We start from the raw sequence: 60948 nt of genomic DNA on the forward strand, positions 1-60948 counted from the left end.
GTTGGGAATGATCTCTGGCGATCATCCAGTGCAATTCCCCAAGGCAGGGTCACCTGTAGCAGGTGATGCAGGAACACCTCCAGGTGCGCTTCGAACGAATCCAGAGAAGGAAACTCCACACCCTCCGTGGGCACTGTCCCAGTGCTCCGTCACCCTCAATGTAAAGAAGTTCTTCCGCATGCTGAAGTGAAACTTGCGGTTTAGTATATACCCATTGCTCCTCGTCCTAAGGAAATCCTCAGGAAAAAAAAGGAAAAAATCCTACAGTGCTGAGAAAAACAGAACTATTTACAAAAACAAATGCTGACTTTTCTTAGGTTTCCCTGCGCAAGGGCAGCCCTTACTGAGCCAGCCCGTGCTCTCACCTCCCGCCGGCAGAGCACCGCGGAGCTGCGGCCGGGGCCGCGGGGGCCGTGCCAGCCCGGGGCGGCGGGAGGCGGCGCCGGGCGCGTCCGTTCCCCGGTACCGCGCACAGGTCACGCCGGGCCTCCTTGAACCGAGATTACCCGGCCGGCGCCTCCGGCCGCTCCGCGCGGCTCCCCCCGGCCGCCCGCACCATGACCCCTGCGCCGGCTTTGCGGAGCGGCCGCACTCGGCCCGTGACGGGGCCGCGGCTCTGCCGAGCGCTGCCGGGGGAGCCCCGCAGGGCCGCGGCCGGGCCATGGCGCTGCTGCCCGCGCTGCTGCTGCTGCTCCTGCCCCTGGCGGCGCTGGCGGCGGCCGCGGTGCTGCTCGGCCTGCCCAGCTACGACATCCCGCCCGGGGTGAACCAGCCGGCCAAGCTGCGCCTGGTGCTCACCCTGCTGCTCGGCACCGCCGCGCTGGTGAGTGGCGGTGCGGGGGGCGAGGGGGCGTCGGGGCGACCCGCGGGCTGGGGGCGGCAGTGGTTGCACAAACACGGGGAACCGGGGCAGGATCCGCGTGTCCCCGCTGTCCCCGTGGGATGCTGGCGGTGCCGCATCATAAGGAGGGAATACGGGGAGCCCACCTATTCTGCCCCGGGGTATTCCCCGATCCGGACGCTGCAAGGACACCCGCGATCCGGGCGCTGCCCTCGATCCCCGCGGTCGAGGATGCTGCCCCGGGCGCCGCCGGCCCAAACACCGCCCCGAGCATCCCCCGGTCGAAAATGCTGTCCCGAGCACCCCTGATCGAGGATGCTGTCCCGAGCACCCCCCGGTCGAGGCTGCTGTCCCGGGCCCCCCCGGTCCGGCTGCCGCGGGGAGCACTGCCCATGTCGCGGGCAAACCGCGTTCCCGGTTCAGAGCCGCGCCTGGGGCGGGTTAGCGGAGACTGCGAGCGGATGATGGCAGCCTCGAATTCGGGGCTGGGCTGGTGTTTTGCGTGATAACTGCCCTCACCTTGCACAAAACGAGCTGCAGCCTTCAGCTGCTCCTGCCGCTTCTGACATTTATGGCACACAATCCGGTTAGGGCTGCTTTACTTAATCCCTGGACTCTCTTTGGCAGCGTTGCATAAACGGCATTAGAGCCCTCCTCGGCTCTGCATCTCTTACTTGCTGTCTTTGATTTTCTTAAAATCTTTCGTTTAGTCATTTCTTTAGCCACAAACATCATCCCTGCTATCACACAGACTTTGTTTTCCTCCACGCAGATTCTTAAACCATTTACATCCTCTTTAAATTAAATTTACTGACAAAGCTGCCCAGCAATCCTGAACCCCACTAGCGGGTGACAAGACAGCCTCACTGGGCATTAAAAACAGGGATCTTGTTCAGCCAGTCACTGGTAACTGTTTGGTTCCCAGCTTCTTTTTTCACTTATTATTTCACTTATATTCTAGCTTGCAAGAGCATTGGGAAAGGAAGGAACTTCATTTTGCTCAGTAGCTCTGTTGTGTGAATAAAAAGCAGTAACTAACTTGCACAATACAGCTCGGCAAATTCACTGAGTTTTATGGTCTAATTCATGAATATTAGTTTCAGCAATGAAGAACTGTTTCTAAATAAGGCATTTCGTTGTTGTTATCAAGTATAAATGAAACAAGAATGACCACAAATATGTGCAGGACAATGCTGATGATTAAAATATGTACTCCAAGACAGCCACTTTGGCTGATCTTTATAAAATTTCTGTTGTGACATTACAAGGACATTGGATTGGAGTAGTGCAAGTAAATTTTTCTACAGACTGCAGGATGTGAGAACTTGGGAAAATGGTTTCATTTCCAAATCAGAGTTCTGTATTTCTTTAAAATTTCCTTCACGTCAGTTTGATGTAAGTACAATGCAGAATTTTTATACCCTGGCTAACTCCAGACTTTTAAAGATGCCTTAATGTCTTTTACCTTTAACAGGGAAGGATTTTGGAGAAGACTGGGCTTTGCAGCCAAATCACTTTTGGCCGATACGTGCGACAGGGGCGGAAACTGGGGTTGGATCCAAAGCTCTTTATCCAGGATCTGCAGTTTAATGAAGTACCTGTGAGGGTTTATCAGCCTAAAGCTACCTCGGATGGGCCAAGGAGAGGCATCCTCTTCTTCCATGGAGGAGGCTGGGTATTTGGAAGCCTTGGTAAGATACTTCCTGGAGGAACTGTGTGGTGTAGAAAGAATATTCTCATCTTTTTAGAAGGTGGAAATAAGATGTGGTTTCAGCGTGTGATTTGAGATCAAGTCTGAAACCTGTTTGGAACAGACATTTCTTAGGCTGTCTCAAAGCTGAGGGCAGTAGTGAAGCACTGACAACAATATTTCTTTTGCAGATACCTATGAAAAGGTGTGTCGCTACCTCTCCAGGGAGAGTGACTCAGTAGTTGTGTCTGTGCAGTAAGTGAACACTACCCACTTCTGTAGTTGGGAGATTATTGTTGCTGTGGGACCACAGCAGAGCTGTGCTGGTGTTGGAGATGTTCTTTTTTGGCACAGGAATTTCTATGGGATTCAGTCAAGTTCATAAAGAGAAAAATAGTGATAAAGAAGATTTCGCAGCCCTTAACTATTCATGCCCAGAGATACTCCGAAAAGATACAAATGGAAATATTTGGCACACTAAGTAAGTCTATAAAAGCCAATTAAAAACTTAGGTGAAAAAAGTCTTCCTTGTGCTGAACATATGGACATGTAATAAGATGCTCCAAGCAATTGGGGACTATGGGAAAAGAGAAAATCACTCTGAAATCCTTCTATTTTACACATAGGAAGCAGAGGCACAAAATTATTAAATCTTGTCAGAAGTGCAGAGGGAGTTTTCACCATCACTAAGAACTGTTCAATTCCTTGTTCAAATCATTAATCAGAGACAATCCTACTTCAGTGAGCCCTTGTGACTGAACTCACCATTTACAGTTGATCTGCAGTCCCAAATGGAGGAGCAGCTGTTTGGAGGCACTGAAGATCCTAACCTAGAGCCAGGCCACCCCAAAATGATAGAGCTGAAGAACAGCATATGAGACCATTTCCTGGTTATTGCTACTGACATTTCCTTCTTCTTGTCTCTGTGTCGCAGGTACCGTCTGGCCCCTGAGCACAAGTACCCCGCTGCCTACGAAGACTGTCTGAGCGCCAGCCAGCACTTCCTGCAGCACCTGCAGCACTACGGCGTGGATCCTGCCCGGGTCACTGTCTGTGGGGACAGTGCTGGGGGCAACCTGGCAGCTGCTGTGAGCCAGACCCTGGCAGGCAGGTCAGACCTCCCCAGGCTCCGTGCTCAGATCCTCATCTACCCAGGCCTTCAGGCCCTGGACTTCAATTTACCATCCTACCAACAGAATCGGGGAGTCCCTCTGCTCTTCCGGGAACGAGCTGCTTTCTTTGCTTTGCTGTACCTCAATGGGGATGCACTGCACATGCAAGAGGTCTTGGAGGGCTCTCACATCCCTCCAGACATGAGGCTGAAGTATAGGAAGTGGGTGAGTCCAGACAACATCCCTGAGGAATTTAAGGTCAGAGGTGTGAAGCCGCTTAGGCCCACTGATTTTATAGCTGAAGTTTATGAGACAGTGAAGAGATTCTGTGAACCCAACCTGTGCCCACTGCTGGCTGAAGACTCTGTTGTTCACCAGCTGCCAGAATCTTTCATCCTGACCTGCGAGTACGACGTGCTGCGGGACGATGGCTTGTTGTACAAGAAGAGGCTGGAGGACAACGGGGTTCGAGTGACCTGGTACCACCTTGAGGATGGATTCCATGGGATCATCAGCCTGTATGATTATTGTGGCTTCTCATTTCCGTCTGGGAAAAGGGGATTGGACAGGGTTGTTAACTTCTTAAAAAGCTTATAGTAAACACCTTAGATTCCATGAGTCTATTCATGCCTCAACCTAGGAAAATATCTTTTTAGGATATTTAATATCAGGTTATGGGTAGTGAATCAGGAGCAGCCATTAACAATGATAAACAAGGCTCATCAGAACCTCATTCCAGCTGTTAGTTGGAACATGGAATATGCAAACCTCATACAAGCTTGTACCATGCTGCAAGCCCTTATCTTTAGCTCTGCTAGTAAAGCACAGTTCTTTGAATGGGCATCCTGGTTTGCTCCAGTTGTTTAAAAATAAAAAACATCTGTGTGAAGAGAAGCTGTGTGTTAGGAGGTGTGTGTGGTGTGAGAATAAAACCCAGCTGACGTTAGTGGGTTATGAGCCACTGACAATAAAATAATAAACATGATGATAATTAGGAAATATGATGCTGTCTCAAGCGTGGTCTCTGTCACCGTGGGCACAACAAACAAATGGTTCCATGGCCAGCATCACCATGTTTCCCAGCACACAGGCAGGACTGGAGCCCCTTTCTGCCCCAGTTTTAGCACTACTGGGTAATGTTTCACCCACATAACTTGAAGGACAGTTCCATCAAGCAGGGACACAAACAAATATGATTGCATCACAAAAAGATGGGCAGGATTGGTGGAAAATCGGGCCCAAATACTCTACTGTAGCTCTCGTTGGAAACTGACTGGAGAAGAGGACAGAGGAAAGATCAGGAGAGAAAGAAGAGGAAGGTCAGGAAGGTGAGGGCAGGAACAGAGCAGGTCAGAACCTGTACAGGGCTGTAGCTGTCAGCTGGAGTCCAGCCTCAGCTCACAAGAGTGATAAGAGGGAGAAGGATAAGCATCTTTTTTGGCCTGTATTAGTTTATTCTGTTTATGGTCTGCCTTTCCTCTCCTTAAGCCAGGGCAGAAGCAATGCCAAGCACAGGATGCATAGAGAGGTTCACACTGGATATGATATTGGCCAATTAAAAATGGCACTTAGGGCAGTCACCTGAGGATGCTGTACCACTTAAACACAACTATACATCAATATAGACAATAATATTTTTCAACATCATGCAAGAGAGACTTCACTAATCTTTCCAGAATTTAATACTTATTAATACTTGGAGGATCTTTAATAATCTGGATATTGGTCTCATTTGCTTGTAGAAATATGAGCATCTTCTCTAGCAGAGCTGCTCAATAGATTTCATGCCTCGCTTAAGGGGCTCAGCAAAATTTTGTCATTAGACTTTTAACTTTGTCAAAACATGCCAGTTAGGTTCAATATTAGAGGTGTTCAAGCAGATCCTCCTGACTCTGCTAAAATTGCTTCCTTTAGATTTTTTTTTCCTGGAACCAAATGCCAGACTGTGTTGCAATCTGCAGCAGCAGAAATAGAACAAAGAGAGAGGGGTAAATGGCTCATTCATCCTTTTCAGATGCTAGTTCCCATGGCAGGTGAAGATATCTAACCAAATTAACCAAGCACAGATAATTTTCAAGTGCAATAGAGTATCTTTTATTTGCACTACAGAACCAATCCAAAATTTTGGCTGATTCTACCAGTTGACTTTTATCAGCAAAGAACACAGACTTTCCAAAAAAGCGCTTGTGTAGATGAAGAAAGGAGCACTGGGACAGAGCTGCTGTGATTGCTGGGCTGCCTCAGCAATTCTGAGTGTTATCTCTCACATACATAAACTCAGCAGCATCTCATACAGAACAGCCTCACCTGCTTGCCAGCTCACAGACCAAACACTAAGGAGAACCATGATGGGGAAATTTGGGGTAAGGAACAGAAAATTCCAGTGTGGGGCTGTGGTGCCTGTACATTTCAGGCAGCGATGATCTGTCACTAATACTTAAATCCTATTTTATATATCCTTAAACAACTGTATGTGTAAAGGAAGGCACTGCAGCTCTGTGGCCATTCAAGGGTTGGATTCCAGTGGGAATCCTTCCCCAGGCAGGCACCCAGCACGTGCTGCCTGGGACTCCCTGGATGTTTCCCAGTCTGTGCCTTGGGGGTGACCAGGGCACATGAAAAAAATCAGTGTGTTACTCCCACCTGGGACTGGGTATTGAGGCTTCAGGGCATTCCCTGGGTTCTAATAGCAGCTTGCTGGTAAAATAGGATTAATTTAATCAGCACACCTCCAATTCATATAAACAAACTGCACTTGAATAAGGCCCAGATCTTTTACAATACTTTCCCCACAAGTATCATCTGCTAGAATGTCCCTTCCAACAAGGTCCTCTCCACCCCCAAGTATTGTTATCATTCTCTTTAGACAGGCAGCTGGAAGGTTGGATATGCAATGCAGCTGCACAAAACCCTTAAGCAGCACAAAGCAATCAGCTTTTCATTTTCAGCCTTCTTAAATGTGTCTGCAAATCCATGATGCAAGTGTTGAAATCAGATTGATCAGATCTCATGACATACAGATGCAGTTGCTTAAGTGGGAATTCACTTGAAATGCAAATGACTTTATTTTCAGGGATTAAATGATAAGTAACACAATGACTGACAAAGGTTTGTGATATCAGTGGCAAAAATGCAGACTCAAACCACACTGAGCCATCTGAATGCTGTGCACAGCAGCATCATGTGCCTCTCATCTCAGGGCCTGCCACTGCAGCACTTTTCATCCATCACCAGGAAGCAAGAAGCCAAAATTTAGTGGCAGAGTGTGCTGAGAACTGCAATGGGCACAGCTACAACCTGTGCTGCCTCCCCTCTGCAGCTGGAGTGCAAGCTGGCCTGGATTCCTCGGAAATCAGATTTCCCCATTCTTGGTAGTTCTTGGCATTGTTAATTCAATGGAATGGAACATGGTGCACTGGTCAATATATAGATTTAGAGATAGGAACCTCCTTCTGTTTAAATTCTGGAAATGGATCTTGTGGTGACTTTTGGCTACTTTCTTACCCTGTCAGTACCTTATTTTTTGGATTAATAAAGTGCAAGTGTTATTCATACACCACAATCCTTATTCACCACAGGAAGCAGTGAAGGAGAGTGTCAATGAACAGATTTCTGTCCCCTATCCAGTATCAGCTGAAAACAAGGAGAACTGTGGGATACAACTAGCAGGAGAATTCATGGAGTATTATTATCTTTCTGAATTTTTAAGTAAAAGGTTACCTGTGGTAACTTTTCAAATATCTACCAGAGAGGCTCTGAAGAATCAGGACTCCTGACTGATAACATGACTCATCTGTCAGTGTCTAACAGTGATTTCCTCTTCCAGCCAGAGGGTGGACACATATGTCCTGAGAACAAAAAGATCCATTTTGTCCTTAATCTGCTGTCAAAACAGTACAAACATTCCCTGTGACAACTGTAGAGTAAAAACACCCAGACCAAACATTTAATTATATCATTTCTAACATTTAATCTTGTCTCAGAAAAACCCACTCTCCATGGCCATCTTGAAGACCTGATGAAAAACTGCACTAGAAGGAAGCTGAGTGATGTCCAGTGTCTGCCCCATTTCCTGTGAAATCCCAACAATTTCTGCTTTTGCCACTTGTCAGCTGACACAACCAACCAAAACTCATGACCTCCCAACCAGGGATTTCTTCCCCAAGATGTTGTAGAATCCTGGACTTTGAAGAGGGGCAGAATGTCTGCAAACTGTTGGGCAGCTGGTGAGAGCCAGAGAAGCTGGGGATGCCCCTGTGTAAACTGCTTAGGGTGATCTTAAGCACTGCTTAATAAAGCTTGTTGCTTGTGGGAGCTGCTCCATGCAGGAGTGAGAATTAGGTTAGACAGGCACACAGCTTTAGACCAGTTAGAACAAGTTGCTGGGTTACATCCTGACCTGCAGGTGGCTATTTCAGGAGATATTAAATCACTGAAAACAAATTTTTCATCTCTTGGTTTTTAGTCAATAAATAGTTGCAGTATAAAAAACAACCAAGCCAAAACACAAAACAAGTGGGATGGAACTTGAAAGGACATAAAACTCTTAATTGTTTTGCCCTCTTGTTTTATTTTTTTAATTATTATTTTTACACAGCTTGCTATGTGTTTCTTTGAAGAAAGAGGAGAAAAGAGCCTTGTGTTATTCCACAGTATGTCTGAAACATCTAAGAATAAAGCAAACGTAGGAAACAGCTGCATGTCCAAGGACAAGGTGAAGCAAGGTTCCTCCCCATGCAGGAGGCAGGCAGACCTTGATTACCCTTGGCTTTACACAGGGAAAGCACTTAATGGCAGATAAGCTGCAAAGCAAACTGCATTAGCTGACCTTGCATTACCAGATTGCAAACCTGGAGGAAACAGCCCTGGGAGCCCTTTCCACTGCTGGATAGGCCACCCTGAGACTTTGCCCCCATGCAGGAAGTGCTGGTAACAAGTCCAAATTCTTATTGCTCCAAGATGCAACTTCTGCATTTAAATCCCATTTGGCCCAGAGCAGAGATCTGCAAAGTTCAGCTGCTCCTGGTCGGAGGCTCAGCAATAAACCTGCAGCAAGTTAAAGGCTTACATTCAATATTTCTGGCATTAATTCAATGCAATTCATCTTTGCTCAAGATTAGCAATATTATAATTATTTTTAGGAACAGAAAAAGCATACAGCACAGTCTTGGCAAGGACAAGCCCCTGGCCATGGTCTGGATTGAGTTTTACCTCTGAAACATTTGAGTCGCTGTGATTTAGATTTGTGCTTTCAAGGTTGAGTTTTCAAGTGAAGGACACTGACGACTCAGACCTGCAGAGCAACAGTGGCACCTATTGGCAAAGGGGCTGTGGCTCTGTGAGACACCCAAAATCAGCTGGGGACAGCCCCTGAGCTGAATGCAGGAGCCAGAAAGCAGCGTCCTTGATGAAATCTTTCAGAGATGCAAGAACCCTGGTAATTGGATAAGCATTATATGGGGTTTTTTTAGGCTTCAAAGCCCCAGGGACATCAAAGGCAATTAGAAAAAAATCGAAAGCAAAATAGGTGAAAGTCACTGAATCACAGTTAGCTATTAGTGCTGTGCTATTAAACACATTCTCTTGAAAAAACATCTCTAAGATAATCCATAAAGAATGAATTACAATGGAATGAAAGTTGGTATCCACAATGAAGTCCTCCATATTTTTTTTATCGCCAATACAGCTATTAAAAGTGTATTTTTCTGTTTGTTCCCATCTGCTGATACTTTTTGTGACAGTACCAATCAGGCCTGCATCTCTATAGCCCAGCCGAGCCCAGACAATATCTGGAATACAGCTTAGAAAATTATACAAAGGTAGCCTTAATTCCACACAACTCTAATCAGTTTGCTTTAAAATCTGCTCATCAATTATTCATAATTATTAAATATTTATAACAAATGAAACATTTATGTTTATCATCTACTGTGCTTTTAAAAGCAAAGCTCATATATGGAAAAAATTACTGGCTTGATGTACAGGGAATTACTGAGAAGCACAAGAACCACCTGTGAAATTTGTATGAAAACATTAATTCCAAAATCTGAGAGCTCCCCAGCCACAAGTCTAATCTGTTTTTATTGAGCCATTTAGAATTAAATGTACAACCAGAACACCTTAGGGGAGCCCAAGGTAACCTGGTGAAATGTGTTGTGGTGCAGAGCTTCTTAAACAGGAGCATGCCCTGCTCCACCAGACAGGTCAGATGGGATTAGGGATACCCAGCACCAAAATATCCCCTTTGATCTGTTTAACTGATCAGCTGTTTCCACCTGCAAATTTAGACCTTCCTCACAGGTGCCCAGCCAGCTTTGTGGTGAGCCCAGCTCCAGCTGAACTCCTGGCAGAATGAGTCCAGGCCTGAGCTCAGTGATGGTGGAACCAAACACCACCCAGCCCAAAACAACAAAACCTGAATGTATCTTTATCTCAAATACTCCACACAACAAAATTTCAGACAGAATATCTTTGATAATTAAGGTTTTCCCCTTTTTTATTTTCTCTACAAAATATAGCTGACCTAAATTATTCCAGACAAATCCCCCCAAACCCCCTGAGCCATAGCTGAAAGCAATGCTGCAAACACATGGCTGCAGCAAGAATATCTCCTTTCTATTTCCTTTCTGACCATTGTGAATGGGTCACAATCCCAGGTTCTGGGCCTGCATGTCTGGTTTGTGCCCATTGGCAGAGGTAAGCATGAAATAATTGCTTAGGGACACTCATTCTTGCTGAGGGAAAGAGTGGTCTTTGATCAGGGACAAGAATGCTGTCCTAGAGGTTCCCTAAATAATAAATACCCTTGTTGTGTCTAACACAACATGTCCCAACTCACTTTAATCTTCAGAAATTACAAGGACTTTTATTCACAATAAACCCACTGAAACAGAGGTTATTTTGCCTCTGCTTCAAGAACACAGAAATCTGAAAGAATTAAGATGTTCACGGCCGCCACAGAAAAGAGGTGAGAAAATGTGAAATTTCATCATTGCAAGTCTGCAATAACTCAGAAATCCATTTATTGGTAAATAAAAAATTCAGCCAAGTCATGAAAATGTACAGCAGAACTTCTGGGCTCTGCTGTAATATGTTCATTTTTCAGGAAGAGAAGTTATTAATGAAGAAAGTAGCATGACCTTATAAAGAAAAGAGACAATTTGACACATAGACCTGGGGATAAAACCTCTTGGACTTGGAGACCTCTGAAATATGGATCAAGTTTGGAACTTGAATATGTTTCTCTAAGACAAGTAAATGATCAAGTTTATCCTGGCCCATTCTGATGTTGTAATTAATTTGTTAACATACAAAAAACACTGCTCCTGAGAATAATTATAATATGCAAAGGGTGATGTTTTGAGAATGTGTCAGATTTATCCAAGCTTGTTTTGAGAAATTTTTTTTAGTCTCAGGGTCTTGTGGTCACTCATGTCTCGAAAGCAAGGGAGCACCAGGCTCTGTCACTGACGTGTTCTATGAAAAATCCTTTCCTTAGCATTTTTCCTCCTGAGTTGCTGAGAGGCCTCAGGAACAAAATGTAAACAATTTTTATCTGCTGCTGTGGGATGCAGCAGGTGGATCTGGGATTGGTCTCATCTGGTTGTTTCTAATTAATGGCCAATCCCAGCCCAGCTGTCCAGACTGTCTCGGTCAGAGACAAACCTTTGTTATTCATTCCTTTTCTATTCTTAGCCAGCCTTCTGCTGAAATCCTTTCTTCTGTTCTTTTAGTATAGTTTTTAATATATTATATATCATAAAATAATAAATCAGCCTTCTGAACACGGAGTCAACTTTCTTGTGTCTTCCCTCATCCTGGGACCCCAGGGATCACTGCCACAAGGCTCTTCAATTTTTGTGGAGCAAATAGATGTTTGGATACAGCTCTGTTATGAAAATGTTCCAGACAATCTTGGTTGCAGGAGATCAGCCTCGTGTTTGAATGTCTGTGACATTAAAGAGGGAGCATGGTGGCAGGAATTGATGCACATCTCTCAAAGGCAGCAAATTTCTTGCCTCGAAGGAGACGAGTGTCAACCTGCATGAGCTGTGTAAACAAGTGTTTTGGTTTGGAAAGACAGGTGTCTGCTAAGGAGGGCAGTAGCCTCTCTTGAAATGGAAAATGTAAACCCCCTCCCTCCCAATTATTATAATTTTGAAATTATCTCAGGCAAAGATATGGGAATAGGAATAACAGTTGTTTACTAGGAAAATTAAAAATACAAATGCAATAGAACAAACAAAAAACCACCCAAACCCTCTGGCAGAGTCAGAATAGGACCTGACCCTGGCAGCAGTCACATTCCATGGTGGCTGCAGCCCTCCTGAGCAGGGATCCTGCACAAGGGGGGAGTTTTCCTCTGGAGCTCCAGGGCTGCTGGAGATGGGCCTGCTCTCCCTCTGGGAATGCAGGGCAGAAGAAAGCTGCTCCTCTGGGAATGCAGTGGGCAAGGCTGCTGTGGCACTCCAAACCTCAGCTTGTATCCAGGTAGGAATGCTTGGCTCCTCCCCCTGGGCACAGCCATTTTGGAGGGAGTTGCTTTTTTTTGTCACTTACTCTTATTCTTTCTATTGCAAGAACCCCTGAGGACTGAATCCAAGAACTAGATCCCCGAAATGCTGCTCCCAGTTTTCAGGGGGAAGCTGGGCTCATTGAGCAGAACTTGCTGTAAACACACAGAGAGCCCCTGGCCAGAGAGCTCCCAAACCTCCCAGCTCTTCAATATTCCATCAGCACTTAAAAACCACCCTGAACAGGCCAGGTGACTTTAAAGCAAGAACCCAGGACTGGCTGTGTAAATATGTACTTACCTGCTCCAGTGCTGTAAATATGTAATTTAGGCTGCTGTCTCATGACACATTTTGTGTCTAATTTAAGGAACTGTGTATTTGGACAGGAGGGGCTGGATGCCTGTCAGGTAAATATTGCAAGCTGTAAATTTTCACAGCAGATTTGACACTAAATTTGGTTAGCACTAAATATAAAGTGATCATTGACCTGATGGGAATCCTTGTCCTTGACAGTGGTTGGCCTGAGAGGAGGTTCAGGGTCCATGAAAGAAGGAGCCTCAGTCTCCTTTAAGTCCCAAACAACTTCAATCTCTTGTGGCAACCTGAACATCCTTGATGTCAGCACTTGGAGGTTCTGCTGCCAAGGAAGGTGAAAGCCTTGTCCTCACAGCTCACCTCAAGGTGGGGAGCACTCACAACCAACAGGGAAGTGCTCATGGAGAAGCATTTTAAGGGCCAGACACTGTCTTAGCTGCTTGAGTGCCTCAGCCTGGCGCACATAAGGAGAAAATCTTGGATTTTCAAAGCTAAAAGTAAAGCAGTTCTGAGTGCCTACAGTGATAAAGAAGCCACGGCTTTGCACATACTGGTGTCTGATAACTGCCCCAGAGTCAGCTTTCTGATTTACCCTTCTCACTTGGGGATGTCCAGAGGGAGGCTGGGAGCCCCCACTGGTTTGTACAGACAAACCTCCTGCATTTTTCCTCTGTCCCCTCAAATGCTTGAGCTTTGAAAGCACCTTTGGTTACGTCAGTGCTCTCCCTGCACAGCCCAGTCTCCATCCTTTGTATTATTAGTAATTTTCCTTTAAAGTGTGCACTTAGCACAATCCCAGGGTTTGTTGTTGTGAGGCAGGTGTGGACGTTCTTCATCACCTTTACCACTCCGTGCTGCAGGGACTGTTTGCATTCCTGCTGTTAACATAAACACTGAAAGCAAAGCACTTAACTGAGCCCCCCAGGTGTTTTTTCAGGCTTAGATACAACAACCCCTCTGGTAAACCTCAGTAAAACCCCAGCCAGGTTAGAGCAGAGCAGGGCTGGGTCCATCTCAGGTTTCTATGGTTGAAATGGCTCCCGAGGTGTTAAAGTCTCTTTTTTCCCAGCCCCGCGACTGAAGAAGAAGTCGAGATTTGTCAGTTCTGCTTTTCAAGGTTGTTTATTTTCTCTTATCTATTCCATTCTTTCTCCAACCTGCTGAGATCTGTCCAGCAGGTCGGGTTGTGGCACAGTCCCTGCCCTTGGGCTGGTGTTGGCTTTTTATACTAAGAACTACCTGTGCTTTATTTACAATGATTTCCCAATCCCTATCACCTGTGTTAGACAGTCTGTCTCTGCTCTAAACCAATCCAGAAGTGCCACCATCACAGCAGAAGATGGAGGACAAGAAGAAGAAGAAGAAGAAGAAGAAGAAGAAGGAGGACAGGACATGCCCAGATTCCTCCATCTTGCCTCTTGAACCCCCATTCTAAATCCCCAAAATTCTACTTTTCCACCCTGTGACAAATTCCCTGTCATTCTACTCAAACCCTTGTGGCTTGTAAATCCTCACACAAAAGTTGGTAATTTTTTCCAAGGGCTAAAATCAAAGGCACAGGGGTCTTGGGCTCTGTGCCAAGGTCTCTGAGACCCCTGCCAGGGTTTTAAGTCCTCCAGGGCAGCCAGAGGGATTCCAGCTTCTCCAGAGGAATGTCCTGGGTTCCAACAGGTCCAGAGTGACCCCAGGGGTGCTGTAGGGGTGGAGAGGAGCAGCAGGTGGCAGAATTGGATCTGCTTTAGTGCTCCTGATCCTGGGCTCTGACAGTGCCCATGCCCCTGGCCCTGCCCAGTGCCCCCCTGGCTCAGCTCAGGCTCTGCAGAGGCCCCAGTGGGCCAGAGCCCCCTCTGATGTCAGGGAAAGGAGTCCCCCTCCTAAGGAGAAGGAATTTCTACATATTCCTTCAAACATATACCTACATATTCCTTCTACATATTCCTTCAAACATATTCCTACATATTCCTTCCTGCCACATCTCTGCTCAGAGGATGCAGCTTCCCAATGTTTTGAAATCCCTGGGGGTGAAGGGTGCCATTGTTACTATTTTTATTAAGAGTAGAAATGAGGTCAAAGCAGGTTCAGGAGTAAACTGGGCTTGATTTTATGCAACCAGCACAAAAGCAGCCCATTTCTTCACAGATTAAATCACACAATTAGCCAGTCTCCACCTGGAAACCAAGAGCTGTCTTGATTAGACTTTGGTGGCAGATCCCTGTGTGGCACCCCCCAATGTTCCCTGGTCCATGGCTGACAGACAAGGGAACAGGAGGACTCACTGCCCTCCATTAATCAATTTTTTCTGGCCATACTCAATGCCCTCACTGCAGGATACATGGAAACCAACCCAAGGATGCAGCCAGCCCAAAATGACCTGCTGTATTTTAACATCAGCTGTTAAATTGTCACACAAATCCCTGTGATTCACACACTGGCCACTTCCACCTTCCACACTCCATGGTGAGATTTTTTTACTGTTTTTGCTCAATCCAAGCAGTGTTGCCCTCAGTCCTCATGTGGGGGGTGGTCCTTTGCCAGTGATTAAATCCCAGGGAGGGGATGTGCCTGCAGCCAGTCAGCAGCAGAAACAGCACAGGCATTTTCACTCTTATTTCCATATTTTAAACACTTGACTAAACTTTCTCCCTGTGCACAGAGCAAAGTGCTGTGGTTGATCATTCAGACAGCTCTGTCAGCCTGTGTTTCCATGAGGAGAGTCAGGCTGGGCTCTGGAGCTCTACCTGTTCCCTGATTAATGAGCCTTTGCTCTGGCTGGGCATCTCACAGAAAAGGCTTATTTTCTATTTATAGGCACTATTTGCAGTGCCACCTCTGTGGCATTGGTGGCATTGAAATTCATAATCACCAAACTGCTACAGGGAAAAATATGTTCCAGTTAATATTAAATGAGCAATGTGGGGTTTGGGGTTAGGTTTTTTTGGTTTTTTTTTTTTTTTTTTTCCTGGGGTGGGGGGAGGTTTTTTTTTTTTTTTTTTTAAGAATTGTTTGATCATGAAGAAAATAAAAATAGCATCTCCCAGTGAACCAGTGACAGATCCAAGGTATTAAAAGTTTAAATCTGAACACAAAGCGGTCTCAATTCCCCAAATATCAACCCTGTTAATGGGAAAATGTCAAAAATGCCTGTGAGGTTTCAGATGGCCTTTTAAAAGCAGAACACTGGCACCAAAAAGCTGAAATAATGGAGCAGCTTATTACCAGGCTGGAATAAATTTTTGTGGTTTCTTAAGGTGACTGTAACTTTGGCTTATGGTGCTGGTTTGACAGTCTTGGAAATCACAGGCATCTGCTTCTGCCTCGAGCTAAGACAGCAGGCGCAGAGGCAGGGAGAATTTATGCAGAGTGCTCTAATTTTATTCAGATTTGTTAGAATAAAAAAGTGTACTTAGCTTCAGATGGTGAGAAATAGCAGCTTTTAAATCATGGGTTTTACAGAGATTACTGCTGTGGAATCTAGAGGGTAGAATTTGCTGGCTTCATCGTTAAAATAACATTTTTCTTTCCTTAAAACACATTGAGTCATAGCAAACTTCCAGGCTTATTTTAAGGAGACCCACTGTTGATAATTACTGTCTTCTTTTAGAATTCTGCAGAAATTATGTCTTTATTTTTCCCATATCCTTTGGAATTCCTGTGTCAGGAGTACAGCAGATGGCCTATATAAGATAAATATTGACATGCAGATTTACTGGAGGATCAGCCAGGGTATGACTAAGCTGAAATACCTGAGCAAAGATTTCCTCTGCAACCAGCATTTGTCATTTTCTTTATACTCTGCTGGAAATGGCATCATAAAATACATAACACAGCAGGGTTATTTCCAGGGGAAAATCAGGAATTCTAAATCATGAGATGAATTGCATACATTATGGTTCAAAGTAAATGGAAAACAGTGGAAATCTTTCAACTGGCTGTAAAACTTATGGTCAGGCTGTTACCACTCTGGAGCTCCTGCAGATAAAGAAAATTCTATTTTTAGACCATGATGATACCCAAGAAGTCTTTTCTTCTATTCACTTCTCCACTTGTACTTCAAAATTTTGAATTTTGGGGAGCAGACTCCCCTGTCACCCCACTTTTCCTTTGTAGATTAAATCCCCCTCTGCCCAATTCTGCCATCCCCACCTCAAACCAAGACCTGCCATCAGCAGATCTTGGTGCAGATCTCTGTGTAGCACCACCCAGAGTTTCTCCTTTGGTTTCAGAGGGAGAGGCCCTTGGTTGAGGGCTGGATGCTCCCTGTGCCCTCCTCTCCTCCTTCCTGTGAATCACCACAAGAAGTTTTACCCAAAGTTACCAGCTGTGTTTAAGGATCCCCAAAAGGGGTGGCTGTCCAGAGAGTCACTGACACGAGCTCAGCATCAGGAACACAGTGACTTTTAAGGAGTTTTCTACAAAAAAACCCTTTCAAGTCTCCATTTCTAAACAACCCTGCTGCAGAGCACAGTGCTCAGCCCTTTTGGGGGGTGTTGCAGCAGGAGCCACAGACCCAGCAGCTGCAATTAGAGGGTTTCTGTGCCTCCAGGCTGGCTCTCAGCTCCCCCAGCCTCATGCCTGGGCTCTGGAAGCAGGAGCAGTGCCCTCCTTGCCAGCTCCCACCCAGCAGAGCAGCATTTCCCACTTGAGCATCAGCACCTCGCCCTCCAAAGCTCACAGGTGACACCCTCACCCCAGGGGAGTAAAAGTCACATTTATCCAAATCTGCTAGAGATGCAAAAAGATCCCCAGCTTGTCATTTCTTCCCCTTTCACAGACAGGGAGAGGCAGTCACTATCCATTCAGGGTGCACACCTATCTGTCCATTTAGGGCAACAAGAAAGCTTTTGCCACCAGGAGCTGGATTATAGAGACAATTGCCTCTGGGCCTTACAGCAAAGTGCAAAATCCATGTTTGCAGAGGTTATTTGGACACTTGTGCCACCTGGGAAACCAGTTCCAGAAACACATGCCTTGGAAAAATAGCCTTTATAGAAAGACTATAAAGGCTATTTTTCCATCCTTCTATAAAGGATGCTCCACATCCACCCCCAGACATTTGGTCAGGCAGCTTAAACTGTGACAGGCTCCAGGCACCTGCTTGTGGCAGCTGTTTGCATCATCACCCAAATATATTCACACCACAGGGGAGGCAGAATACAGAGAAACCTGCAGGTCTGCCCTTAATAACCAAAGGGATCAGCTCCCAAACTCATCTGGGAGGAGTGCCCAAAGGATTCTGGAACTGTATTGTGTGTGGATCCCAAAATAAAATCATGTGGATGCTCTACCTGGCCAAGAAAATGGAGATAATTAGGAAAGGGAATTTTTAAAATATTGATCTATTGATTAACATGTTCTGCTCTAGCTTAAAAATGTGCTGAGGAAATTGCAGCTGTTTGGGGGCTTTTTTACTTTTGCTGTTCAGAAACCTCACACAAACCAAAGGGCTTCTGCCTGAACTTGAGGGGCTTTTGGATTTTGTACCCACCTACAGCAAGCAGATGTTTTTCAACCAATGTTGAAGTTGTTCCTCAGTTAGGCAGGAAGAAGGGAGGAGGAGAAAGAGGAAAATCTGAATTTGCCACACACCTAATTTTACCTGCCAGGGCAACAGTGTTGGCTTTAACAGAGGCAGCTGCTGGTATTATAATTAATAAAACCAAGAAAACCAATTAGAGCTTTACCTGTGTTACCATAACCAATAATTTTATTATCAAAGTCTAGAAAAACAAAGTAATAATCATATTTATTTAGTAGATAATGGAATAAGACGTATTTCACTGTGAAAACACCTTGCTGTCCACAGGTGTGATAAAATTGCTGCTGTAAATGGGGCCCTTTATGCCTGCTCTTTTTGACTTCCTTGCTTGAGTCCCCCCACAAGGAAGTTTTAGAGGAAGGTGTTTGGGGCAGGGTTTATCTCCACGTTGGAACACCCCTTGGGGGCTGATGATCACTCAGCAGGTGGGTCAGTGGTGTTTTGTGTTTTGCAGATGTTCTTTTCTTGGCAAATTCCACTCTTTCTGAGCCCAGAGACTGCCTGTTTCTCCTCCCACTTCTGCTTCTGTCTTGGCTTTTTTTGTTTGAATCTTGTGGTCCTTTTAATCTGGGCAGTGTAGAGAGATCCTGCCCTTTGGCTGGAATGGGGAGCCAGAGCACCTGGGACCTGCTGGAGGGGAAGGACAAGCTCAAGTTCATGATCCCCTTTGAGTGAACCTCTAGCAAACACATTTCACTGAGTCATCCATCAACGAGGGAAAAACCAACCTAAGAATTCCTGCTGACCGTTTTTTCCCTTTCATTTTAGAGAGACATAATGCCTGGCTGGATACACTCAGCCAAATGTTTTCTGAATTGGGAATCTCCCAACTTTTTTTTCATTTATTTAAAGAGCTCTTGGTATTGTTTTCCAGTAAGTCAGCATTACTGCAGTAAACACTGAGCCCTTCTCAACCTTGCTGAGTGTGATCCCCTCTGAAAGTCACTCTGCAATCAAAGGGCTGGGATTTCATAATAGCAATTTGCCACACTGTCAGAAATAGGTTTCTCATGCTGCTGGCAGTGGTGTCATGTGAACCTCCCCGAGTGTCTGTGCCCTTCAGATGGGAGCCAGTGCTGAGCCAGCCCGGAGCCACTCAGGACACAGGGAGAGGGGAGAAAGGGAAGAGGAGGAGAAAATTAACTCCTTAAAGTCCACAGCATTAACTCCTGGCTGAAGAGGGGAGCAGAGAGCTCCTGTCTGTGGTCTGGGTACCTCCTTGAAAATCAGTAATGTTGGCTGGGTACAGTAGTTGGGTTTTTTCAGATTGCCTGAGATCTCTGAATTTTTTTTTTCTAGTTTGCCTGAAAATCTGTGAAAAATTTTTTTCCAGTTTGCCTGAAATCTCTGCTCCTGTTTTCTCTCATTCTGCAGAATGTGGCAAGTACTGATTGCAACACCACAAGACAGACATTGTTCCCAGTGCCCACAGGCTCTCAGCAGAGCTTGGCTGATTATTCAGATTTTAAAAGTATATTTCCATTGGTTTTTTGCCATTTCACTGATGTTTTTGTAAGTAGTTTCTTAAGCTTTTCCTCTTAAACCTCATTAGAGGTTTGGAATTCCCAAGCAGATCTTTATTTAATGAAACAACAGGTAACATTCTTTGAAAGGGATTCTCACCTGTACTCACACAGCTCAAACTGCTCTTCTGAAAACTTTCTCCTGTGAAGTCACACACTCAGCAAACCTTTCAGTCATTTCCATGGTTGTGCCAGTGAATCAGTGAAAAAAAATATTATTGCAGCTTAGATTGACCAAAGCAACTTGTGTGATAGAAACATGAGTGAATTTTTACAGTGACATGTGTTCCTTATTCATGTGATGGAGCTTCAAGATTGTCCAGAAGCCAATTTTTATTGATTAAAGAGAGAAAAAATATTAGTCTGGTCATTCCATAAATTCTAGCAATAAGCATAAACAACCAGTTTAAAACTGCAGGATTGCTCAGACTCTGGATGAGATGGATGGGCCTGAGGAGGATCTGCCTTGGTGGATAAAGCTTCAATCCCCACAGCAGTTCAAGATATTTCTGCAGAGCATGGGGAGGGAAAGGAAGAGCAAAAAGGATTCACTAAACCAACACAATCCAAAGCCACTCCATGGGTAATGGTCTCGTGTCCCTGGTTGTTTTTAAACACTTTTCTCCACAGGGACTCATATTGTACACGAGATCTGGCCTTCAGGTAATGTTAAACTTAAGATTTAGGATCTTGAAACAAACCAAAGGGGTTTGGGTGCCTCCAGTTTTTAGCATTTTCCAGGTGCTCAGCACATTCAGGTCCTGTTCCTCAGGATGTGTCATTACCTTAGAAAGTGTTTGCTTAAGTCTTTTGGTTGCTTTAAAAATTGATTTTTTTAGATTGTCTGAGGCACTGCTGCTTTGGGGGGACTTGCCTGTGACTGAATCAGCAATTTGAAATGATCTCATTCATGTCATGGTTCTGACACTCACTGGGGATGTCTCATTCAGTAATGGGTAACACTTTTTGTTTAATTTCAACCTCTCCAGGCTTTTATCTGGAAAGCTCTAATTTCCTAAGTGGCTCTGAAAAAGAGACAATAAAGACTGTGTCAGCTAATGATTTCATCTCCTGGAGCAGCTGCATGGCCCATCAAGGTGTACCTTATTATTTACAGGCCTTATTGTTTATTATTATTACCTTAGTTATTTACAGAGTGAAAAATCATCCCAGTTTGGTCCCTGGAAGTGCCAGGCTGTTCCCTGATGTTTTGGAAAGAGCTCAGGTGAGGTCTGAGGTTCTGAGATGTCATGGGGAGGAAGCCATGCCCTCGCCCATCCCTGGCAGTGCCCAGGGCCAGGCTGGACAGGGCTGGGAGCACCCTGGGATGGTGGGAGTGTCCCTGCCATGGCAGGGTGGGATGAAATGAGCCTTTAGGGCCCCACCAGCCCCAATCATTCCATGATTCTGTGACAAGGAAACCTCCTAAAACTACAGCAGCAGTCACTTCCCAGAGCAGAGCTGCATGTCAGGCACTGCCCCTTCACTGCTGCAGAAATGAGCAGTAATTACAGGTAATTAATGGCAATTTTGGGGGGGCTGGGTGGGATTGTGCCTGCAAAACACACAGAGTGTCAAATTTGCTTAAAAATATTAAAGAAGATTTGAATACTGCAGCATATACTAGGCAATCTGTTGAAATAGAATTAATTGTTTGTTTCCATTTCTGTTGGCTGTTAAATACATGCAGTTATATTTTACCATTAACATAGCTTCTGAAAGACTTTCTTAGTTAAAATTTGTATTTTTATCAGTATTTTTGGAAGTGTTGGGGGGCATAGAGGGGTAGAGAAATAACATGGAGAATAATACCTGGTCATTTTCCATGGACAATCAGCCTGAAATGTAACTCCAGGGCTCTGTACAGAAATTATTCATACCCAGCTCTCACCCAGGTGTTTCATTACTGCCCCTCTCAGAGCCAGGAAATCTGGTGTGTCACCTCTGGTCCACTTTGGTTGTTATAGAAATGCCTTTAGCTGCATTGTCCAGCTCTTCTGCTCCTGGGGTTAAATTTATTCAAAAGCCTGTGGCCAGGAGAGAGGGCTGGGCCTGTGTCAGCATGCCTTTAGAAATGCATTAACAAGTTGCTCCACATGTATAATTAATAGGGATGAAGGAACCCTAGACTGTCACAAAGTCTGTTCTCCATCCCAGCACATCCCTTTTGCTTCTTGATACTTTCTTTTCTTTTTAATGTTATTTCTAGAGCGTTGGTATAATTCACTGTTTATCACTCTTGGAGCATCATATGAGCTATACAAGCATTAATACCCTAATAAAACCATTTTGCTTCTTGGTGCATTTTTTATACAATGAGCTCCAAGTGTTTCACCAGAGCTTAATTAAAAATTAAGCCTCTGTCCAGCTGTGTCAGGCAGGTAAGTAGGTTCATATCCATTTTACAGGTGGTTAAACACAAAATAGAGAGGTTAACTGCTGTGTCTGTGGCTGCTCACTGTGTTACCTGCACTGCTGGCAGTGAGAGCCCAGACCTGAATAAATCATCAGCTCCTCATTGGGCAGCTGCTGCACAAATCAGAGAAATGGTCTTTTCAGTTTCACTGAAAATAGTTCTCTTTTAACAACTGAGAGGCACATAAACTTTGATCAGCCAAAAAACTCAATTTCATGTCAAAGGAAATCACATTGAATTCTTTGGCTAAACTTTATGCAGAGCTAAGGTCAGAGAGAAATGTGACATTTTGAAACCACAAGTTGTTTTCTGAGGTGGCTCAGCTGGGAATAATTTGTTTCACTGGTGACCTGGCTGGTACCTGGCAGTGCTGTGAGCCCCAGTGCTGAGCTCAGAGTGAGCAGGGACAAGTTCTGCTCCAAGGTGCCAGCATTCATGAACTGCATTTGACACAGTTCATATTCAATCCACTGTGATACAGGAGCTCCTTTTTTCTGAGGACAAGCAGCAGCTGAGCAGGCAGGATCTCTGCCTGTGGGCTCCTCAGCACCTGCAGCACCAGGCTCCCCAAACCCCACCGGGCAGGGCAGGCTCTGCTCCTTCCCCCTCGGGCTGCTGCAGGAGACAAAGGCTTCTGCAGAGGTTAAAGCCTGAGCTCCTGCTCCTTCCTGCTTTTGGGCCGTCAGGAGGCACATTCCAGGCTCAGGGCAGGGTCTGTGCTGGGCTGGCAGCCCGGAGGGAGAGATCCCTCCCTGCCCAGCTCTGTCTGTGACCTGTGGGGAGCATCCCCCTGTGCAGGGAGCATCCCCCTGTGCAGGGAGCATCCCCCTGTGCAGGGAGCATCCCTCTGTGCAGGGAGCATCCCTCTGTGGAGTGTTCATCTCTCTGTGTGGGGAGCATCCCTCTGTGTGGTGTGCATCCCCATGTGTGGTGTGCATCCCTCTGTGGGGTGTTCATCCCTCTGTGGGGTGTTCATCTCCCTGTGCAGGGACCATCCCTCTGTGCAGTGTCCATCCCTCTGTCCATCTCTCTGTGCAGTGTCCATCCATCTGTCCATCCCTCTGTCCATCCCTCTGTGCAGTGTCCATCCCTCTGTCCATCCCTCTGTCCATCCCTCTGTGCAGTGTCCATCCCTCTGTCCATCCCTCTGTGCAGTGTCCATCCCTCTGTCCATCCCTCTGTCCATCCCTCTGTGCAGTGTCCATCCCTCTGTCCATCCCTCTGTCCATCCCTCTGTCCATCCCTCTGTCCATCTCTCTGTGAGGTCTGGACTTGGAGAGAGGGCAGGAAGGCAGAGAAAACAAGTGCAGGACTGTGGGCAGTGGGATTTGCTGGGGTGATTAAGTTTACAGCCCAGCTGGCAGACCCAGCAGCTGTTGCTATTACAGTCCTGATAGCATTTCATTTCTTTTACAATCTGATCTGAAAGCTTTAATATCTGATCCATTTTAAATCGCTTGGTTTGGAGGTTGCAGCAGGGGGGATCATCTGGTAAAGAACATGGAATTAAAGACACACAAGTCTCACACGTCACTTCATGAGACAAAGCTTCTTAAACTTTTCCATTTAAGATTGGATGTCCCTAATTTTCTAGTGCTGCAATAGAAGGCAGACCAAAATCCTGGAGACTTGACACAGGCTCCTTTTTGCTAACAGAAGGCAGGTGCAGAGCAATTCCATAACCCAAAAATGATTTCCATTAATGAAGTGAGTGCCCTCACTGCCCCTTTCCCTTTCTGAGCCATCCTGTTAAACAGAAAAATGGACAGTTGCCATGGAAGTTGAAGAATGAAGTCTCAGGAGTTTAAGATGATGGAGACACAGAACAGGCAGGGGGAGAATTTCACCAGGAACTGCAAGGGAAGGCTTGGGGAGGTTGGGTAAGTGCTGGGCTGTCCCTGTTGTCTGTAGGTGTGGGCCCCAGGCTTCCCTGTATCCACATCCCTCAGGAGATCCCTGTGCCACCCCTCTGTGACTCAGTGGAAGCAGCAATGCTCGGGTTTGGTGCCTGTGCTCAGTCACAGCTCTGGAGCCAGCAGCACGAGGCACTTCCCTCACTGAGCTGGGTTACAGTCCTGCAGGAGCCTGGTGGGAGGAGATGACTCACTGTTTGTTCTGCAGGGCTACAAGGAGACACCTTGAAGCAGAAAATGGCTCTGGAGTGCCAGCTTGCTTCCCAGAGCAGATGGCTGGGCTGGGCTGAGGTTAGAGATGTTCATTATAAATCCATCACCAAACTAGGCCAGCAATGGACATGATTACACACAGTGACACCTTCTGTGCCACACAGGGCTGCAGTCCAGGTCTGGGGAGCTGTTCTGGTTCTTTCACAGGGCAGAGAGCCCTGGATCCAGAGCACAGCTGGAAAAGCTGTCTGGCTTCTGCAGTCTCTAAAAACGCTGCCTCCCATCCACATAAATGAGGATTCACCCCCAGGTGCAGACACCACGAACCCAGGTAACTCCCACGCACTCAGAAGAGCCACACAGTCATTTTCCTTCTTTTTGTGTGAGAATGTGGAGAATGAACTCCCCACCCAGGCCTGCAGAGCTCCCCCTGCCCAGGCACGTTCCCCACCAGGTGAACCAGGGCAGAGCAGCAGTGAAGGGGATGGAGCTGCACCACTCTTTACAGATGGGATCCAAAATCTTTTTAACAGTGAAATCAGGATTGAAGCCAACTGCAATTTCTTTTGCCACAACAAACTCAGGTCAAAGAGAAAGCAGTTGCCTACTTTGATGCACTCACAGTCCCTCAGCCCCCAGTGCTCTGTGGTGGATAATCTGCATCCCAGACCCCAAACCTGAAGGAATCAGCCTGCCTGGGATACTTTCCTCAAAAACAATAACCAGCTTCTCAGCCTGATGACTTCTGTTCCCTCAAGGAATAGTAAAAATTGAATATTAGGTCTGTAGTCACTTCCCTGCCATGCAGTGTAATGTTATTGAATTTTTGGTTCAAACACTTTCTGCTTTCATTTATAACCCTACATTTATATTAATTTGATTGTTAAAATTAATTGGTTTATATTAATTTGATTGTTAAAAAAAAACATTCTGGACTGAAAAATCCCTAAACTGCTTTTTCTTCCAGTTTTTGTTTCAAAGAGAACTTGTTTTTTTAAGATGGGTACAATTTGCACTCACAACATGATACCACTCTCAGAAACATGATTCAGAATGGGATTTTGAGGATTTCCTACCTCAAGTGGGAAAGAAATACATGACAATGTATTTCTGTACGTGATACATTTCTATATTATTTCTACATTTTCTATGCATGATACATTTCAAAAATGTCTGTGTGTTTCTAACATTCTCCTGTCACCTTTTACTAAGCTCCTGAGATCAGTAAAGATAATGACATTTAGGAATTGCCATAGGAGAAATCAGTGAAACAACTTCTAGAACTTTCATTTTCCTTATGAAGATGGTCACTATCTTCTTCCCACAGCTGAAGGACAAGCCCATTTGCCACTTCTCCATGTGCCAGGCTGAATTTTAGCTGTCAGTGTGCAGTGGCTCCCTCTCTACTCCTTGTCTGAGGTAGGCAAGCACTGTGGTCCTCTGTGGGAGCTTCCAGAGCCACCCCTTTGACAAATCCCAGTGCATTTTTGTGCTGCTGTAAAACCTGACCCAGGGGTGCTCATGTCTGAGCAGGAGCTGCCTCAGAAAGGTGGTGGCTGGCTGGGCATGAACTGCTGGGTTGGGACAGCTGCTTTAGGTGATCTTTATTTTAATTTTTTTTTTGGAATAGGGATTTTTAAAACCTGTGTGCACACTTCCAAAAGTCAGCCTGTCTCAATGACATCATGCAGATTTGCTTTTTTGCACAGGTTTTGGATCCTCACACATACCAAGCTCTAGCATTTCATCAAGGAGACATGTCTGCAGGCAACGTGGCAGCTGCTTCCTGGCTCCTGGAGCCTGCAATGCTGTATTTGGGTCATGCAGAGCATCTTTCCTTCCCCTTGAAGCAGGTAAAATGTCTGCTGGCTTCTGACAGTGAGAGAGAGCACCAGGAAAGTGAAGCTATTTCAGAAGGGAAATTGTAAATGGAGAGCTTTGCACAGTTTCTAATCACCTACAGGCCGTGCTGCTGGAGGGGAGGGGAGCTAAATTCAGCTGTCACTTGGCACCACTGTAACTCCTGTGATCCTAATGTGGGTCACTGCAGCCCCAGCAGGGAGTGCAGCCTCACCACATCCCAGCCACGGAAACATCCCTGCCCAGGAGCACTCCCCATGCCCCAAAACTGGAGAGGGGATTTGTGCCATTCCCATTCTCTGGAAAAATCCCTTTGCCCAGGATTTTTCTCCTGGGAAGATGAGAAGCCTCAGAGAAAAGGAAAACAATTCTGATCTCATTTGCTTCTCCTGTGCTGTGCTCACATGTGGAATGTGTTTGGAGATTGTTCACCCACAGGTGATTGTTCCATTGCATTCTGCTGGGAGTTGTTTTCACTCTCTGGCCAATCAGGGCCAAGCTGTGTCAGGGCTCTGGAAAGAGTCAGGAGTTTTCATTATTGTCTTTTTATCCTTCTGTAAGTATCCTTTCTGTATTCTTTAGTATAGTATAGCATTCTATAATATATCATAGTATAATAAAATAATAGATTGGCCTTCTGAGAACATGGAGTCAGGTGCTTCATTCCTGCCTTCACCAGGGCACCCTGCAAATACAATAGGGAGTAGCTCTGTGTTACACTGTCACCAACGTGTTCTATGAAAAATAGAACATTTTCATATTTTCATAGAACACCAATGTGTTCTATGAAAAATCCTTTCCTTAGGATTTTTCTCCTGAGTTGCTGAGAGGCCTCAGGAAAAAAATGCAAACAATTCTTATCTGCTGCTGTGGGATGCAGCAGGTGGATCTGTGATTGGTCTCACCTGGTTGTTTCTAATTAATGGCCAATCCCAGTCCAGCTGTCCAGACTGTCTTGGTCAGAGACAAACCTTTGTTATTCATTCCTTTTCTATTCTTAGCCAGCCTTCTGCTGAAATCCTTTCTTCTATTCTTTTAGTATAGTTTTTAATATAATATATATCATAAAATAATAAATCAGCCTTCTGAACATGTAGTCAACTTTCTCATCTCTTCCCTCACCCTGGGACCCCTGTGAACATTGTCACATTACACCTTTGTGGAGCTAAAACTGCAAGTGCAGTGCAGCCCTCAGGCCACTCCCTACTGATGATCAAACTGGCTTTCAAGGTGTTGCAGGGGATCATTATGGTGATCACTAGTTCTGGCAATTTTCCAACAGGAGAGTGTTTTGCTCTCAAGATTCTGTAAAATTAGAAAAATTCACAGTTAGAACTAAATCCAAGTTCTGTCTCACTTACTTGCAATTAGAGTTGTCCAAAATCAATATTAATAGTTGGCTAGTGCTTACAATGAATCAATGTTACTAACTGGAGCTGTTCAATAGTTCTGAAATGTACATTACTTACAGGGAAAAACAGAATTTAAAAATATCATTAAAGTTTCTGATCCAGAAAAAAAATCCCCTACACTGCAAAATCTCTTTGGTGTGATGGAGTATCCAGAATAGCAGCTTCCCAAATAAAGCTCTGCCAAGCCTTGCTCTGCAGCTTGGGCTGCTGTGTGGGTGTCAGCCTGGTGTGCTCCTCGCTGCTCTACGTCCCAAACAGCACCAGAGCTCGCAGGGCTTTATGTGGAGTTCAACAAAAAGCTACAAACTATAAACAAATTTACATTTCCTTCTGAGGCACCACAGCAGGGTGAACCTGCAAGTGAGAGCAGAGCCAAAATAGCTGAGTTTGATTTACCTCTGCAAGTGGCTGAGCCTTCCTGACACAGAGCCAAGAATTCATGGCCAGGCAGGGCAGATGTTTGCTGAAACATCCACGGGGGACTCCCTGGGAGGTTGGGAAGGACAAATCATTTTGCTGAGGGGTTGTGAGTTTTGAGTCCATTACAAGTGTGACCCAGTTTCCTATTCCATGACTGAACAATTTGCACGGCTCTAAATATAAAACTGTTGGTAACAGATCTGTGTGTGTGGGAAAGGCAGGTGGTGAGGAGCTGCACTGGGCAACCTGTGTTTCCAACCACCCTCAAAGCCTCCCCTAGAAAAGGTGAATCAGGCACAGGTTTTGTCCTTTTTCATTCCCACATATAAACAAACATCAAAACCCGGGTTGAAATTATAAATATATTTGTGTTGTGAATAATCATGGCACTACACAGTGAAAATCATGTAATTTCGATTTTCTTGAAGGAATTGTACTAGAGTAAGACAGTATTGATACAGAATAGCCTCTCACCGTCCTGCTCAATTCTGTCTCGGTGTTTTCTCAGAAGTAACAATCCTAACAAGGGAAGAAGAGTGCACTGAACAAACTGAAACCCTCTCCTGGCTGTGACCCAGCGTGCTGCACACCCAGAGCAGCCCCGGCAGCCACGGGAGGAGCTGCCAGGGCAGCCCCACTGCCCCAGGACGGACGGACAGGGCAGATCCCAGGGACAGACGGACAGGGCTGATCCCAGGGACAGACGGACAGGGCTGATCCCAGGGACACATGGACAGGACAGATCCCAGGGACAGCCCCCAGGACAGACGGACAGGGCCGATCCCAGGACAGACGGACAGGGCCGATCCCAGGACAGACGGACAGGGCCGATCCCAGGGACAGCCCCCAGGACAGACGGACAGGGCCGATCCCTAGGACAGACGGACAGGGCAGATCCCAGGGACAGATGGACAGGGCAGATCCTCAGGACAGACGGACAGGGCCGATCCCCAGGGACAGACGGACAGGGCAGATCCCAGGGACAGCCCCAGGACAGATCCCAGGACAGGGCTGATCCCAGAGACAGATGGACAGGACAGATCCCAGGACAGGACTGATCTCAGGACAGCCCCTAGGACAGACAGACAGGGCTGATCCCAGGACAGACGGACAGGGCCGATCCCAGGGACAGACGGACAGGGCCGATCCCAGGGACAGCCCCAGGACAGATCCCAGGACAGGGCAGATCCCCAGGACAGACGGACAGGGCTGATCCCCAGGACAGACGGACAGGGCCGATCCCCAGACAGACGGACAGGGCCGATCCCCAGGACAGACGGAGAGGGCTGATCCCAGGGACAGACGGACAGGGCCGATCCCCAGACAGACGGACAGGGCCGATCCCCAGGACAGACGGACAGGGCCGATCCCCAGGACAGACGGACAGGGCTGATCCCAGGCACAGCCCCCAGGACAGACGGACAGGGCCGATCCCAGGGACAGCCCCCAGGACAGACGGACAGGGCTGATCCCAGGACAGACAGACAGGGCTGATCCCAGGACAGACGGACAGGGCTGATCCCAGGCACAGCCCCCAGGACAGACGGACAGGGCCGATCCCAGGACAGACGGACAGGGCCCATCCCAGGCACAGCCCCGGGGCAGGGCTCTCCCCCTGCTGCCCCGATCTCTTCCGAGGGATCGGAGCTGCTGCGGTGGTCAGGCTGTCGGTCCTGGAGCTGAGGCACGGACAGACAGACAGACAGACAGACAGACAGACTGCGGTTCAGGGAAGGTTTTCCAGCTGATCCCTGCTGGGGGGATCCCCGGGAGTGCTGATGGACCCCGCAGGGTGACTCCCTCCTACTGAGCAAGGCAGAATTTGAACAAAGAGTGCTTCTCAAAAGAAATAATGGCATTTACAGTAGTGAAACAAATGCTACTTTTTATCAGCTCTAATTACTTTATAATAGCATACAGTCCTCAGCTTGCTGATTATTATGTTCAGTACTTTAAGCCCTCACAGCTAATCTAGATAACAATTTAAATACACAGAGCTTTAAAAAAATATTTCCATTTCAAATATTTTAAAAATATACTTATCCTAAAAAGCTGTCCAGCACTATTCCAAAAATCTCTTGTAATAAATGTCTTTTTAAATTTTAACAAAAATATCTACCATCATATAGAAGAGCTCAAGTTTTGACAAATCTATAATACAGTCAGGAATATGTTGGGCCAGATTTCACTTTTGTTTCTACAGTTGCCAATTTGGATCGTGGTGTTCATCTCATTTGGGTTATTCCAGCATAACCAGGAGCAGAATATAGCCCTTAGTGCTTTAAAATAGCTAAATGGACTGGATGCTGCAACAGCTACTGGGGAGGGAAATCCTTTACTTCACTGCATCTAAAAATGCAAAAGGATGTTAAATTTAGTATTTGTGCCATGACCAAAGAAGTGCCAGGCATCTGCAGTGGATGACTCAGATCCAGAATCATATTCACTTACAGAAATAATTTATTTTTTTGCTGAATGGTGCCTGCAATTGCTGTCATTAAATGGAGGGTGAATGTTTCTGGAGAACTTTTGTAGGGGGAACATGCCAGCCTTCCTCTGATGCTTTCTACAATTCTAGGAATCATTTTAATTGCATTTTGTGTGAGTTTTAGTAGAATCTCCCAGTACTTAGATCTAGGAAGGATACTATTTTGAATTGCTTCTGTATTTTCAACCTGAAACTGCTCCATTCATCCAGTCATTTTCAAAGTGTATCCAGAACAAGCTTCAAGCACTTATGAAAATCTGCATTTCATCAGGACAATCTGGAAACTCATCTTTTAAAACATTGGAACTTTTTTTTGGCTTTCCCCCCCTTTTTCCTTCAATCTTCAGGCTTAAATGCAGTGTTTGGTTAAGGACCATGGAAAGGAACCTGGTCTGATTGCAGCAGGGCACGTGTGCCAGAGGAGGTGACAGTGCCAGCTCTGCCATTCCTGCCTGTGACCAGCAGAAGGGATCCTTCCACTCTGTGAGTCAGGTCGTGTTTAAAGCTTTCACTCTGCTTCTTTTCCTCACAGACTTTGGCTGATGATCTGGTAACTGATAAACCAAGGAAAATTAAGGATTGTGACTGAGTTCAGTCCTCACAGTCATCTTCATCTTCATCATCATCCTTGCTGGGAGCACACCTTTGGAAGCAGTGCACCAGGGTGGCCAGGAAGAAGCTGGAGAGGATGGCAGCAATGGACACGGCCACTCCAGAGAAGATGATGATGAAAAGGTCTGTCAACGACAAACTGAATTTGCATTCACTGAAGCTGACCTCAGATAACTCGTTCAGAAAGATCCTTCTGTTCTCCACGGGCAGGGAGCACTGGATTTCATGGAGACCTGCAAGGAAGAAGAAAGGGAAACAAATCAGCAGAATGTGGATGAATTCTTCTGTTGTTCTGGGTCAGAGATTGAATGGCTGAAGAGAAGTTTTAGGGTTAATTCCAGGTTTATGAAATTGTACAATATTCAGGGGAAAATGGAACAAAACCTGTCACTATCCAAAAGCCATCACACAGCCCCTTTGAGCAGCTCCTGGAAATTAAGTTATTTCATCTGCAGCCTTCCAGGGATCAGGTGTGATCTAGGACCATGGTTTGGAGGAATTAAAGAAGTGAATGCTGAAATTTAGATGCATCTAAACCTGGAGATGTGAAGGCAATTGCCAGCTACTCCCTCTGAACACAAACTCTGACTCCAAAACAGGGTAAGAGGGATGTTCCTTTCACACCCTTCTACATGACTTTTTTCCTTGTAGTTCCAAACTACATGGAAAAGAGTTGTTGGGTTTTTTTTTTCTGGTCAAACAAGAGTTTGGGTTTAATGGATGCTTGTTTGTCTGTGACCTGCTTCCTCCCTTTCTCTCTGGCTGCCCTGAGGCCCTGCAGACTGACAGATATTGTTCCTCCCTGCATTGCTGGAGAATGCCAAGAGCTGAGCTCTTTGTAGTGAGAGCAAAACCCCCCAGATTTAAGAAGTGGTGAGAATAGAGTTGGGTCCTGGATGGTAAAAGCACACAGTTCCCTGCATATGCCCAGCTCCCTCTCCATGGGGAAACATCAGGGGACAGATTTCCTGGGCTAGAATGCAGTGAATTAAGTCTGTAGGGCTGCTGGCAAGGCAGCTTTTGTCTCACTATTAAGGGCATGAATGTGAAGGGGAAATGCAGGAATTGTTAAGGACACGAGATCTGCTGCTGAGTTACTTGATCCTCTTCTCTCCCTGTGATCCCAGTTCTCTCTGCTTTGGGCTCTGCCTTGCTGCATGCCCACAGAACGTGGCATTTCCATCCCACAGGCCATGGTGTCACTTTAAACACCATAAGATTCCCCCTGCCTTTGTGAATCACAGCTTTCCTGTGCTGCATGGCTGTGGCATGTGGTGTTCTATGTTCAGCCCAGGCTGCAGGGTTGGTGGTGCTGCCCTGCCTGATTGTCTGGATCCAGCCCAGCTGTTGTGTTGATTTGAGAAGGAGTTTTAGTTAATTCCACTGTGGAACCAATTATCACCCTGACCTACTTGACCTTGTCATGACGACTGTCTTAAATTTTGGTCCCTAAAAGCCATCCTGTGTCTGTCGTGTCTGCCTGAAGTTCTGTGGCTTTCCTCCATTCATTTTATTTCCCTCTTTCTCCTGCTGCTCTGCCTGGGAACGTGCTGAGAGCTGCCCAGCAGTGCCAGCACCAGCCTGGCCCAGGCTCAGTGGTTGCTGCAGGCACACTGCTGCCCAAATCCAGGCTGGTTTGGTTTTGGTGTTCCTGAGCACTGGCCGTGCACAGCAGATGGGGAACAAGCACAACTGTGGCTGCACTTCCCTTCACAGAGACAAGCAAGGCACAATTTCCCAAGGGTATTTCTGGGTTTCACGTTCTCTGAACCTCAGAGAAAAAAAAACAAACCAATTCTTATCTCAATTGGTGCTCCTCTTCACAGAGAAAAGCAAGGCACAACAATTTCCCAAGAATATTTCTAGGGTTTGTATTCTCTGAGCCTCAGAGACAGAAAAAAACAATTCTTATCTCAATTGCTGCTCCTGTGTTTGTGCACAAGTGGAATGCATCGTGGAAGATTGTTTACCTGAAGGGAATTGTTAATTGGATTCTGGTGTGAGGTTTTGATTCAGTGACCAGTTGGTTCCAGGTGTGTGTTGGGACTGTCACTGACAGTCAGGAGATTCTGGGCAGTGTGTGCAGAGTTGAGTGCTTGGCAGATTCAATTTAGATGTAGTGTAATATAATATAGAATAATATAGTATAAAAAAGTAATTAATTAGCCCTCTGATATGGATGGAGTCAGATGCATCACTTTCTCCCCACCTTTGGGGTTGCTCTGCCTTTACTTCACACAACTTGCTCTGGAGATCCGTGAAACCTCCTGTCATCAGAACTGACCTGGAGGAGAAAGCAGCTGCATGGTTTCAAACATCCTCTGGATGGATCAAATCCTTTGATTTCCAGACTTCTGGAAATGTGACTGTGAAAAATGCCTATTTTATGATTGGCTTTTCACAAATATTAAAGTGAATATTATATGGGTTGTGTTAGAAAGTAACACTGTATTAATTCTCTTCAGTAGTGTGTTAAGTATAGTTTTAGGTTATAAAAATTGTTAAAATAGAAACTATGCTATGTAGGATACTTTTTTTAAAGAAAAGACTTGCAGGGTGATAGCAGCCACAGGACACCTAAATCTTTCAGAGTAGAAGAATTTATTGCTCCCTTATCAGAAGGAAGGAACTTCTTCCTGCCTCGAGGGCGCTGTTAGGATTGGGAGGAAGAAGTTAATGATGACCAGGCTGAATCCTGTGTTTGAATGGAATTGATGCACCATGCATGAGGTGTATGAATATGCAACAGGCTGTTGTTTTTAAGGGTTAATCCCCTGTTAACGGGTGTCCTTTTTCGGGCTTGTGCTGCCCAGAAAAAGGTACCCGGACATCTGTAACTCTGTTTTTATTGTCTCATATTGTCTTAATTTAAATTGTCTAAATTATTATTACTCTAATTGTACTACTATTTTTATAACTATTTTATTACTATTAAATCTTTAAAATTAAAAAAAAAAACAAGTGTATGGTGTTTTTCACAGTGACCCTGCAATGTTCATGTGTTCTGCACAAGCTGACACCCTGGAGCACCTGAGCACACAGAGACTGAGGAGATACAAACCTGCCTTCCCCAGCCTGCCCTGCAAACCTTCCTACTGAAACAACTGAGAGTGGCCAACAAATCACATTTTCACTTCAGTAAGACTTGGAAGTAGCAGCTCCAAGCACTAATCAGAGTCAGCAAAATGGGGGACAGAGGAATATAATTTCCTATTCAGAACCATGAGAAATGAGTGAAAAGTTATAGGCTGGAATTTCAATACCTTTGTCTTTTAAATCAGATGTTAAAAAGCAAAGATTTTTTTTGGTAAATAAATATAATCCTGACATTAATCAAAGCAGTTGCATGAGTGCTACACACTGCAAATTCATTTGAAGAGGAAATTCCTTGCTAGTATGAGAAGATCACTGCAGCATTTTGGCAGGAAAACCTGCACCAAGTGAATACAGCACCTACACAAGTTCCATTTCAGTTGTAGCAAGCACAAGAAAAAACAAGGTTTTTTTGTACAATGGTGTTTCTGTAAAAGAAATCAATCTTACACAGGTTGAGACCTCCTGAGAACTGCTGCTTTCAGAGTGTCTGAGTCAAGCTCCTCAAAAGAAAGAGGGCACAGGTGACCATAAGCAACTCTACCTTTTAAAATTTCTGTCCAGCTGCAAAAGAAATTCTCAACTGGCAGCATTTAAAATACCTCTGTGCTGGAGTGATGGGATGGAATATCAGATCTGGATAAGGGTGGAAGCAAAAAAAGAATATATTAAAAAATAAAGAGAGCAAAGAAGGCTCCAATAGAAAACTCTTGTGCTGAGCAGTTGTACTTACTGCAGCCCTTGGCTTGAGAGGAAACTTCCCAGGGTAACATTTGCCCAGGATGCCAGGCATGGACAGGAGCTCACTCCTTCACTCCCTGCAGCTCTGCCCTGGATCCAAGCTGCCCTGGGCACTGTGAGCTCTGTTCCCATTTCCCTGCTGCTTTCCCTTTACATCACAGCACACAGAATGCAAACAGCACAGGACCTGCAGCACACCCAGGCACTCAGAGGGTATTTCTTGTTATGAGAATCAATGTACTGCAAGGATTTTGAGGCTCATTATACAGTAAGGAGAAATAAAGATGCTCCTCTCCATGTAGCCATGGGTACTGGAATCTAGGTCATGTTCTCAAACCAAATAGACAAGATGGGGATTTGCTACTTGCTTTATTCAGCGACAGCCCAACAGGCTTCTGTGGCCTCAAGTTTTTAGAGAATTGTTAGTTTTTGGAATCTCAGATGCCAGTAGATGAAATACAGCCCCACAGACCAGGGCAGGGGCTCGCTGGCTCCCTGCCTGCAGCTTCAGCCACGCTCTGCATGCACCTCCTCTTCCAACAGACTGGAGAGGGCTCTGTCCACTCCCAGGGCAGCCCCTAAAGCTGTGCTGGAGCAGCCAGGGCAGGCTGCAGAGCTGGGTGAAGCACAGGGCAGCGAGGGAAGGGATTGTTGGTCAGTCCTGTTGGGTGGGTGTTTGTCTTTGCTGAGTCGTGACACTCTGAAAAACCCAGCACAGCCAAACAGAAGCTTTTCTTTGGACTCCAAAGAGAATTTGGAACAGGCTGTTCATTTGGAGCAGCCAACAGCAAGAGCAGCAGTTCTGTCTCTGGTGGCACAAGGAATTTCTCCTTCCAAAGCTGATGCAGTGGTTGTTGCACCAGAGCTTCCAACTCTTCACCTGACAATACCATCACTGCAGGTCACACACCTGCTAAAGGTGAGGAATGGACAAACCCATTTCATCTGCTTCCTTCCCTGCAGCCCTGGCTTTGCACCATTCCCATTTAGGTTGTTCTTGTGACACAGGAGTCCTGAGAACTGCTGCTCTGCACCCCACGTGTCCTGTCCCACTGGTGCCAGCAGTGGATCCATCTTTGTTCTTCCCAGGGCATTAAACACCCTCTGCATGAGCAATGAGCTCAAGAATGGTTTCTAGAAGGGGATCAGTGTCAGTTATGGGGCGTGGGTTTTCCCTTTGTGTGTCTCTGTTCATCTAGATTGGCTCAATTAAATCCCTGTCCCCACACACAACCTCTAGAGGACAGGAGATGCCATTTAACCTCAGAGCTCTGCTTTCTCACACTTCTGCTTCAATGGTATTAATTTTTATAGTTTCTTTGTGGGGGTTTCCTGTATTTTTTAAAAATTTTATTTATTCTGTAGAATTTATTCTTTTAAAAGACCAGCCAGGATTCTTGTAAAGGGCATCTCAAAGCAGCTTGGTATTTGGTGCTGGGCTGCAGCAAGAGAGCCCTTGATGACAGTTATATATATCTGCCTCATTGCTCCCACAACATATTCAAGGAGCTGCTTCTTCATACCAAACAAGACTGTAAATGAAATAACAAGTGTGAGTGTGCTATAAATACCCAGCCTGGGTTATTTTGGTCAGGGCCATCCCATTATCTGTGATGACTCCAGCTGTCCCAAGGACAATGTCACACACCCTGGATCCTCCTGCTGTGGCATCAAGAGGAGCAGATGCATTGCCCTGGTGCTGACTGCTTTGGAGGGCCAGGCAAGGCTCAGGTGCTGGGTTCTGCACAGGCCTGTCTCAGCTCTGGGAAAGTAAAAATGAAAATACAGGTATGTGCCCTGAGGAAGAGATTGCCTTAGTAACATGGGAAGTGTGAAAATGCTGGAATTCCAGAACCACTGTGTTAAAAGGAGAGATGGGCTTTTAAAAAGAAGGAAAGAAGAAGTGTGTTCATAAAGAAGTGATGCAGGTAGAGTTATTTCAATGAAATTCCCAAATAGGTTTCAGAACAATGTGACTTTGAACACCTTATATGAGAGGAGGGCAGCTCTACCAAGTCCAGAACTTAAACCCTGCCAATAAATCAAGGCAATTAGGCTGCTGCTAGATCCTAAAACCCACTTTGTTTCTGTTCAGGACTATGCCCAGCTGAGATCTTTGCCTGTATAACTGAACCTCCTAGAAAATGGAAGCAGCCCAAAACCAGTCTGCATGGAAATAATGAACAATTTCCTTGTGAATTACTGAAAAGAGACAAACAAGGCTGTAATGCCCCAAAGTTCTAACTGGACTGATCTCACCATCTCAAAGCCCCCACAAAAACCCAGAGACCCTGTTTCATCTGAACCCTGCTGGACTTTGCAGCCAGAATCCAGCCACCTTTCTCCCAGGTTCTGGTGCTCAGGAGTTTTTAAACCATGGAGTGTCACTGTCATATTCTCTGGAAAAATCCCCTTGCCCAGGATTCTTCTCCTGGGAAGCTGAGAAGCCTCAGAGAAAAGGGAAAACAATATTATCTCATTGCTTCTCCTGTGTTTTGCTCATGTGGAATGTGGATGGAGATTGTTTACCAACAGGTGATTGTTTGATTGGTTTCATGTGAATTGTTTTTACTTATTGGCCAATTGTGGCCCAGCAGTGTCAGACTCTGCAGGGAGTCACAAGTTTTTTAGTAAATTTTAGCCTTCTGTCTGTATACTTTCAATATAATGTAATATAATGTAATGTAATATAATATAATATAATATAATATAATATAATATAATATAATATAATATAATATAATATAATATAATATAATATAATATAATATAATATAATATAATATAATATAATATAATATAATATAATATAATATAATATAATATAATATAATATAATATAATATAATATAATATAATATAATATAATATAATATAATATAATATAATATAATATAATATAATATAATATAATATAATATAATATAATATAATATTCCTTCTAAGAGCATGGAGTCAGATTCATCATTCCTCCCTTCATCAGGGGACCCCTGCAAATCCCACAATGGAGTGCACTGGCCCTGCCTGTGCCAGGGGTTTCCCTGGATAGATTCTCTGGATATATTTCCCTGCTGCCCTACTGCACTGTGAGCTTGGGCTCCTTCTCCTCCAGCTAAGGACAAAGCACCAAGGGCATCACTTTCTCCACTTGACCCTGTTTTGAAGGACTCCTTGTGTCTGTCTCTGCTTATTTCTAATCCCTATGCTAAATATATTTTAGACTGGAGAACTTCTGGAATTCATTATCCTTTCAGTGTTGTGGTGTGTCTGTTAGCAGGCAGAGATTGCCCAGCTGCAATTTTGGATGCTGTGTTAAAAAAAAAAAAAAAGGGAAAAAAAAAAAAGAAAAAAAGAAGTTTCAGTTCTTGTGGGGTCTTTTAGAGTTCACCAAAGGCAGGTGCCAGGACAAAGAGCTTCCCACCATTCAGCAATAGACAGCAGGGTGAGAGAATGCAAAGGCACACTGGGACATGCACTGGGATGTGTGGAGATACATCCACAGAAATATCTGAGACCAGAAATGTTTGAATGAGCTGCATGCACACGTGTTCACTGCCATGGATACAGTAAATGTGAGAGCACTACAACAGGCTTTTTATTTCAGAATTGGTATTTGCCCTCTTGGGTGGAATTTAGCTGTTCCCTGGTGTGGCTGAATGTAGTTGACACAGATTTGAAATGTTTCAGTGTGGTGTGTTGTTTCTTGTGTGGTATTTTGCTCCCAGCTATGGTTTGCCTTAGTCTCCCTATGCACTGTCACAAATGTATTAATAAGCCATGAGAGAGGCACTGCCTCTGAAGTGAGATGAGATTTCATTGAAAATAGCCTTGAGCCATCAGAACAGTAAAGCTTAAAAAACTTGAAGCCTAGATTTAGGCCCCTAAATAAAACTTTTATGGCCAAGTGCCCTAAAGATTTGCAGAACAGCTTTGGAGGGTACTTAGTAGTTTTTCTGAATGTCTGAATACAAAGTTCAACATCAGGTGTTCACCTCTGCAAATGCTGTCCTCACTTCTTCAAACCTGTGAAGGATGGAAGCACTGCAAATAACCTTAGGATGGAAGAAACAGAGTGAAAAGCCAGTGGCAGTCAGATCATTTTACTGAAAATGTCTGGGAGATCAAATTATATATTTATATATGTGTATATATAGAAACAGATTTGATGTGCTTGTTAAGGAATATAATTTCTGTGAGGAGTTTCTGCTTGAGAGGGATAAAAGCTGCTGAATGTGTGAAATGTCTTAGGGCTTTGGATTCCTTTGCAGACACACAGAGCCTGTGTTCTGTCCTGGTGGAGTGGGAGCATGTGCATGATGCTGGGGGAGAGCTGATGGCTGCAATGGACAGAACAGCCTGTCCTCCCCAGCTCAGCTCACTCAGCTTCTAAATTGGTACATGGAGCCAAGGAGCCTTCTCTCCACTGCAGATGAACAAATTAGTGCTAATAAAGACTGGTAAGTCAAGAGGATTTGTAAAACTCTCAGTTTTCCTGGCTGTTGGGTCAAATGTTAAGCAAAACCTGTCCTCCTGTGTCACTATGTTGTTTTGTTTTGAAGAAAAGATTTAATATTTTCTGTAAACTCATTAAAGGCCTGGATTAGTGGAATGAGAGATTGTTTAATTTATAGAATAAGTTATGCAATAGGTCTCAGATTGGAATGGGATCACAGAAAGAGCCAAGAAGCAAGAGATGGCAACCTCATGGCACAGAATGCCTGAACAAGCTTGGAAAAATCACTGCTTTCTCCTGGGTCTAGAAGGGTCTGGAGGGTAACTCCTGTGAGGGGCAGCTGGGGGGGCTCAGCCTGGAGCAAAGGAGGCTCAGGGGGCCCTTGTGGCTCTGGAAACTCCTGCCAGGAGGGGACAGCCCCAGGTCGGGCTCTGCTCCCAGGAACAGGGACAGGAGCAGAGGGAACGGCCTCAGGCTGGGCCAGGGCAGCTCAGGGTGGGCACAGCAGGAATTTGCCCATGGAAAGGGGGCTCAGGCACTGGCAGGGGCTGCCCAGGGAGGGTTGGAGTGCCCATCCCTGGAGGTGTCCCAGGAAGGGCAGGAGGTGGCACTCAGGGCTGGGGACAAGGTGGGGATGGGTCACAGGTTGGACTCGATGGCCTGAGGGGTCCTGTCCCACCTCAGTGATTATTTTTTATGGTTCTCACTACACTGACTCACTTCTGAATCTCTCTTTTAGAACTGAATTCAGTCTGAATTTCCTGCTTACAGCCTCACTGTCACCTGCTCTTGGGTTTGTTTTTCCTACCTCCTCTCCCTGCCATCCTTCTCCCCTGTTCCTTTGCTTTATCTGGAAATTTGCCACTTCACCAGAATTTACTTCTCCATCCATTCCAAAGAGGAATGAAAACTACAGAAGCCTTTCAGGCAGCTAAACAGCATCTGTGGCAGTACTGACACTAAAACCCTCTTGGGATATCTTAGAATTGTGTAGCCCCCACCCAGAGCTTTCCAAAATGGAGCAAGGGTTGGTCAGATGGGCCCTGAGCACCAGTCCTCACCTCAGCGTTGGCCACTTCAATTTCAGACATTCAGAACATCTCTTTTATTACTCACAGCACAAATCTATTTGGAATTCTGTCTCTGGCCACTTCTGAACAAGTTTTTCAAATCTTCCTGGAAATACAAATGTGCAAAGGGTACCCATAAAAATGCTCAGTCTAAACCTTTGCTAAAAGTCTGTTTAATACTGTTTGTATAGAGAGCAGCAAAATTTTTAATTCTTGCAATGGGTAGGGGGGAACTTAAATAACTAAACAAATAAATTAATTAATCCCAGAGACTGTATACAACTTCCTGAACATAAGGGGAAGAAAGGAAGTAAAAAGCAAAATGAGGGCAAGATGACAGAAAGGAGACACTAGAGTTACACTCCAAGGAGCACTTAAGCTCTAATTAAAAGTGTATTAAAAATACTTCAGTCATTAGCAAACAAGGTCACAGCTGCCCAAAGCATGTTCACAGAAAATAAAAATCAGCAACAGAAATGTCAACAGAGCCCTTCAGTGTGGCCATTGCAGATTACTTGTATTGCTTTGTCTCAGGCATTTATCTGATTCCAGTCCCTTCCTCCCAATGGGATCCTCAGAGAGGTTCAAGAAATGCCTTTTGCTCTAATTTTAAACAAGGAGTTTCAGCAAAAATTTATTCCATCAAAGCCCTTTGTGCTTAAACACTGGAATGGAAGGTTCATAACCCTCTGCTCTGTCATTTGCACCAGTGACAATCTTTTGCTGGCTGAGCCCTGAGTTTCAAAGAGTATTGCTAAAAGGACAAGACTAAAGATGAGGGGAAAAAAGAAATTAGCCAAGATAAATGTGATGAACAACAAGCTCTGAAAGCAGAAGAAAGCCTGGCCAATGTGAGAAGGTGCTGAGTGTATTTTTGTAGACCAACTTAGGCATTTGTTCTTTCAAGGTATTTTTTTGTTCTATGACTTTTCATGGCCCCATGGAGTAAAACCTTCCCTGAAAGTTTTCATACCTGTCTTTGTAGGGATAAAGATCTTACAGCAACTCCTCTTTTAAAAAAAATAAAAATCCCAAATCCTTAATATCCATTCTCCTCTGATGTGAGGGCTTCAATGTGTACCATTTGCCACCATAAGCCATTCAGGTGTAAGAAATGCCTGCACAACCAAACATCCTTCTACAGAAAATCTTTGTAAGTCTTGGACTTAACCATTGTGACCAACAGCAAACACTTTGTCTTCTCCAGGGAAAAGAACTTTTCTATTTTTTCCCCTTATCACCATTCCACTGCTCTTCACAGTTCCTTTGCCTTCAATTGTACTATGCTGACTAATTTGTTTTCAATCAATTACTAACCAAATCAAAGGGGGAAATTGGAGTTTTGTGTTGCAGCATGAAGAAAATGCTGGATTTAATTTCTCTGCATGGTAAAAAAAATGTGTTTGCTGTTTTAAAGTGCTAGGTTTAATCAGGAAATTTTAGTGCTGTTTTTTAATAAATTTAAAATTCTGCCTGCAGAATTTAATTATTAAATTTAATTATTTTAATTAATTAAATAAATTTAATTCTGCCTGCAAATTTACCAGGATGAAGGTATCATCTGGGGATGGTATTCACCTAATGCCAGTTAAGCCTTTATTTCAAATTTAGGCTAGATGAATAAATGCTGAAATCTGTAAAATCATTGAAAGCCCAGCTGTTTGTGTGAAGCAACAGGCTGGGTGAGCAGAGGCAGCTCAGCTGGGCAGAGCCTCTCCAGCCTTTTCCAGCTGGGCAGGCAGGTCAGCAGAAGGTAGAACTTCACCAGCTATTTCTGGTCCTGTGCCAGGAGGAAAGAGGAGCCTCCTGCCAGACTAATGAGCTGAAGCACAGCTTTTGTTCCTGTCACTGAGTCCTCCAGAAACCTTAATTACAGAGGGACAGGGCTTCAGGATCAATTATCCAGATTTCAGTTCACAGAGACAGAACTCCCCTTTTTAAATCAACTTGGTGTTTCTTTTGTAGAAGCCAAGGGCAGCTTGGGCTGTGAGCTCCCTGCAGTGGGAGGTGGGGCAGGGCCTGGGCTTGGGGATCAGTGCAGCTGCTCAGGGACTGCCTCAGACAGGCACATTCTACTGCTTTAGCTTCATTCTGTGAAAAGGGCATATTACATGGCAGATATTTACTGTATGCATTATGTTCTATTGATTAGCAGTGCTGTATTAACATTTTAATGGTATGGTAAATGTAGTTTTGTAGTTAAAGTGGAATTTTGCAGTTAAAATAATTTAACTCTGACTTTCCAAAAGTTGTTTTGCAAGGCATGCAGCTGTGGCCATGTATTTCAAAAAGTCATTGAGACAGTCTTTCCTTTTTGGGGTTGGTTTTGCAGCCACCTTTGTGAAGAATGTTTTGGGGCTGTATTAAAGGAGACAGTTGTCACTGTCATATTTTCTGAAAAATCTCTTTGCCAGGATTTTTTCTCCTGGGAAGCTGAGAAGCCTCAGAAGAGAATGAAAACAGTAATTATCTGATTGCTGCTCCTGTGTTTGCTGCTTTGGAATGTGGTCTGGAGACCGTTTACCAACAGGTGCATGCTTGATTGGTTTCAGGTGAATTGTTTTTACTTAGTGACCAATCCCCATCACCTGTGTCAGACTCTGAGGAGTCAGTCATGAGTTATTATCATTCTTGTTAAGCCTCTGTCTGTATCCTTTCTGCATGATTTAGTATAGTTTTAGTATAGCATTCTTTAATATAATACAATAAATATGATATGATTGATATGATATGATTTATTTGATATGATATCAACCTTCTAAGAACATGGAGTCAGACTCTCATCTGTCACCTCGTCCTGGGGACCCTGCCAAACTCAGCAGTGGTTTTGTGGCAGCAGCTCACAAGGAGCCCTGGTGCATTTCTGCAGCCCTGCAGTCTCTCCCTGGCGTGGCTGGCTGTGCAGAGAGCAGGGTGCTCACTCCAGGCAGCAATCCAAATCCTTGCAGGACAGCTCTGACCAAATCAACCACTTCAACATCTGCTCCTTCCCAAATCAAGGCCTAGTTAAAGTTTGGAAGATCTGGATAAATTATTTTTCAGCTATTTGGCCAAAACACAACTGTGGGTGAGGGAAATGCTGTGGGAGAGCATCTCTGAGCTGGGGAGACCCTGGGAAACTGGGAGTGCTGCAGGAAAGCTCCCTCCCTTGAGATGGCCTGACATAAATTCAGGTACACTTTAAAACACTGAGGGGGCAGCAGGGGAAGAGGCAGGACAGACTCAACCTGAACAGATCAGGATCCCAGTCAGGATCAAGGGGAAGAGCCTGGAAGTTCAGTAAAAGCCTGGAGAAAGTGAACTGCTGGGGAACACTAGAGACAGGCAAACACTGGATTCACACTGGGCAAACTTCAGCTAAAGCATCAGGAGAGCTGGGATAACAGGTTTGGGTTAGAAAGAACTCAGATCAAAGTTTCACTGACACAGAGAGGGAAAAAAACCAAACACTTTTTCCTCAAATCTCTTCTTCCTTAGAACAGCTGACCTGCAGCTAGAAATATTCAGGGTAGCAGTTGAGTGTACTAGAAAGATGCTCCCCAAGGTCACAAGCATGGGACATTATTGAAGATAGAGGGTATTAATTTTTTATTTGTTGGTTTTATGTTATTTTTATATACAAATATCATATATTGTATGATAATATACAAATATCATATATACAAATATCATGTATACAAAATGTATATTATGTACAAATATCATATACAAATATCATATATTGTGTGATAAATATAATATATTGTATGATATATGTATATGATAAACAAATATCATATATGGTATGATAAATATAATATATTGTATGATATATGTATATGATATACAAATATCATATACATCTATCATATTTTTATATAATATATAAATTATTGTAGTTTTTGTTTTAAGTTATTGGGGTTTTTTTTAAATGTAGTTTTTGTGTTATAGGAAACATGGTTTTGTTTATGGTTATGTAAGAAAAGTTTAGTTAAAGGTTATTTTTTGTCATTTAGGATTTATTTTTTATATTTTTTATTTGTTAAGATTTTTATTATATTTGTTTATTTTCGTCTCTTTTATGTTTGTTTTCTTTGTTTAAATTAAGGAGGATTACTGTTTTGTAAAGCTTTTATTGTTTTTAGAAAAGGGTTAAATCTTGGGATTTGTTTGTTTAGAATTTTTATGGTTGTTGGGTACTTTTTTAATTGCATTTTTTGGTTAGTTGGTTGTGTTGTTAGTGTAGGATATTAAATTTTAAGGTGGCATAAGTACAGGTATACTTAAGTATCAGTGTGTCCTTGATGTAAGTATGTACTTTCACAAGCATGGGAAGAACCTGGATAACTGAGCCTGGAGTGCCAGGAGACAGAACAGCTTCCAACTGACAGGGAGTAGGTTCAGATGGGATATGGGGAAAAATCCTTCCCTGTGAGAGGAGCAGTGGATTTGTCTTTCCAAACCAGCTGTGGGGCTGCTGGGAGATAAAACCAGCACTGGGAGAGAAAAGAAACCATGGGAAGGATTGCACTGATTGATGAATGGAAAAAGAGATTTGCTTTTACAAATAAACTTTAGGTTTGCTGATAAATGAAATTGGACATTGCAAGCTGAAAGAAACAATTTTGGGGAAGAAAAACCCTAAAATTCCATAAGAATTAAAAATGAAAAGGGAGGGTTGTACATTAGAGGGAAATCTCTGGGATCAGGTGTTCTGGGGAGTCTGAACCTCTCAAGTACCTCAGAGATGGGGAAAGAGAGAAGGGAAATGTGGCTGGAAATTGGGATAAAAAGGAGGCTGTGTCCTCCAAAAACTGGAGAGACCCCAGGGGAATGCCACATGGCCTCTGCCTTGATTGGAAAGAAGCCAAAGGACTCCTCTGTCTCCTTTTGGGACAGAAACCTCTGGTGCTTGTGGGTGAATTCTCCTGACACCTGTGAGGGTGGGCAGGCCCTGGCACAGGGTGCCCAGAGCAGCAGTGGCTGCCCCATCCCTGGAAGGGTTCCAGGCTTGGTTGGATGGGGCTGGGAGCAAACTGGGCTTGTGGAAAGTGTCCCCTGTGTGCCCTCCCAAAGTTTCCTGCTCCCAGCAATCTGCCTTTGGGAGCAGCTGGTGCTGCTCCGTGGCAGGAGTGGATGCCCTGGTGCTGGCTGGGAGACATGAGCTGTGAGATGATCTCCTGCTAGAGCTGGGTTAGGAGAGGCTCTGGGGTCTGCTGGGACATGAGGAGTAAGAGTCTGCATTCCCTAGACATGGCAGTCTTAACACTTTTATTTTTCCCCCTGTGCCTTTCTAAAAATGACTGGCTCAAACACCAGGATTATATATCTTGCATTTTGGAGGGGTTCTAAAGCCACCTCAATTTATTTCTCACATTGGAAGTGTTTTTTTAATGAAAAGAGCCCAAATTGAGATGCTGAAGCATTTCAAACACAGAGCATCACAACTAAACACTTCCAGGAAGGGGCTGATGATCACAGTTGCATAAAATGGGGATTTAACTCTTTTGTAGCAGCTTCATAACTGATCAGCAAAATGAGAGGAAAAACAGTTTTCCTAAGGAGCTGGCACAGAACATTTAGCTGCTGAAAGGGCTTATTGTAGAAAATGTATTTACCAGAGAGAAAATGAAGTCTGGAAGAGAACCAGCTCTGGGCTGAATGGATTTGAAAAGCCTCTTTCACTGCCTGTGCAAGTTTAGTCTGTAAATCAAAATCATTGAGGCTTAATTTTTAAATTTTATTTCCTAAGTGGGAGGAGGACCAGCTGCTAAAAGAAGCCAACGTGAACTGAAGGGGCTGTTTTGTTGGAAGCATGCAGTGACAGCCTGAGCAAAGTGCAGGCACGCAGACAATGGGAGCAGGAGCCATCCTGCCCCTCCAGGCACACACAGACACACGGAGAGGCACGGAGCTTTACCTTTCTGCAGCTTGGATGCATTGTCCTGGATCCAGCTGAAGAGGTTGGCAAAGTCACAGTCACACACCCAGGGGTTGCCCTCCAAGCGGATGGTCCTCAGGGAGGGCAGAGCTTCCAGGGCTGCCACGTTCAGGCTCTGCAAGTTATTGTCATTCAATTCTAACACTTGGAGCTGGTCCAGGTTCTCAAAAGCAGCCTCGTCCACATCCACCAGGTTGTTGTTTCCAAGGCTCAGTTTGATCAGTTTCTCTGCTGATCTGAATATCCCAGCGTCCAGCTGTGTCAAATTATTGTAGCTTAAGTCTAGGTACACCAGTTTGGTAGAACTGCTGAAAGTGCCCTCTTCTAAAGAGGTGAGGGAGTTATTCCTGAAGTCCAAATAGACTAGATCTCCATAAAATATGAAGAAGTCAGCTGGTATTGCCTGGATGTTGTTATCAGCGATCAGAAGTTTCCGTACATCCAAGGGGAAGGGGTTGGGAACGCTTGGGAGCCCCTGGTCCCGGCAGTCTATGGTGTGGTAGTCCATACAGCTACAGACAGCAGGGCAGAGACGAGCCCCAGGCAGGAAAAGCAGGCAGGCAAAGGCAGCAAGAGGCAGGAGGCAGGAAGGGAAGCATGGCAACATCGTCAGGGATCTGGAGGCTGTGATGAGCACCACTTCAGGAGAAAGACATTTTGCTGGGCTGCACAGGAGTGCTGGTACTTGTGTGTGTGTCTGATTGTATCCAGGAGATCACATATCATCACAGATCCGATGGCAGCAGCCTGGAGGGGGAGGGAGGAGGGAGGGAGGGAGGCAAATGTGAGGATTTACACTGTCAGGATATTATGATGCTGTACAGGGTGAGGAAAGAGATGATTGGGCACACGGAGGATCTTTCAAAGGACTCCCTTGCTTTTGTGAGCTAAAAAAAGCCCGGAGCCTGTTTGAATATTTGCTGTCTATTCCAGCAAAGGGGAAATCACACCTGATCCTGTGACTCGGACAGCAACAGCTTCTGCTTAAAAAGCCCCTCAGGTAAAAATCCCCGATGAGATCACTCACTGTGTTTCTCAGCAGGAGCTGTTCAAGGTGAACAGCATCAAGAGAGGGTCAGGCAGTGTCCTGGATGCCTGCTGAGGTCACTTATTGTAGAAAATATATTTACCAGAGAGAAAATGAAGTCTGGAAGAAACTGAGGACAGGTTTCCCTTTTATTTGTGAAATGGGGAGCAGAAGGGGGCAGCCCAAAGACAAGGAGCTCTGCTTTGTGCTGTTTCTGGGTTCCTCAGCTGTCAGAGCAAGCCTGTTCACATTATCTAAATATGACTCAGTGTCTTTTAACCAAGAAGAATAACCCACAGCAGCAACAAGGTCTCCAAAGTGAGGGGCTTTTCCTTCCTGTTTTAATGACCCAAAAATCTACTTTCTACTACAGCAGCAGTAATGTCTGTGGGCCACATGAAAGTGCAAATTGTGGATCAAATCTTTAGCTGGTTAAAATTGAACTGGTTTTCTTCATTTTCAGTGGGTTGAAATATTTGACAGTCTGCCTGTCCTGTGGGACAGCAGAAATGATTTTGCAGAGAGGCATCTGTGTTCTCCTGCCATCCTCAAACCCACTCCCACAAAGGCAAGTCCTCAGCCAGCTACACACTCAGCCTTTAACTCCATCCCTCCCTCTTGATGCAGGGAGTGTAAGCAGAGAGTCTGGGTCACACCTGTGTGCTGTGGTGAGAGATTTTTCTAGAGGCAGGTGGTATTTGGGTGGGTGTGGGGAGCACAATGTCAAACACCTTTGGCAAGCTCATTCTCAGGTCAAAGAGAGGCCAGGAATTTCAATTTTAGGTCATATTTTATAACTGGATTCTGAGTATTTTTCATGCAGAATAGGGGATAAAAATTTCCTTCTCAGCCAGCCTTTCCTCCAAGATCCCTGTGCCTGAACTCAAACACTGAGAGCAGCATCCCTCACCTCTCCTTTGCTGTGTACCTAAAGCACTGAACAGCTGGGAGGGAACAAAGAGGGAGCCACACTGTTCTCAGCAGCACCACTGACAGAAAAAGGTGAAATGGGCACAGACTGAACACAAGGAAACACTTCTCTGCCCATGAGGGTGGCCAGGCTCCCCACACAGGCTGAATGCCACCACAAACCCCAGCTGGGGACAGCCCTGGGCAGACTTGCTCTGACTCTGCTTGAGCAGGGCACTGGACAAGTTGATTTCCAGAGGTCCCTTCCAAGCTCAGCATCTCCCTTTGCTGCTCTAGGGAAATGAGCACGCCAAGGTTTATGCCTCTGAGCACCTCTCTTACATGTTGCAACACACCTCGTTTCTAATTCACGGGTCTTTAGCTAAACCACCTTGAAACAGCCTCTGGATCCCTCCCATGAGGACACATCCTGCTCCAGGTGCCTTTCATGTCTTAAATTACTTTGAAAACACCACCCAGAAAGAAATGGGCCCAGCTGCCTCTACAAACCACCAGGGTAAAACCCAAATCAATTCCTGAGGTGATTATTTGAAGTATCTACCTATAAATTACAGAGGAAGTGGCAGTTTGAGAGGCTGCCTCCAATTAGAAAAACCCAAATATGCAAAATAACTCTTGGGGGGGGGGGTCAGGATTCATTGAATTGGCATCAACAAATAACTGCAACTGGTATTTCTCATGCAGAACTGGTTCTTTTTATATTGCAAACAATTGCTCCTGCTGCAGTCTCCTGGTTTTCTGTCCCTGATTTAACAAGGCTCTAGGTCAGAGCTAAAGGTGTTTCTAACACAGGAAAGCAGAAGTGCTTTGATGTCTTTGGCAATGCAGTTTTACAAGGATAGGTTCAGCTCTCTATTAAGAGCAGGTGTTTGTTCACAGGATTTCAGGGTCTCCGTGGCTCCTCCCCTGCAGACCCCCCCTTTTCCTATCAAGCACAGAATCAGGATGTGACATTTTCATTTCCAAGATGCCTCAGCCTCCACAGATGGGAGACTACAGACAATAAGGCAGAATTTGTGAAAGTTCCAAGAACAAGCTAGTGGCAGGGGTGGAAAAGGACTCCTAGCTTCCCTAAGAAATCCACCAGCTCTTGCTGAAACTGCCCCTCCTTTCTGTAGAGAACAGCCCTTCCTTTTGCTCAGCTGCTCACCTGCATCCCTCTCTGGCACCCCTGGATCCAAGTGTGCTGGCTGCTGCCCCCAGGATGGGGGAAGAGATGAATTGGACTCCATGTTCTTAGAAGGCTGATTATATTATATTATATTATATTATATTATATTATATTATATTATATTATATTATATTATATTATATTATATTATATTATATTATATTAATCATATCCTCTCCTATTATATTATATTATATTATATTATATTATATTATATTATATTATATTATATTATATTATATTATATTATATTGTATTGTATTGTATTGTATTGTATTATATTATATAGTATTGTATTATATTATATTATATAGTATTATATTATATAGTATTATATCGTATTATATTATATAGTATTATATTATATCATATCATATCATATATTATATTATATTTCCTCTCCTATTATATTATATTATATTATATTATATTATATTATATTATATTAATTTCCATCTTATCCTATTATATATTATATTATATCATATCCTATTATATTAATCATATCATATCCTATTCTATTATATCCTATTCTATTAATTATCTATACTAAAACTATCCTAAAAGAATAGAAAGGATTACACCAGAAGGCTTGACAAGAATGATGAAAGCTCCTGACTGACTCCTCAGAGTCTGACACAGCTGATGGTGATTGGTCATTAAATTAAACAGTTCACATGGAGCCAGTCAAACAATCACTTACCACCTTCTAAAGCAGCAGGTAATTATTGGTTTTATTTCTTTTCTGAGGCTTCTCAGGAGAAAAATCCTGGTGAAGGGATTTTTCATGAATATCACAGTAGCATCCAAGCCCACCCTTCCAGAGTGTTCTGCACAGAGCCCGGGGAGTTCTCCTGGCTGAGATCCCTGGGGAGGGCCTGGCAGGAGATGAGGGGTCACTGTCAGCTCTGGATATTTGGGATAGGTGTCCCACAGGTTTGTGAGGCATCAGCCCTGCTCCCCCAGCAGCAGGGACACAGATTCTCTGTGGCACTGTGGGACAGCTCTGATCTGCTGCTGTCCAAGCCCAGCTGCAGTGCTGCCATTCCATGCTTTGATTTCAGAGCCTTTCCTCCTGACCCATCTTTCTCTGTGCAACATTTCCTGTTTAGCTTTGTCTCCTTAGCTTCTGCTGATTTCTGTTTCTCAGCTGTTTCCCTGGCAGCACAGAAATTCTTTTGAATCTTTGTGAAGCTTTGTTCACTTGCCAGACATTTTGCACAGTTTGGACTAGCAGGAAGAAAGCAAAGCTTTCTGCCCAAAAAATATCAAAGTTTTACTTTTAGAAATGGTTTATTTGCATCAGTCAGTGGCAGTACCCTGGGGTTGGGCTGGGATGTGCTGAGTGCACAGCACCCTCTTGTGCCCTCAGAACTGGGCAGCCACAACTGCTCTGCTCCCCTCTGGGGAGCTGTTCACAAGTTTCACCCTATTCCTACAGTTTGTCTGTCTCTGCTCCCCTCTGGGGAGCTGTTCACAAGTTTCACCATATTCCTACAGTTTATCTGTCTCTCACATTCCTTTCTTCCTCTTCCTATTAAAGAAACTCCAATCAAAACTAAAAGACATAAATCAGGGAGTGTTCTTCTGGACTTAACTGTGGTAAAACACAAGATTGCACCAGTGAGTAGTCTCAGGAATAAAGGGTTTTTATAATCTGTGCCTCTTCAGAGCTCCCAAGCAAAGGCCCCACAGCTTTTCCAGCTTCTTTCATGCTTCTAAGACTACATTTTAGTTCATACAGGTTTGAAAAAACACCAACTTCCCAACTGGGAATTGGTGCCCAACAAAACCCCCAAATATTCTTCTTCCACAAAAGTGGGATCCCACATTGATGAGATTTTTGTCTGTCAGCTGATTTATCTGGGATTCTGCCTTCCAGGCTCCCCCAAAGGGACAGAGGGGTTTTGAAAACATGCTTGTACATCAGGGTAACAATTCCAGTTCTAACTGCAGAGGATTTTGGTTTGAATCCCTCTGTGGAGAGCAAAGAAGGAAAATCAGTCTCTCTCCACACCTCCCAGTAGCAGGAGCTGGATCACCACAACAGTGGGCAGGCTTTGGGCTAAAAACAGAGATATGGATTTCCATTCTTTGATTTTTTTATTCGGGATACTACCAGGAGAAACCTTGACAATAAAGGCAGTGACAAGGCACACTGGTCCTGGATCCTCAGTGTGCCTGCAGTACTGAAAGGAACAAAAAGAAAAAACATTTGCTCCTGACAGAGCTTCCATTTCCAGTGCTCCTCTTAAAAGTGCTCAAAACTTCCCCAAATAAATTGAGCTAATTAATTTTTATTTTTAAAATTTTCTGAAGGTCTTTTAGTCTGCTTTGGTAAGGGAATTTCACAAAGACATTCTGTGAAACGTCTTCTGTGGCTGTATTTATTTTTTAAAGTTATATGTGGTACAAGCTATTCACAACAGGAGTTAAAAACAGGCTGGATCCTCTAAATCTTTGTTGTAATGCAGAGAAAACAACCCCAAGACAGTCATTAGCTCTCCCTTCTCTTCTTCTCCCTTATTGATTGCTGCTGCCTGCACTCCATGGATTTCAATATGCAGAAAGCAAGTTTGTGTCAGTGGGAATTGCAAGCATCAGCTGAGAGGCAGAAATAATGGAAATAATTATTACACCCTTCTCTGTTGCCCTTTACCATAAAAACACTTTATAAAAAATATAATTGTGTTCTTAGAAGATCAGTAAATAAAGGAGTTAAAAGGAAAGAGCAATCCCTGTGCAGGATTCAGGTCTCAGCCAGTAAATCCTTCCTTAAAGAGCCTTGCACTGAAAGCTGCCCATCCCCATGCACAATTTCGAGCAGCTAATTGAGCATTTTTTTCCATGAAGGAAGTTATTATTCCAGGCTTATGCTTCATTGAGTTAGGGCACATGTCACAGCCAGGCTGCAGTACCAGGTGCACAGGGGGATGGCAAAGGGATTCATTTCCTCCTCTTTATCAAGGTGGGCCTGAGTGACCAACACTATCTCAAACAGTTCAGCAAGCCCTGAAACCAAGGGCTCAGCAGCACCTCTGAACAGAAATCCTATTTTTATTCAGCTCTTTACCATTTTGGCTTCAGTGTTGTGGTTTTTTTCTCTTGAGAAAAATGTCCCCCTGCTCTGAAATGATGGCAAAGGGTTTTCCTCCTCATTATCAGACAGCACAAAGTGTCCTGGGCACCACTGCTTGGGCCTCAGTGACCAACAGTATCTTCATCAATTCAGCAAGCACTGAAACCAAGGGCTAAGCAGCATCTCTGAACAGAAATCACATTCTTATTCAGCTCTTTACTATTTTGGCTTCTGTGGTTTTGTTGTTTTTTTTGTTGTTTTTTTTTTTTTTTTTTGAGAAAAATTTTCCCCCTGCTCTGCCTGGGCAGTTTTCTGAATGCAGCCAAGGGATGCCTCTGGGCAGTTTTCTCTCTGATCTTACATCTAAAAAGGACTGAAAAAGCAAAAGTCTTAACATTTATGAGATGACAGAAACTGTGAGCTGAAGCTTTGTGTTACACCTGCCCAGGCCCTCTCTGCTGCTGCTGCTGCACTGCTGGGAGGGAAACTGCATCAAAACTCATCAGCGTGGCAGCAGCAATGATTGGATTTGAAAGCTTCAGACACTGCAGTTCAGCAGCCAAATGAGACCAGCCCAAACCCATCAAAAGGCTTCCATCATCTCTCCAGGCAGCCTGTCTCACACAGACGTGGTCACTCCCTCACTGCAAAGCATTTACAGTCACTAAATGCAGCCACAAGAGATGGAGGAGTGGGAATTGCATTCCCTTTCCCCCTCAGGAATGAATTTGTACCCAGCTGCTGCAGTGTAGTCTGCTTGCCCTCCATGTAGTTTATGAACTGGTCCAGAATTACCAGAGCTTTAAGCAAATTAAAGGCAATTAAAAGTCCTAAAATCCTGAAAGAGATATGCTCATGTTTATCCACTGCTACTGATGTATGCAAGGAAATGAAAGGTTTCATACTTCTAAGACTACATTTTAGTTCATACAGGTTTGAAAAAACACCAACTTCCCTACTGGGAATTGGTGCCCAACAAAACCCCCAAATATTCTTCTTCCACAAAGGTGGGATCCCACATTGATGAGATTTTGTCTGTCAGCTGATTTATCTGGGATTCTGCCTTCCAGGCTCCCCCAATCAGGATTCCCCTCAAATCACAGAATCACAGAATTCTCTTGGTTGGAAAAGACCTTTGAGGTTATATTTATTTGGTCAGATTTACCAGTGGGTCTATCAAGATCTGGAAAACCTCACGGAGATCAGAGATCCAAGATCTTCCAAAGCTCAAGAGTTTTTATAATAAAAATTCTGTAAGAAATCCAACACAGGATTTCTTGAGGAAAAGTTATGAAAGTCAGAGGCTTTAAAGCAGCAGCTGGAGCTGAACACAATGTTCACATCTGAAACTTGTTTCCACCTGCACCTTTTCCAACCTCTCACCTTTCAGTGAAGCTGAAGAGAGAAGGAAGTTGGAGCAAATTCTCAGTGCCCCAAGACACCACAGCCCTTAATCCAGCTCTGATGCAAGGTTTAATAGACTGGATTTTTTAACCCATGATTGCCATTATGAGCATGGTCTATTTACTTCAAAAGACAGGAAAGTAAAAACTCTTGGGAATTGCTTTCCTTGTGCTCCTTCTCCCCAGCCCTGCTGGAGGGAACAACTGCTGAGCACCCCCAGAGGGGAGCAGAGGGCAGAGCACCACAAAGGAGAATGTTCCAGGGGAAGGAGGCTTCCTCCTTTGCTGTAAGGAAGGAAAACCAGAAATGATCTTGAAATATCTGCAAACCAAATTTGAATTTTCTCAGGGAAAAGTGCATAGGTTTAATTTAAATCAGTGAATTTTCTCAGGAGGAAGTGTATAGGTTTAATTTGTCCTCTGTGCCCCCTAGAAAATCTTTTGGAGAGTTTGCTCTGTTCTAAGGAGCAGCAAATGGATTTACAGCAATCAAAGCAGTTGACTAATGTTTATAAAAACCCCACATGAAAACTGTCTGAGTATAAAGCCCTTCCACATCATCAGGTTTGCATGGTACACCAGAGACTGTAAAAAACCACAAAATGCCCAAAAACACAAACCAACCCCTCAACAACTAAAAGAGCCCCAAGACAAACCAAAAAAGAACTCAAATTAATCTCTGATTAACACTGCAACATTGATGGGCTGAATTTTTAGCCAAAATGGTGGTGCACTTGAGAGGATTTTATGCAAATTAACACCAAAAATACACCCAGCAAGAAAAGTTCCATTTACAAAGGCACTGATTTAATTGGAGATGAAGGTCTTTTAATGCCTCCTCAGTCTGCTCTGGTAAGGAAACTTCACAAAGACATTCTGTGAAATGTCTTCTGTATTTATTAAAGTTGTATGTGGTACAAGCTACTCACAACAGGAGTTAAAAACAGGCTGGGTCTTCTAAATCTTTGTTGTAATGCAGAGAAAACAACCCCAAGACAGTCATTAGCTCTCCCTTCTCTTCTTCTCCCTTATTGATGGTTGCTGCCTGCACTCCATGGATTTCAATATGCAGAAAGCAAGTTTGTGTCAGTGGGAATTGCAAGCATCAGCTGAGAGGCAGAAATAATGGAAATAATTATTACACCCTTCTCTGCTGCCCTTTACCATAAAAACACTTTATAAAAAATATAATTGTGTTCTTAGAAGATCAGTCTACTTACAAAATAGGACTTGAAAACTGCCCTGTAAAGTGTATCTCACACTCATTAAATTGTGTACACCCTTCCCAGAAGTGCACAAATCCATATTTTACAGGTTAATTCTGGACAACCAGATTTATGCAAAAAAATTACTGCACAAGAAATGCATCCATCTCTGCACTGGAACCAGAGAGCGTTCTGGAATACAAAGGCACAACTCCAGGCAAGATGAGGAACATGAGATTTTGCTCCATGTTCCAATGGAAGTGGCAGGATGAGGGTGTGCAAGTGTGTGTTTGTGTGTATGTGGCCATGGGCCCTCACACTTGAACTTCAGAGCTGCTTCTGTGGACAGATCTGTCACCCTTTGTAGTCCCATATGGAATAAATCAAATTCCCACTCTAAAGTCAAGAATTCCCAGGTTCTTTTGTCCTACAAGAAGAAGAGACCCAAAGAAAACAGAGACAGAGATCCTTGAACCAATGGGATGAAATCCTGTGGTGCAAAGGACTTCTTTCTACCTTTGAAGTATAAAGCAAATGTTGACAACACTCCCTGCACTTTACTGTGTGCAAAAAAATGTCTTCAAGATGCCAAAACCTCGTTATGGTTACATATGGAAGGTTTATACCATATCTATAGGGCTGTATGTACAACTGAGCCGTCCACAGTCCTGTTCATGGGAGGGGATCCCCCTTGGTCACTTCACTCTAAAGGGATCTTCCTGTCACTCTTGGGCCAAGAATGACACAGGAACAGGCAGGAGGCAGGACTGTAGAAAGAGTAAAGAAGGCTTTATTCAACAGAACTGTGTGGTTTATATAAAGTGACACGGTAGATTCTGTTTGATTGGCTCCTTAACAAAAACACCTTTTGTGGGGGTCCCAGCTGTGGGTGTCTCTGGGTCTGGACTGAAGGCACTGAGACAGCAGTTCATGTTCACACTCAGGTGTTTATTATTTCTTATCAGTGAAACAGCCTCACTGCTGGGAGTTCAGCAGCTTTTCATTACAAGGCACAAAATGCCCAACAATCTCTTGGTACAAGGGCTTGTGAGACTAAACTGTCCAATTAAGAGCTGACACCTGGATTATTTTCCCTTTTAACCCAAGAACTGATCCCACAGAGCTGCAGTGCAGACTTTTCTGCCCAATTACAAAATGCCACCCAAACCCATGGAGAAGGAGGAAGAAGAAGCATGAAGAAGAAACCCAGGACAGCACCCTGTGCCCTCCACCTTGCTGCCATCCACAACATCCTAAAAATCCCAAACCCTCAATGTCTCACCCAGTGACACACCTGCACTGCTCTCTATAATCTATTTCACACTTTTGTGGGTTCCAGTCTATCCTGAAGTCTGGGAAACTTTCTCCATGGATGAGGGTCAGAGTCAGTGCTGCCCTGGGGGTCAGGGCACCCCAGAGCAGACACAGAAATATTCCTGTGCCCTGGGTTTGCACAACATTTCTCATACACCGTCCTTGAGAAGAACAGTGAGACAAAGCAGGAAAACACCACCTGCAGATTGTTTATACTTAAAAAGTTATCACATCCTTACTACTCCCTGAAAATTCTCACAAGCCGCTGTGAGAAAGGCTCGCCGTTTCTCTCTCTGTCCCGTGGCATCCACACCCTTCCATCCTCTTAAAAGTTTCTCTGTCTGTGCAGAAGTTGAGTGTCCCTCAGGGGAGGCAGCAGACTTTGACTTGATGCCTTGTGACATCTCCCTGGCCCTGTTAATAAGCTGGCTGAGATGTCAGGTGGGATCTCGTCAGCGAGCGCAGTGGGGCCCGAGCAGCCACGCGGAGCCCTCCGTGCTGCCTCTGGAGCTGCTTTCCACAAACCAACGCTAATTATTGCACTGAGCACTTTCATAATTGCCTCAGACACCACTCACTGACTGGCAACACACTGGGGGGACTTCTCTGGTACTCAGCGATTTAAAAAATAACCTCCCAAATTTTACTGCAGTCCCGCTCGCAGTGGTGCGAGCTGCTCCAACACAGGGCTTGCAGCCTCTGAGGTGGAACTACAGTGGTGTAAAAATGGGACCAGACTCCTGGTACTGAAGGGATTTCAGCATTTATTACCATAAGAGAAAGGCCCAGAGCAAGGGGTACTGGAGTGATTTCAGCATTTATTACCATAAGAGAAAGGTCCAGAGCAAGGGGTACTGAAGTGATTTCAGCATTTATTACAATAAGGGAAAGGCCCAAATCAAGGGGTACTGAAGGGATTTCAGCATTTATTACAATAAGAGAAAGGCCCAGAGCAAGGGGTACTGGAGTGATTTCAGCATTTATTACCATAAGGGAAAGGCCCAGAGCAAGGGGTACTGAGGTGATTTCAGCATTTATTACCATAAGAGAAAGGCCCAGAGCAAGGGGTACTGAAGTGATTTCAGCATTTATTACCATAAGAGAAAGGCCCAGAGCAAGGGGTACTGAGGTGATTTCAGCATTTATTACGATAAGAGAAAGGCCCAGAGCAGGGCCCGGGCCGGGCAGGAGCGCTCCCGCCGAGGATGCTGCAGCGCCGGCGCTGGGGCTGCTCAGCAGCGCTGGCCCCGCTGGCCCAGGGGAACGGCACAGCTTCCCTGGCTCAGGTGCCCCTTCTGATCCTGTTCTGGGTCCCTTGGATTGGTTTCTGGTTGGATCCTTCATTTGCAAGAAGGTTTTAGGCACTTGATTGGCGCTGGCTCATTTTTCTTGGTGTGCATTTTACTGAGGTGTAAATTTGAGTACAGAATTTCTTATCACCTCCCTTTTAACCCCTTCTACTGTCACCACATTTCTCTTCACAGAGAAAAGCAAGGCACAATTCTTCCCAAAAATATTTCTGGGTTTCACATTCTCTGAACCTCAGAGAAAGGAAAAAGAATTCTTATCATTTGCTGTGCCTGTGTTTGTGCCACAGTAGAATGCAATGTGGAGATTGTTTCCCCACAGTGATGGGTTTTGTTTCCTTGGCTATCAGGGCCAGGTGTGTGTGTGTGTGTGTGTGTGTGTGTGTGTGTGTGTGTGTGTGTGTGTGTGTGTGTGTCAGGACAGTCACGAGATTCAGAGCTGTGTGTGCAGAGTTGAGTGCTTGGCAGATTCAGTTTAGATGTAATGTAACACAGTGTAATATAATATAGAATAATAGAGTATAATAAAGTAATTCATTAGCCTTCTGATAAGATGGAGTCCTCCTCATCATTCTCTCCCCTCACTGGGGGATGTCCTGTTTCAATACTTTTACAATAACCAAACTAACAGTACATGCTTAACAATGATCAACTGTTTTACAACAGTTTCCAACCTATTTTTAACAGTGGCACAAAGTAGTTGGAACACTGGAGCTCCTGTAGGACCCTTGGTGTGGACAGTGGAGGTGCCTTAGCAGCCAGGAGCTGTCCCACACCTACCTGGTGTTCCTGGGGAAGTACCTGTGGAAACCCAGGGCACAGGAATATTTCTGTGTCTGCTCTGGGGTGCCCTGACCCCCAGGGCAGCACTGACTCTGACCCTCATCCATGGAGAAAGTTTCCCAGACTTCAAGAGAGACTGGAACCCACAAAAGTGTGAAATAGATGATAGAGAGCAGTGCAGGTGTGTCACTGGGTGAGACATTGAGGGTCTGGGATTTTTAGGATGTTGTGGATGGCAGCAAGGTGGAGGGCACAGGGTGCTGTCCTGGGTTTCTTCTTCATGCCTCTTCTTCCTCCTTCTCCATGGGTTTGGGTGGCATTTTGTAATTGGGCAGAAAAGTCTGCACTGCAGCTCTGTGGGATCAGTTCTTGGGGTAAAAGGGAAAATAATCCAGGTGTCAGCTCTTAATTGGACAGTTTAGTCTCACAAGCCCTTGGAACAAGAGATTGTTGGGCATTTTGTGCCTTGTAATGAAAAGCTGCTGAACTCCCAGCAGTGAGACTGTTTCACTGATAAGAAATAATAAACACCTGAGTGTGAGCATGAACTGCTGTCTCAGTGCCTTCAGTCCAGACCCAGAGGAACCCACAGCTGGGACCCCCACAAGCAGGGGTAGCTCAGTGCCCTGTGCCTCTTTGATGGCTGTGATGTATGACTGGATAAATCCTTCATCCATCTGTTAATACTGCCTTCTACAGCTCTGGGCTCTGCCTCATTTCAAAGACACTAAAGCTGAGTGACACCACCAAAAAATGGTGAATCCCAGGTAAACACCATTAACTTCTCTGATGTTCCTCCCTGGGGAGCATTAATGAAGTTAATGGGCACTCTGCAGTGTTCTCAGGCACCACAACCCAAGAGGGTTCTACATATTTTTTTTTTTTTTTTTCTTTAATAGCATCAAAAATAAATCCATCTCACAAGAAAGGAATAAGCAAAATCACTTAAATTTGAAGGGAACACAGAAGAGAAAGTAAGTTTGCTTCAGGCTCTTGTAAATTTTTCAGGAAGTTAATGGCACAAAAAAGAAATATGGTAAAAATATTGTCCACGTGGTAACATGTGGAATGCACTGTCCATTTGCTCAGGCAGTGCTACAAGCAAAAAGACATTTTTAGGGAATGTGGAATGGCTGCAGATTAAATTAGAGAAACCAAAAATGTCTAACAAAACACATTCAATAAAAAAAAATTGAAAATTACTTTTGTTGTATTGTTATTCTCGGGTCCCTAAAGGCTGGACCTTTCCTTTCACCAAAATTATATAAGAAGTCACAGATTATCCAGAAGATCAGCTTTCCTCTGGCTGCTATCCCAGTCAGGTATTACAGGGCACATTTTTCCATGAAGGAAGCATTTCCCATGCTGTTCCATGGGATGGTCAGAGGAACAGGGTTAATAAGAAGTGTTTAATGTCCAGTTTTTGAGTAAGATGAATCAGTCACTTGTGATGCTAAAAAAAAAATCCAATAAAAGATTAGTTAATGCAAATATTCTAGAAAGCCCTAATGATTTTTAGTTTGTTTTAGCCTTGGAAAATCCAGTTTATTGCAATATTGTCCCCACTAGAGTGGCACCAGGTGTCACTCAGAGCAGACACCTTATTGTTCCTTCCCAGAGCCCTTCTGCTGTGACAATCATCATTCCCTGCTGGGACAGGGGCCAAAGCAGGGCCCCCACTGAGCAAAGGGGTCCTGGGGAGCTCTTGGGAAGATTTGAGTGCACACAGCTTTATGCAACATAAATGTTCTGTACAGCAATGAAGTACAAGTCAAACTCCATGCAGGCACATTCTGAAGTAAAAAAAATCCATCTCAAAATCAGAGTTTTACCTTAGCTTACACTTAGAGTGTAATACCTTGGGGCCTCAGTTTCCCTTTTTTTTTGAACAGGGAAAGGGGTAAAACTGCTCTCAGATTTATGGGCTATAATACAAGATATTTAGATCTAAGTCACCCATTTTAGGAGTAATCTTATTTGCTATGAAATATATTGAATTATCTGTAGTGCTTGCAGGCCATTAAAACTGTTAATATTCTTTGTACTTGGTGTACAGCTGCCTACGCCTACAAATCCATGAATCATGGTCCTCTAATTCAGCTTCCTGCAGTGAAAGCAAGATATTATTAACATTCAAATAAAGAAAAACCCTCTTAATTCACTGCTTGTATTTAATGAACTGATTTACAGAATCGAGACAGTATTGGCACTGGAGGGAGAATCTGCAATGTTTATTTCCACTCCTATCTGCTGTGTAACCTTGGGAGAGTCACCAGAGTGCTCAGCCCTCAGTTTCCTCACCATTTCATATGGAAAATAACTCAGAGCAGGAACAGGATGGAGCTTTAAAGTTAAATGGTATTCACTGCAAAAGCGTTCAGCATTTCCATGTTAAAAGGCCCTGGCTTTTAAATATTTATTTTTTAAGGACACAATAGTGCCTCATCTGAAGATGGTGTGTGGATGGCTTGGGGCTATTAAAGTGCCGAGCAGACCTCCAAGAGTGCAGCTATCTCCTTCTCCTTTGTGTCCCAGGATTAGTTCATGCAAGACAGGTCTTGCAAATACAGAGCAGAGCATGAAACATT

General features: G+C 44.5%; 3 protein-coding genes across 3 annotated transcripts; 2 read left to right on the forward strand and 1 right to left on the reverse strand.

Moving 5' to 3' along the window:
• Positions 1-433: 433 nt before the first annotated feature.
• Positions 434-4642, forward strand: LOC132337791 (arylacetamide deacetylase-like 4). The gene is made up of 4 exons (XM_059866681.1): positions 434-823; positions 2316-2532; positions 2723-2786; positions 3466-4642. The coding sequence occupies exons 1-4, from the start codon at positions 662-664 to the stop codon at positions 4238-4240; spliced, it is 1218 nt and encodes a 405-aa protein (XP_059722664.1). The 5' UTR covers positions 434-661; the 3' UTR covers positions 4241-4642.
• A 193-nt stretch (positions 4643-4835) lies between these two features.
• CFAP107 (cilia and flagella associated protein 107) lies at positions 4836-7034 on the forward strand. Its single transcript, XM_059866408.1, is given in 5 exon segments — positions 4836-4971; positions 6766-6858; positions 6861-6935; positions 6938-6967; positions 6970-7034. Coding segments are annotated over 5 exon segments (399 nt in total).
• Positions 7035-29094: 22060 nt separating this feature from the next.
• On the reverse strand, positions 29095-46864 carry LRRC38 (leucine rich repeat containing 38). The gene is made up of 2 exons (XM_059866719.1): positions 46121-46864; positions 29095-31097 (listed from the first exon to the last, which is right to left on the reverse strand). The coding sequence occupies exons 1-2, from the start codon at positions 46746-46748 to the stop codon at positions 30844-30846; spliced, it is 882 nt and encodes a 293-aa protein (XP_059722702.1). The 5' UTR covers positions 46749-46864; the 3' UTR covers positions 29095-30843.
• Positions 46865-60948: the final 14084 nt, after the last annotated feature.

The sequence above is a fragment of the Haemorhous mexicanus genome, chromosome 23, assembly GCF_027477595.1.
Source record: "Haemorhous mexicanus isolate bHaeMex1 chromosome 23, bHaeMex1.pri, whole genome shotgun sequence".
NCBI lineage: Eukaryota > Metazoa > Chordata > Aves > Passeriformes > Fringillidae > Haemorhous > Haemorhous mexicanus.

Bases quoted from the DNA above. Each gene is read 5' to 3' on its own strand.
- LOC132337791 (XM_059866681.1), top strand. From the start codon at position 662: ATGGCGCTGCTGCCCGCGCTGCTGCTGCTGCTCCTGCCCCTGGCGGCG. The intron at 824-2,315 runs GTGAGTGGCGGT...TACCTTTAACAG, and splicing joins TGCTCGGCACCGCCGCGCTG to GGAAGGATTTTGGAGAAGAC. The intron at 2,533-2,722 runs GTAAGATACTTC...TTTCTTTTGCAG, and splicing joins CTGGGTATTTGGAAGCCTTG to ATACCTATGAAAAGGTGTGT.
- LRRC38 (XM_059866719.1), bottom strand. From the start codon at position 46,748: ATGTTGCCATGCTTCCCTTCCTGCCTCCTGCCTCTTGCTGCCTTTGCC. The intron at 31,098-46,120 runs GTAAAGCTCCGT...TCTTCCTTGCAG, and splicing joins TGCATCCAAGCTGCAGAAAG to GTCTCCATGAAATCCAGTGC.